Genomic DNA, 72,089 nt, shown 5'->3' on the forward strand with positions numbered 1-72,089 from the left:
CTGACAAGACAGAAGTACTGTTTTTGGAGGACAGGAGGCGGGCAGGTGTGGAGGATTCCCTGGTCCTGAATGGGGTAACTGTGCCCCTGAAGGACCAGGTGCGCAGCCTGGGAGTCATTTTGGACTCACAGCTGTCCATGGAGGCACAGGTCAAATCTGTGTCCAGGGCAGCTGTTTACCAGCTCCATCTGGTACGTAGGCTGAGACCCTATCTGCCTGCGGACTGTCTCGCCAGAGTGGTGCATGCTCTGGTTATCTCCCGCTTTGACTACTGCAATGCGCCCTACGTGGGGCTACCTTTGAAGGTGACTCGGAAACTACAACTAATCCAGAATGCGGCAGCTAGACTGGTGACTGGGGGCGGCCGCCGGGACCATATAACACCAGTCTTGAAAGACCTACATTGGCTCCCAGTACGTTTCCGAGCACAATTCAAAGTGTTGGTGCTGACCTTTAAAGCCCTAAATGGCCTCGGTCCAGTATACCTGAAGGAGCGTCTCCACCCCCATCATTCTGCCTGGACGCTGAGGTCCAGCGCCGAGGGCCTTCTGGCGGTTCCCTCATTGCGAGAAGCAAAGCTACAGGGAACCAGGCAGAGGGCCTTCTGGGTAGTGGCGCCCGCCCTGTGGAACGCCCTTCCAGCAGATGTCAAAGCGATAAACAACTACCTGACATTCAGAAGACATCTTAAGGCAGCCCTGTTCAGGGAAGTTTTTAACGTGTGATATTTTACTGTATTTTCGGTTTTTATGGAAGCCGCCCAGAGTGGCTGGGGAGGCCCAGCCAGATGGGCGGGGTATAAATAATAAATTATTATTATTATTATTATTATTTTGCCATCTCCATCAAAGCTTCCCAAATCAGTTCACCCATGGTGTCGTTTTTATCTTGGACCAGATCATAGGTCTCCCAAATCAATTCACACGAGGTGCCATTTTTTGTCTTGGGCTGCTCTTACTTCCCCTTGCAATTTCCTAGATACTCCCACACACATCCCATCCATCCCAGTGGCAGACCTTTCTGTCCGATTCAACATCAGGGAGTCACTCGGGAAGCACCTGTTAAATTGCAAGCGATACAACCAGTTTCAACAGATTATTGAACATTGCCGGTACCTCGGCTGCTGCTTCGTTTATTGAAGTATAATAGAGACAAATGAGCTCTGCGGCGCACCGAGTGCCTGGGATCCCTAATTGCATCGCAAACGACTCCTCATTATTTATTTATTTATTTTGCAGGAGCCGTGCTAATTCGATCAAATTTTTTTGTTTGTTTGCTCCATCTAATGCAGGTGCACAGCGTGACTGATGTCTAATTTCCACCAATCTTCATACACACGAACACCTCCTTTTCTTACACGCCATCTGGAGGGATCGCCAGTGGGGAACTTGAAATTCTGTAGCGATGAAGCAAATTAGGCCAAACCCAATCAGAGCTGGCTGCTACCCTTAAAAAGAAATAAGGAAGCGGCGTGAGGAGGAAAAAAAAAGAAATCGAGGAATTCCCTGGACGAAGCCATCTTGTTTCATCTGCTTCAACTCGAGTGTGGAGGCTGCCAAGTCAAAGTCATTAGTTGGGGGCAGGCCCCTAACCGGCCCGTATGAGCTGCCAGCTTGGCTCCCTGTGGCCGCCATTTTACGCACAGCGGGTCCCTCATGGAGGAGACGAGTGGGTGGCCAAACCTACCATTAGCAAAGTGCACTTGTTCAATTGCTCGTTTATTGCAGGTAATGGGAAACAGATGAGATCAGGCAGATCTTCACAGTTTAGTAAGTGGCAGGGGGCATGAGAGAGGTGTGGAGAAAGCAGACCCTCTAAGCGCCACTATTTTCCAGGGACTGTCCCGATTTTACAGAAGCTGTCTGGGTTTCTGATTTGATTCCGGAATGTCCAGCTTTTCTTAGGATGTCCCTATTTTCATTGGGGGAAATGTTGTAGAGTATATTTGTTGTTGTTGTTTAGTCGTTTAGTTGTGTCCGACTCTTCGTGACCCCATGGACCAGAGCACGCCAGGCACTCCTGTCTTCCACTGCCTCCCGCAGTTTGGTCAAACTCATGCTGGTAGCTTCGAGAACACTGTCCAACCATCTCGTCTTCTGTCGTCCTGTTTTCCTTGTGCTCTCCATCTTTCCCAACATCAGGGTCATTTCCAGGGAGACTTCTCTTCTCATGAGGTGGCCAAAGTATTGGAGCCTCAGCTTCAGGATCTGTCCTTCCAGTGAGCACTCAGGGCTGATTTCCTTAATAATGGAGAGGTTTGATCTTCTTGCAGTCCATGGGACTCTCAAGAGTCTCCTCCAGCACCATAATTCAAAAGCATCAATTCTTTGGCAATCAGCCTTCTTTACGGTCCAGCTCTCACTTCCATACATCACTATTGGGAAAACCATAGCTTTAACTATACGGACCTTTGTTGGCAAGGTGATGTCTCTGCTTTTTAAGATGCTGTCCCTATTTTTATCAGATAAATATTGGAGGGTATGGAGCTATCCAACCCCTGAGTGACCTGAAGGCAGCCCTCTATAGGGATTTTTTTTAAAAAAAGTTTAATGTTTTGTTATAGGAAAAGCGGTAGTAAGGGAACACCTAGCTACTTTAAATGAATTCAGATCTCCAAGGCCTGATGAGCTGCATCCAAGGGTACTAAAGGAGCTTGCAGATGTAATTTCAGAGCCCTCTTTGAGAATTCTTGGAGAACAGGTGAGGTCCCTACAGACTGGAGGCAGGCAAATGTTGCCCCCATCTTCAAAAAAGGGGGAAATTAAGACCCAGGTAACTACTGACCGGTGAGCTTGACATTGATATCAGGGAAGGAGCTAGAACAGATAATTCAACAGTCGGTCTGTGAGCATTTAGAAATGGATGTTATGATTACTAAGACCCAGCATGGGTTTCTCAAAAATAAGTCATGCCAGACCAATCTGATTTCTTTTTTTTAAATGGAATTACAAACTTTGTGGATCAGGCAAATGCTGTGGACATTTGGACCATATTTTTCAGTATGAACCAACCTGATCCACACTTCTTGTGGCTCAGTACATCGCTGTTCTTCAGTTTCCAGAGTTCTGAGAATTTTCTGATACAATTTTTTTGTGGTGATATCCGCATCCTACATGCAAAATGCATTTAAAGTCCACAGCTCTCCCCCACAACAATCTTGGGAACTGTAGTTCACCCCTCACAGAGCTACAATTCCCTTTGCAAAGTACAGTCCCCAATATTCTTTGGGGGAAACCATGTGAGTAAAATCATTTTAGGGTAAAATGCACAAAAATGCACATTATGTGTACAGTGGTATCTCAGTTTAAGATCAGTCCAGTTTATGAATGATTTGGTTTAAGAACTCCCCCAAACCGGAAATAGTGTCTTGGTTTGAAAACTTTACCTCAGTCTAAGAACGGAATCCGAACAGTGGAAGGGCACTGGTGGCAGGAGGCCTCATTAGGAAAAGTGCACCTCAGTTTAAGAACAATTTCGGTTCAAGAATGGACTTCCAGAATGGATTAAGTTCATAAACCGAGGTACCACTGTACAAGAATATTGTGAAATTCAGTGCAGGTTTCTTTTTTTCTTTTTAAAATGGCAGATCAGTCCTGAAACAGTACAGAACAAGCTTATGACTGACTTGTGGAACTGACACAGACAGCAGATAAACCGATTCATCCATCCCTATTCATAACGATGTATTGTTTCATTTTTGTCTTTATTTGCCTTCAGGGCTTTGATGAGATTGAGCTGGGTGGAATCAATGTCTTGAGAGAGATCTTGGTAGCTGTCCAATTAAGTGCTGAATGCTGTCAGGCGTTTACAAAGATCATTAGTCATGATGAAGTTTCCTGGAACAGCGGTCGCAACTACCCAATCATGGCTTTAATGGCTTTAACTTTATTTTATCCTGATGAGATGGGCAACAGGCACTTCTGGAGCATATGATGTACGAGGTCCTGCAGATTCGCTGATAACCATTCCCTAGGCAATCACCGCAGAGCTCAATGGAGGAAGGGGTCATGACCTTTTCGAAGCACATCCTTCAGTTTTGAAGCTTTGCCATTGCAGGGACTAGTAAAATACAGCTGCTGAAGGATTAGTGAGCCCTCTTATATAAGGCTAAATTGGGATTAGCTGCGGAGAATGCTTGCCTGTACTGATAAGAGTGAGCTGATCCCAGAAAGTCTTCTTTATTTGGTTGGAGGAATTCATTTCAAAGTAGTGTGATTCAGCTTTCTGTGCTTTGCACACTTCAGCCTAGAACTTGTCCTTTTGTGGAAAAAAATATCAATATTTAGCTGCTTCTAGAAGGAAGGAAGGAAGGAAGGAAGGAAGGAAGGAAGGAAGGAAGGAGGCATCAGCACAACCAGGTACCTTCACTTGCCCCACCTGCAACAAAACATGTCTCTCCTGTATAATTTTTTACAGCTGCCGCAGGCGCTGTAACTCTCCAATGGTTTGACTTCACCTCCCCCAAGGGCACACTCTTCCATTGTCTCTAGAGACAGAAGGATGCCAACCAACTCAGAGTAGACCCATTGAAATTAATGACAAACCAAGGTCCATTAATCGCAACCCTTGCAGTCAACAATTAATAAAAGTGATACCCTAAAAATGTACAAAGTTGGCTTGTTGGGTTGAAACAAAGGCCCATCTAAGCCCAGAACTTTGTCTCCACCAATTTTTGTTCTTGGCATCTGTCTGTCTTGGAATGAGAGTACCTTAAATAGTCTGACTTTACTCCCAAAGGCGCACTCTTCCATTGTCTCCTAGTATCACCAATAGGCAGCCATGAATTCCACAAGGAAGGCATGTTCTGTTGCATACCTATGAACATCGAAAATTCACTTTCGCATCGCTGCTTATATCAGGGGTGGGAAACCTCAGGCCTAGGAGACCAAATACAGCCTCCGGCCATTGTGACTCTCCCCAGGCCATCCTCCTTACTACCCTTGCTTCACACCCTCCTTAAGTGTCTTTACCTGGCTGGAAAATGCCCTTGAACGTGGAGAATTACTCCCGTTTGCCTGGATGGAGGACAGAAAAGTGTGGTTGTGTGTGTGTGTGGAAACTAGCCTATCTACCAAGGTCGAAATTTACTTTCATTTCTCTGCCCACTTCTTCCTCTGACCCTGCCCACCACTAATTTGCAGCCCCTGAAAGATAATCCACAGTGCTCAGTCTGGAAATGTTTTCTCACCCTTGGCTTATAGGCTTTGATAGTACTTAGCCTGTTTGATGTTTTCCCCTCTACTTTCTGTGTAACTGCAGTCTATCCAGGTTTAAACAAATGGATCTGTTGCTGTTGCACCTAACAGTTATTAAGTATAATTGGTTTAACGGACGCTGAAATGGGAACAACTATGTGTATTAATGAAAGATTTCACTTGGGGATTTTCCATGGGCTATACTGAAGCCAAGAATAAGACTCTGAGCTCTATCTGAGTTGATAATTAACTATTGTTGTTTTCTGCTAGCTAACATGTGAGTGTTTAACCTTAGATCACATGAGAGGTACTGAATTGCAAATCTGCCATCTTAGAAGGGTGGTGGCTGGAGTTCTGAGACTCTGTGAGAGTGAGAATATAAATGAAGCTCTCCAGATAAACAGCCTCAGGCAGGATGCAAGCTGAAATGCAGGCTGTGGGGAGAGACAGACGTCTGCTAAGTCTGCTGGAATTAGTTCATATTTTGCAAGATGCTGAACCTATGCCTTGGACTGGCATATGTCTTATGGAATTATTTGGATGTTTGATGTTTTTGTTATGTTTTGAAGAACGTCTGCAAGTAAAGTTGTAATTAAACTTATGGGCCTTGATAATATTTTACAGTCATACCTCGGGTTACAGACGCTTCAGGTTGTGTTTTTTTGGGTTATGGACCGCTGAAACCTGGAAGTACCAGAACGGGTTACTTCCGGGTTTCAGCAGTTGTGCATGTGCAGAAGCACTAAATTGCACTTTGCACATGCGCAGAAGCGCCGAATCACAACCCGCACATGCGCAGATGAGCAGTTGCAAATTGCGAACGCTGTGGGTTGTAAAGGTGCATCCCTCACAGATCACGTTCGCAACCCGAGCATCCACTGTATTTCCAAAAAGGAGTCAGTTTTTATGCATCCAGTCGCTTCAAACTACACAATATTAATGTCTGCAATAATGGTAGCACCACACACAGTGGATTTAGCCTCTGCTCTGACCTCCTGACCTTCTCCAAGAGAAGAATCAGTAGGTCACACATCATGGACACATGAGAAACTATTCCTTTTTCTCATCTGCGGGAGCTGACAGCTTGTTTTACTACACTGTCAAGTGCTTTGGGTCCCCAGCCTTCGCTAAAAAAACAGCAATGGAAAAACCCTGGCTAAGCTAATATTCTCTGTCACAGAGCTTGCCTGTAGGGGGATGGACCCCTGCATTGTGGGCTTAGAGATACGGTCTTTGCTTAAAGCTAATGCTGTTGGCATTTAGAATGAACTTTAATTCCTTTAATTGCCAAGCTTAGCTGCTGATATTCAGAAGAATTCTAACTGAAGTGTTTTGGGTTTGATTAAAACAAAAACAGGTGGAGGACAGGGATATATCAAAACACCAAGGAGAACTGAATAATGCTTAATAAGAGATGGAAATCAAAGGTATGGATCCTGAGAGGAGATTTAAGGCAGACTTGCCTTTTATTGTGCTGCTGTTTCCTCTTCCAGCCAGCCAGCCAGTTGTGCTGTCTTCCAATATACTCCATTACATTCTCCCAATGGTCAGTGGACACTCATTATGCTTTGCACGCAGGCTAAGACCCTATCTGCCCGCGGACTGTCTCGCCAGAGTGGTGCATGCTCTAGTTATCTCCCGCTTGGACTACTGCACTGCGCTCTACGTGGGGCTACCTTTGAAGGTGACCCGGAAACTGCAATTAATCCAGAATGCGGCAGCTAGACTGGTGACGGGGGGCGACCGCCGAGACCATATAACACTGGTCTTGAAAGACCTACATTGGCTCCCAGTACATTTCCAAGCACAATTCAAAGTGCTGGTGCTGACCTTTAAAGCCCTAAATGGCCTCGGCCCAGTATACCTGAAGGAGTGTCTCCACCCCCATTGTTCAGCCCAGACACTGAGATCCAGCACTGAGGGCCTTCTGGCGGTTCCCTCATTGTGAGAAGTGAGGTTACAGGGAACCAGGCAGAGGGCCTTCATGGTAGTAGCGCCCACCCTGTGGAACACCCTCCCTTCAGATGTGAAGGAAATAAGTAGCTATCCTGTCTTTAAAAGACACCTGAAGGCAGCTCTGTTCAGGGAAGTTTTTAATATTTAATGCTGTATTGTTTTTAACACTCGATTGGGAGCCGCCCAGAGAGGCTGGGGAAACTCAGCCAGATGGGCGGAGTATAAATAATAAATTATTATTATTATTATTATTATTATTATTATTATTATTATTATTAATGGGTACATGAGCAACAGTACTCATGCCCAAACACTGCAGATAAAGGGAATTATTTAATATTCTATTTTCAATATTTGCCCCAACTGTTTTACCATTTTTAATGCAATGCTGGCTGAATGAGGTGCTGGCTTACATACTTATAAAAGCATGCTCATTCTCCTTCACAGAGCTAATCTTGGTGCAGTCCTACAGTAGTACCTCGGGTTACATATGCTTCAGGTTATATACGCTTCAGGTTACAGACTTCCCTAACCCAGAAATAGTACCTTGGGTTAAGAACTTTGCTTCAGGATGAGAACAGAAATCGTGCTCTGGCGGCGGCACAGCGGCAGCGGGAGGCCCCATTGGCCAAAGTGGTACCTCAGGTTAAGAACAGTTTCAGATTAAGAAAGGACCTCCAGAACGAATCAAGTTCTTAACCCGAGGTACCACTGTGTTATTATTATTGCAAACATATAGATAATCATAACCATGATGTGGACCTCATGGGGCATAAGCCTGGGTAGTGTGTATGGAGGTTCTGGGCTGCCCAGACAACAAGATCCCCCTCATGGCCTGGCTGGTGTGGCCCAAAGGGAAGCAGAGCAATATGTATGGCACCAGCTTGGCTGCAGCAGTTGCCGGAAGGAGGCATACAAGTTGTCACCCTATCATCTTAGGGACTCCATGCCGGATTTGCATAGGGTTTACTCCTGAGCCTTTTCTTCCCCCCAAATATCCTGCAAGGCAGTCAAGGTTTAGGATCATAGATTTCTTTCTCCTAGAGAGGCTACCTTCCATGTTGACAAGCCCCACCTGCCCCTCACTTCCCTCTACAGTTCGTGCAGAAACCACATTGGCCATTGGACCAACTATTGGTCTCGTCCACTCAGTCTACTGGAGATTGTGGCGTTTGCCCTCCTAGGTGTGTGACATCATACTGGGTTCATAAGGAAAGGGTTAACTAATTGTAAAACGACTAACCAATGGGAACCCAAGGGGTGGAGTTAATTGTGTATAAGGTTTAAGCACAGAGGTTTTTTGGAGGAGTTAGGTTTAGGGTGGTTGAGAAGACAGTCTGGAGAAGATAAGTCTGAGGTTTGGGCTCGTCTGGTGTGAGAGAATTTGTTAAGAGGAGTTAGTCAAACAGTTGAGATAATCAGTCAGAAGGTATTAGGAAGGTATATGCTGGTAAATAAACTAAAGTTAAGATACTGACAGGCATATTGTCTGAGAAACCATAAACTTGTTAATGTTGTAAAATAAACTTGGTTTTTTTGGTTCACTTTTAACAACTGTCTGGACTCAGTGTTTTACCAGAGAGTAACGGGTTGGTGGCAGTGGGGAAGCGAGCACAGTGGTGGCACAGGGATCAATAGTCCAAGATTAAACGTCCAAGGATCCTGTGTGATCGCCGCACCTGTCTTCACATGCAGGGCAAGTCCCAAACTCACTAAGGGTTTGAAACCCATTGGATACCCTCACCTGGTTTAGCCAGCCAGTCAAAGCTATTTCCTGGGGTGTTGCTGCTGTCGCATGCTGACAGCTTCTAGGAGCCACAGGTGAGAGCTGAGTGCAGGCAGGGTGGGGACCAAAGGTGGACAAACTGCCCCAGAAAGAGCAGGATGTGTCCCCCACCAGAGGTACGACCCCTAACACCCCCCCCTCACAAAATGATATTTCGGAGAAATGATAAATTGTGAATGAATAAGCTCAATGCTGTTTTCCCCCTGCAACGTGATGAGTAACATTTCCTTCAATTTCCCTCCACCCACCCACAAAGGTCTGTAATGAAGAAGTGCAACTGAATGACAGCCAGCTATTTAAAACAAAATAGCAATAAAATGCTCAGATCAATTGAGATTGCATAAAGCGAAAGCGAAAGCACAGGCTTAATCTGCTTTATTAAAAAATATATATGGATCTAGCGTGGTTTGTATCTCTTGGCAATATTGCTTGATTGCTTTGACAAAATGAAGGCAGCGGTTGCGGCGGCGAAGTAACATAGGAGCAATGAAAGGTGGGGGAAGGGAACCCGGGGGGAGGGATGTTGAACATTCAAGGTTGGTTAATACACTGCTGCCCCCCCACTTCTACTGGCAAGTAGGTTCTACTTGCTTATCCCAGCTCAGCCAGGGCTCAGTTGGCTGAGTCAAATCTGGTGGCGCTGTGGGTTAAACTACAGAGCCTAGGACTTGCCGATCAGAAGGTCGGCGGTTCGAATCCCCGCGACGGGCTGAGCTCCCGTTACTCGGTCCCTGCTCCTGCCAACCTAGCAGTTCGAAAGCACATCAAAGTGCAAGTAGATAAATAGGTACCGCTCCGGCGGGAAGGTAAACGGTGTTTCCATGTGCTGCTCTGGTTCGCCAGAAGCGACTTAGTCATGCTGGCTACATGACCCAGAAGCTGTACGCCGGCTCCCTCGGCCAATAAAGCGAGATGAGCGCTGTAACCCCAGAGTTGGCCACGACTGGACCTAATGGTCAGGGAAGGATGCTTGATGACCCTGACAGGGTGCTAGAGTCCCTCTGCCTCCTTCCCAAAGCCTAGGTAGCACTTGCTCAACTTTGGGAAGGCAGCATGAGGGCATCAAATTCTGGTTCTCCCAGGGCCCCATATTAACAAGGTCCGCCTCTGACAGGAGCGGAGAAGAGCTCTTGTGCTCAAAACCTGCTTGCTGGTTTCCCACAGGCATCTGGTGGTCCACTGTAAGAACAGGATATGGGACTAGATGAGCCTGATCCAGCAAGATCTTCTTATGTACTTATGGCATAAGTAGGAATAAGTCCCCCCAAAGCTTAAACTTCAGGGACCCTAATCCTGGAGTGGCCCCAGAAGCAAATTTAGTTTGCATTGCTTAAAAAAAGTGGTCTGGTAGACCCAATTTGAGTCATACAACTCAAATTGATTTTTTGTTTTGTTTTCAACCATCCCAAAGTTGGAGATGCTGTAAAGGTTGTTGTAAACAACCCCACTGAAGAAGATAACAGTGGTTACCCAGACCTCGTTGCTGGTTGCGAAGTGACCCCCATAACAGTTCGAACTTCAGAGCCCCCAAAATGTAGGTCCACCACTGACTCAGAAGGCTTCCTTTCTGTAGACATATCCCCAATGCATGGACAGTGTGAGGATGGAGTTAGCATGGGATGCAATGAATGAGGGAGAGCCAGCAAGGGTTTCTCAACACAATTGCACGGACAGAAGAGCACTCAAAGTTGGCTTTAGCTAGGCTGCAGTCCTATACTCGCTTACCAGGAGTAAGCTGTACTGAACTTGGTGGGACTTACATCTGGGTAGATGTGTATAGGACTGCACAGTTGATTAAACGGTCACCGTAGTGATTTGTGTGGTGGTGAGGATCTTATCTGTTTGCTCCTAATCCAAAAGAGTGTGAGGACTTCAGGAATGGCGGAGTCTTTTTAAAAAAAAAAACACATTTAAATAAGTGTAAGCATATATACAAAGTTGTTGCAGGAGCCCAGGTTCAGCTTCAAAGGAGAAAAATGATGGGGTTTCTGATCTGACTTTCATGACAATGAACATTGATCCTGACTTGCTTGTGGGGTGTTTACACATCTTTCTGTTACTCATTCGTTCACCCCACACTTTTGAATGAAATTCCCCATCGTTTTCCAAACCACAAAATGTCCGCTTTTTTTTATATATATAAAAAAGCAGATTAGTTGCGCTAGGATGACAGAGTTCTTTAGTCCTCTTTAATTGTGCAAGCCTAAAGTTCTGGTGTGTGCTCGAATTGTTCCCTCAAATTAATGGCAGTCCGGAGGCAATAATCCCTAGAAATTGCACACTGCACTTTTTGGGTGATAGAAGACGGTGTTAAAGCATCATGGTAAGGTGATCTGTTAGAGCTCTGGGAACAAGACCATGTCAGGCAGGCAGGACATATTCTTCTCGCACTCTTAAAAATTATGCTTGTTTCTTGCTGTGTTAAGCTCCACAAGATGCAATTTGGTCATTTATAAACTATGTCCTGTAAGGCCTAAATTAAACCCCACGTTGAACAAATGGCTGCCATACTCTTATGTCGAAATCTGCCATGATTGTGAGGGGCTGAAAAATGCTCTTTTCATGGCACGGAGTACAAATATTCATCGATGATTATCCTTCTTTTGCAGTGAAAAGATGATTGCCTCCCTAATTTTTTTGTCATCAGATAACAATGCATTTATGTTGCGTATTTTCTGTCTCTAGGCTAATGCATCTCCTTTTGACGTCACTATCAATAACCCTGCATCCCTGAGTTCATCTTTCCTTTTTAAAAAGATAATGGAAAAAGGCACAAAGAAGAAGACTGACTGAAAATAATTCAGACGTTGCTGTTAAGATTGTGAGAAGAGCCCAATGGTCCATCTAGTCCAGAGTCCTGTTTCTTACTAGTTTGGATTTGTCAAGAGGGATGCCAGTTCAGGTGATGGAGAGAGAGTTTAAGAACATGCAGTCGCCCCTTCGAGCAGCTCAGTTCTCGAATGTTTTGGCTCCCAACGCCGCAAACTGTGACTGTTCCAGTTTGCGAACTATTTTTGGAAGCCGAATGTCCCCTGGCTTCCGGTTGGCTGCAGGAGCTTAATGTATCCAATCAGAAGCTGTGCTTTGGTTTCTGAACGTTTTGGAAGACGAATGGACTTTTGGAACGGATTCTGTTCGACTTGCAAGGTATGACTGTACAAAGGACATATAAATGAATCAGGCCAATGGCCCATCTAGTTCAAAATCCTTTTTTTACAACGGCCATCAAGATGTCCACTGGATGCCTGCAACAACATTCTCCTCTCTTACAACTAGAGCATTGCTGCCTCCATCTGTGGAGGGAGACTCTAGCCATTGTGCCTAGCGTTGTTGTTGTTGTTTAGTTGTTTAGTTGTGTCCAACTCTTTGTGACCCCCTGGACCAGAGCACGCCAGGCACTCCTGTCTTCCACTGCCTCCCGCAGTTTGGTCAAACTCATGCTGGTAGCTTTGAGAATACTGTCCAACCATCTCGTCCTCTGCCGTCCCCTTCTCCTTGTGCCCTCCATCCTTCCCAACATCAGGGTCTTTTCCAGGGAGTCTTCTCTTCTCATGAGGTGGCCAAAGTACTGGAGCCTCAGCTTCAGGATCTGTCCTTCCAGTGCTCACTCAGGGCTGATTTCCTTCAGCATGGATACGTTTGATCTTCTTGCAGTCCATGGGACTCTCAAGAGTCTCCTCCAGCACCACAATTCAAAAGCATCAAATAATTCAAAAGCATTGTGGCTAGTAGCCAGTGCTATTTTTCTTGAAAATGAGGTGCTGGAACTCACCATGAACACCTCCCTTCTAGTGGCAATGGTGCTCACCTGAGAGGTGCTGGAACTGAGTTCCGGAGAGTTCCAGGTATTGCACCCTGAAATCAGACTGCTGCATTTTGTATCAACTCAGTACATAACACCAGGTGAAGAAAAAGGCCTTATTCTCCATGAATTTGTCTAATCCTCTTTTAAAACCACCCAGTATTATACCACTTTAAACAGTCATGGCTTCCCCTAAAGCATAACAAAAAACTGTAGCTTTTTAAGGGTCCTGAGAGTGACTGAGAGAGCTACGATTCTCAGAGTGGTTTAGAAATGGAATCAATACTTCTCCCCAGAGAACTATTCACCACAATGTGAATGTTGGAACTCTGTGCTCAGAAGAGTGTGTCTATGAAAACCAGTAGCTGAGGAGCAAAAGAGGGAGACGGCTTCTGCCTTCAAGCCTTGACAATGGATTTCTCAGAGATGTGGAGTTGCCAGCTGTGTAGATTTTGGGCTAGATAGACATTTGGGCTAGATATACATCTTACCTTCCTTTCTTTCTGGATCTCTGGATTTCTGAGTTGCCCTTATATCCCTGAGCCCAATTCAAGGTATTTGTGTTGACAAAAAAAGACCTACATGATTGGTTTCCTTATACTTGACCCATTGCATGTCTGTCTGATCACAGAGGTCTTTGGGAGAATGACTGCTATAGGCCCCCCAAAGGCTTGGATTGGCACATTTTTTAACAGGCCTACAAATGACCATATTTCTGTGTATGGATCAAGTCAGATCAAAGGCATTGTGCACTGTCTGTCTGTCTATATCATCTATCTATATCTATCATCTATCTATCATCAATCTATCTATCTATCATCTATCTATCTATCATCTATCTATATCTATCATCTATCTATCATCTATCTATCATCTATCTATCATCTATCTATCACCTATCTATCTATCTATCTATCTATCTATCTATCTATCTATCCTGTATTGCCTTTATAAACTTCTCCCATGGGTAATACTTCTATTCATTCAGAATTTCCTTATAGGCCAATCAGATGGTTTCAAAATTAGATTGTTATTAGGCTGTGTGACAAAATAAGGTGGTGTTGTGTAGTGGTTAGGGTGTGAGACTAGGACTTTGGAGACCAGGGTGAATGAAGATGAGGAGAACCATCTTGAGCTCCCCAGAGAAAAGACAGGATATAAATGCAATAATAAATGACCATGTGGATATGGCACTTTTTGTAGTGGTCCGAAATAAAACATAATCAAACATAAGGAAGAAAGCATAGAATTTCTCTGAGAGAGTTTTTAATAATATTTACTCAGGAGAACAATGTCAAAGTTGAAGTGAATTTGTTTCTTTGCTCAAAGAGAATGAAGACCCCTTTGCCCCTCCTCCCCCAAGAGGAGGAAAAAACATAAATGGCAAACATTACAGAGGAAAGGTTAATAAATTGAACAAAACATTGAACATCCGTGACAAAAAAAGCAGCATGCCAATCAAGTTCTGGTTAAAAAACGAAACCCAAAGCAGAATAAAGGCTTACAAATTTAACAAACCGTCCAGTCCTTTGGAGAAATAGCAGAATATTTTTATTTGATTTAGTTTTCTGCACACAGTTGGCTATGAAGAAAAAGTTGCTTTACAAGTCTTGAGAAATTCTGGGAGGATGAAGGCATGAACAGATTGTGAGATTGCTCTGCCATAGTCCAACACAGAGTTATGGCACTTATGGAAGAATTGGTATGTCTGAGCCACACGCCCCGATCTATAGATCCATGGCTGCTCGTGTGCACCTGGATATCTTGTGAACATGCAACCTGGTGCGCATGCGCTGCGCATACCTCAGCTACATCGGGAATCATGTGCACAATTGGGCGCTGCATGCGGAAATTTCCATCCTGATCTAATAGCCGGGGCTGCACGGCCCACAGCTCTGTAAAATATGCTGCAAATGCAACAACCAAAGGTTCAAGGTCAGGAAGAGAATTGTGCATGGAGGAATTGGACTGAGATCATGTACCGTATTTTTCGCTCTATAAGACGCACCAGACCACAAGACGCACCTAGTTTTTGGAGGAGGAAAACAAGAAAAAAAATATTCTGAATCTCAGAAGCCAGAACAGTAAGAGGAATCGCTGCGCAGTGAAAGCAGCAATCCCTCTTGCTGTTCTGGCTTCTGGGATAGCTGCGCAGCCTGCATTCGCTGCATAAGACGCACACACATTTCCCCTTACTTTTTAGGAGGGAAAAAGTGAGTCTTATAGAGCAAAAAATATGGTATTTACTATTATAAAAATAAGTACCCCACTTTTTTCTCCAAAGAGACTCAAACAATAGTAAAACAATTTTGTGATTTTAGGTTGTAACTGCCCTGAGACCTGCGGGTTTAGGGTGGTGCACAAATTTACTTATTTATTTAACAAACAGAACAAAGCAAACATAATCCCTAAGCGACACGATAATTCACTCACATCCAAAAGTGAACAATATCTTTAACTAATCAATTTGTCTTTGATTGTCTATGCAGTAGAGGTGAGGATGTTGCCTTGTGTAAATTCCATCCTGGGGCGGATCTGCACCCATCGTTTATAACATTATACAAACGTGTTATTAAAATGTGACACCAGGGGGTGCTGCAGAGCAGCGAGCCACCGGCAATGGGAAACTGCACCAAACATTTTTAACGTTTTCAGATATAATGTTCTATGAGATCAATGGAGATCCGGCCACAGTCAGCACTGTTTACACTGACTGGCAGAAGCTCTCTGGGGTTGCAGACAAGAGACATTTCCCAGCCTTACCTGGAGACACCAGGGACTGTACCTGGGACCTTCAGCACTGAAGGCAAATGCTCTACTGCTGAGCTAGGGTTGAGCAAGGGACTCAGAAGAAGCAAGTAACTCTTTATTCCCTGACCTTGCAAGTTTGAATTTCCATTTCTTCTTTAACCAGGTTAACATTCCAGCTCTCCTTCCTCACCCAGCAGCAGACTGGCCCAGTTGCAGCTGATTTGACCGGCTTATACTACCACTAGCCCCAACCAATGATTAAGCCAATGCTCAAGGATTATGAGAAATATACTCATAACCACATCTAGAGGACAGAATGGTGGATACCCTGGTGGATACCCTACAGCCCCAGCCGCTTTGCACGCACTGTTGGATCTGGGCCCCTCTCTTCTCCATTCATTTCAAAGCAGTGGGGCCTTCTCGGTGGTTGCTCCCAGGCTTTGAAACTCCCTCCCCAGAGAAACTGGACTGGCTCCTTCCTTCCTGTCCTACTTCCATTGGCCGGGGGAGACTTTCCTGTTCCAACAGGCTTTGGGAATCAACTGCTTTTAATGAAAGGGCTGGTGCCATGATGTTTGTACTGGAATTATTTAAAACAGGTTTTATATATGTATATAGCTTTAATTCTGCCAGTGTTTAATTGTATTTTAATGATTGATTGTCATATTTTTTAGCGGTTCTTGTGTTTATCTGTAAGTTGCCTTAAGTCCCAGCAGGGAAAAAGGATGGGGTGAATATAATAATAATAATAATAATAATAATAATAATAATAATAATGCAGTTGTACCTCACAAGTCGAACAGAATCCGTTCTGGAAGTCCGTCCGACTTCTGAAACATTCGAAAACCAAGGCACGTCTTCTGATTGGCTGCAGGAAGCTCCTGCAGCCAATCAAAAGCCGCAGAAGCCCCGTTGGATGTTCAGCTTCCAAAAGAACGTTCGAAAACCGGAACAGTCTCTTTTGGTTTTTGATCGTTTGGGAGCCGAGACGTACAACTCCCAAGGCACTTGGGAGCCGATGTACGACACGTACTGTGCTTTTTATTTTTCGGGGGAAAGGTACCACTACTCACCATGCCACAATTTAAACATTTGGTCGGGAAAGGTGCTGGTATTGTGTACCCTTGAGTACCCCCAGAAAAAAGCACTAATCCTCCTCCTCATCTGTCCACAGAAAGGAATGGGCATGTCAACCAGGTCCCTCCATTTAAATGAAGAAGGAAGCCAGTCTTTCAGAGCCCCCTGTGTTCATCAGGACGTATGCGTGTTGCAGAATCAGGCATATATATCACACACACACACACCTTGGAATCGCTTACAAATGGTATTTACTAGTATAGAAGACATTGTGGTAGAAAGAAGGACAGAGTAGGCGCATTGCGTCGCAACGAGAGTGCCAGCTCTGTCGGTGTTATACAGCAGTGAGGGCTATTAGATGTGCCATCGGGGCACTTTCTGTTCAAAGGCTCGCTGCCTGGCAGCTGCCTCCAGCGGCACTGAACAATCCAGCTTTGAAGTGCTGGTAGCTGAACACGCACGCCTCTAGAGTTTATAGTTGCTAACTGTACAAAACATTCCCAAAGTGTGAAAAGTCCACTTACAGTCTGGCACTGCAGTTGACATTCCATGCTATCGGGAGCAGAGGGGTAGAGAGGGAGAGGGAGGGAACGGCAGATGACGGGGCGATTAACCCCATTTAAAATAGGTAAATGTCTCACGCTGGGCTTCTGTTCTCCACTTGCACACACTCCCCATTTAACTGCAGTTCCAAGGCAAGCAGAATGGCCCTTAATTTCAGATGGCACCTTAATTTCAGATGTGGTGCATGTAGCACTGAAATCTAGTTCTTACTACATCTGCACTAAACCTGCATCGAAGGCTGTGGTATAAACCACTGAGCCTCTTGGGCTTGCCAATCAGAAGGTTGGCGGTTCAAATCCCCATGACAGGGTGAGCTCCCGTTGCTCTGTCCCAGCTCCTGTCAACCTAGCAGTTTGAAATCACACCAGCGCAAGTAGATAAATAGGTGGCGGGAAGGTAAACGGCGTTTCCATGCACTCTGGCACTCGTCATGGTGTCCTGTTGTGCCAGAAGTGGTTAGTCATCCTGGGAAGCTGTCTGCAGACAAATGCCAGCTCCCTCGGCCTGAAAGCGAGATGAGTGCCGCAACCCCATAGTCACCTTTGACTGGACTTAACCATCCAGGGGTCCTTTACCTTTACCTAACAGCTCAGACTGCTGGTAAGGGGCTTGTATGATCCAATTCTCCTTCACCTAAAAAGAAATCTCAGCGCGTAGAAAACAGGGAGAAAGGTTCCTAAGCTACTCTTCTACCTGAAATATAGTTTCCTATGTCCAGGGATTTGTTTGTGTCCAGTGCTATGAGTCCCCACTAATGTTTAAAGTAGTACAACCCAGGTAGAGATTTAGCACTCCAGCAACAAGGAGGTCTGAATACCTGAGTGCATCAGGATGGTTAAGCATCAGAAAACTTATGTTTTTACCAAAGCAATATTTTGCAAAATTTTGTTCTGGGACACCCTTGGAATACCTTGCAAGGGGTTCCCCAATGAGAAGAAGAGAGACATACGAAAAGCAGCAATGGACAACCTTCAATGAACAACAGTTTGCTAACATTACTATCCATCTTCCACAAAATGTGCAGATTTGTGGACATTAGATATACATGGTAAGATTCATTTACAGCTCCTATGGGACGGCGGTGAGGCCTTGTTTGAACTACAGAATGTCCAAGTAAGAGAGAAGGAGGGAAATATTGTGGAGGGAACAGTTTTAATGCCTCCGTTAAATCAGTTGGTGAGTCTGGGACTAGGGTAGAGATGTAAAATTTCTGGAAATTTTGAAGCCATGAGGGAAAAAAACATTTCCCCCCTGTTTCCCCCCGGAGAAAATAGAAATTTGGGAAAAATTGAAAAAAGTTCAGTGTGGAGTAGTTTTACAAATTGCGTGAAATGCGGTGTGTATAAAAGTATTATGCTTGCAACAAAACAGGTAGCCACTCTGCTTTCCCTCAAAAACAACAAAAAAGCCCTAACAAAAATGTTTTGAGCAGTTGCCGGAAAGAGTACAGTGAAAGCACCTGCCAGGTGTCAGACGGCCGGGAGCTCCAAAGTGTGGGCTGGAAGGCCTGGAAAAAAATGGAAAAAGGGGGGGCGGACAGGTTCCCCCCTGTTTTCCCCCAAAGCTGTTTTTTTCAGGAAAAATGGGGGGGGGGGGAGTTTGTGGAATATTCAAACTATATCAAACTATTTTTTCCCTGTTTTTCCAGAAAAAACCAACTTTGGGGGAAAAACAGGGGGAAACCTGGTTTCTCCCCCCCCCCATTTTTTCCAGGTTTTTCCCAGGCCTACCCATCTCTAGACTAGGGTAGATGGCGGATGGAGCTATTGGGTTAGGAACAGGCCTGCCAGATGAGAACTCGTATTTTTTAAAGCTTCTTTGTAAAAAAACGTACCACGAGAAACACTGTACTCGGGTTACAGACACTTCAGGTTACATACGCTTCAGGTTACAGACTCCGCTAACTCAGAAATAGTACCTCGGGTTAAGAACTTTGCTTCAGGATGAGAACAGAAATCGTGCTCCGGCAGCAGCGGCAGCAGCAGCAGGCCCCATTAGCTAAAGTGGTGCTTCAGGTTAAGAACAGTTTCAGTTTAAGAACGGACCTCTGGAACGAATTAAGTTCTCAACACGAGGTACCACTGTATTCACCAACAAATTAGCTCAATGTTTGTTTCTTCTTCCATTCTCTCACCATGAAGAAAAGCTTTTACATGGCTAATTCTGGTCTGTTTCTGGCAGAAATCACATTTTAAAGGTTTGAATATCCATCTCAAAGCAGGGTGTTCATGCTGAGACCACAACATTTCCACAAAGTGATAGGACACCCTGAAGACGTCCTAAGATGATGTGGAACATGCTGGGGTTTCCCAACACAGACATGGACACAGAAAGATCTGGCAACCACTCCCCAAAAGTGGAACGTTAAGACTTATGGTGTACAGCAACATGGCGAATTCTCCTTCATATTATTGCATGATAATGTGGCAGAATAATATATATGGGGTTATCTAATGATGGTGTTTGCCCAGTCCAGCCTTCCCTACCCTGGTGTTCTTCAGATATGTTGGACCACAACTCCCACCTCCCATTACCATTCATCATGTTGGCTTGGACTGGTGGAGCTGTAGAAGTCCAAAACATCTAGAAAGCTCAGGTTGGTCCAAATCGTACAATTCAGCACATATGTATGCAAAAGTGAGGAGAGGTTGCTCATTGCTGAAGAAGGTTGTAGGGCAGGATAGCCAATACAATGCTGCCCTCCAGATGCTGTTGGACTTCAACTCTCATCAGCTCTAGCCAGCATGGCCAATGGTCAAGGATGACAGGAGTTGTAGTCCAGCAGCATTCAGGGGACGTCATGGTGGCTACCCCTAAGTAAAGGGGCCCCTCACCATTAGGTCCAGTTGTGGCCGACTCTGGGGTTGCAGCGCTCATCTCGCTTTATTGGCCGAGGGAGCCAGTGTACAGCTTCTGGGTCATGTGGCCAGCATGACAAAGCCACTTCTGGTGAACCAGAGCAGCGCACGGAAACGCTGTTTACCTTCCCACCGGAGTGGTACCTATTTATCTACTTGCACTTCAACGTGTTTTCGAACTGCTAGGTTGGCAGGAGCAGGGACTGAACAACGGGAGCTCACCCCGTCACGGGGATTCGAACTGCCGACCTTCTGATCGGCAAGTCCTAGGCTCTGTGGTTTAACCCACAGTGCCACCCGTGTCCCTTGGCTACCCCTAGTGTGGGACAAAGGGTACTCTTGCTTTTCTTCTTTTCCTTCCCCACTCTTCTTCTTCCTCCTTCTTGAAAAGCATGCTTTGACAACATATCAGATGGTGAACGACCCAACACCCACAATGGGTTAAATAAAATGCATTCTTTACAGAACGTGTTAATGCGTTCCGGAATAATTCTTGCTGCTGCTGGATCAGACTAAAGGCCCTACATAGTCCAGTATTTTGTTCTCATAGTGGGCTGCTAGAACATGATGCATAGAAAGAAGGTTAAGCTAGGGGTTAGAGAAAACAAATCTGTGATGTGGTCTGAGGGAATGTGATACGGCAACCTTGCTGAAGCTAAGCAGATCTGGGTCTGGTCTCTGCCTAGATAAGACTTTCTCAAATCCTTACGTATGCCACCTTGAGTTCCAAGCTTCAGCTACTCCACCACAATGAGAACACATGAAGGTGTTTTATACTGATTCAGACCATTGACCCTTCTAGCCCAGTGTTGTCTGACAGAAGTTCTCCAGAGTTTAAGGGAGGAGTGTTACTGATCGCCTGCCTGAAATGTGGAGGTCTACTGCCAGTCAGTGTAGACCAGTGTAGACCTTGCTGTAGACAATATGGAGCTGGATGGACCAATGGCATGATTCAATATTGGCAGCTTCCTGTCTTCCTAAAGTTCTTTCCTGTCACCTCCTTCCTGGTCCTTCTTTTAATGGAGGATGGCAAGAATCAAACCTAGGACCTTCTGAAACTTTCTGCAAAGTTTCCCAGCTCTGTTAGCTAAAACAATGTCTTTATTAGCCAGAACTTCCAGTGTACCTCTGTTTATCATGGAGTAATGTCTCTCCTTCAGTTTCTCAGCTACTTTCTTCCCCCATGAATGAAGGTTCTGTTTTTCCACCTCCTTTGCAGGAGAGTTCATAATTTCAGTGGGTATGGGGCTAAGTCAACCTTATCATAGCTGAGGGTAGTGTGGTCTGACTCAATAGAAGGTAGCATCCTATGACTTCTATAACAACACTGGACAGCTGTCAGGAGAGTGAAGACAGCTTCTCTGGCTTACCAGACTTCCAGACAAGCCCAGCTGAGGACATCACAAGGTTTATAGGAAGTGTAAATGCAGACTTCCATAAAGATGATTCATAAAATGAAAAGAACTGATACTCATTTTTTTTAAAAAAGCAACAAAAAACTGGCCATCTTGAAAGTAAGGTAAAGCGCAGTGAAAACCCTGCCCCCTACTCATGAGAATGTTCCCCAAATGTTCTCTCCTGTGGGATAATTTTTGAATGCAATTTCTTTTCTCGTGAATTGACAGCAAACGTTAGGGTGGGGGGGAGAACACAAATAAATATTTGGCACAGCACGAACATATCTACTATAATGATATCATTTAAAATGTTCTGTGCCCTGAAACGAACTCCTTGTGGAAGCATTCCAGGCATCAGTGAGATTTCAGTTACATCATCACAACTCAGTAAGTGCAAGAGCTTGGCAGATTCGTACTTGGAAGTGGTTTTGTACAACTGCTGAAACCTCATCGTAACTCCTGAAATTTGGGTCCAGGACTTTTGCTGGGTGAAGAAACTGCAGGATCTTTTTTTTTTTTTTTTTTTTGCCGGCGAGCACATAACGGAGACATAAATATTCCATGCCCTCGTCGTGTTTTACAAGCTCAGGTCAACTTGCTACTAAGCAAGAAGAAAACCGTTTCGCTCTTACATCATATTAGTGATTTCCTTTACAATGTAATTAAAAATAGCACTTGTGCTGGAGGTTAGATCAAGCCCATTGCAGTTACAAAATATTTACAATAAAATAGACTTCAGGTCATAATGCCAGGATTTATCCGCCCCCCGTCCTCCATTGCCCCAGATATAGCTAATAGCATAGCAAAGGAGCTGGGGAGAAAAAGTCAATGACACGTTATACAATTTGACATCAATTCCTCGCACGCTTGATAAACCTTGAGGCAACCTCTGTATTTAGTATGATAGCATTCACAGTACCAGCCAGTGAAAACAACAATTACCAACAGATTAGGAAACAGGATTTCCCCCCAGCTCCAAGAGAAAGTCCTGCAGGAAAAATGCAATATACAAGATTCACAACATATTTACAATATCTTTTATTTCTGCACAGAGAAAAGTCTCTTTAAAACTCTTCACCTCATGCACCAACTGAAAGTAAATAAATAGAAGCACACAGACAAAAGTTAACCCTGTTTGAATTTGGACATGTCCTCAACCAATGGGAGGGGAGAGAGGTAGCAAAGCCACATTCATAGAATCATAGAATTGTAGAGTTGGAAGGGGTCCTGAGGGTCATCTAGTCCAACCCCCTGAAATGCAGGAATCTGAACAAAAGCGTCCATGACATCTTGTCTGTTATGTTTGACTAGCAAACTAACTGTCATTATGACTGGTGTGGTGCGGATGACAGTAGGACAATCAAGTAGGTGGGGAGGAGGAGACTCAGTCACTGAGAATCAAGCCCTGCTCTTCATCTACATAGTGCCACTTTGGGTTCGGTCTCTTGGTCACACTAGACTGTGACACAACAGTTGGGATTTCAATATAGCTAGATCATCAAAGCCCATCAAAAGCTTCTCATTGAGCATGGACCGGATCAAAATTTACAGTGCGAAACCACAGTGTCAGGGACTGGACTGAAGAGGAGGCTTGGGAACCAGCCCCTTCTTCCCTTCTGCTTCCCTCAGAGGGGGGGGGGGGGACTGTCTCCCCTTTCCCCAGTAGTTTCCAGAGAAAAGGGAGAACAGTAATTATTATTATATTATTATTATTATTACCCACCCATCTGGGTGGTTCCCAACAGATCACCAATAAGAATAAAACGTCAAACAATAAAAACTTCCCTGCCTTCAGATGTCTTCTAAAAGTCAGATAGTTGTTTATTTCATTGACATCTGATGGAAGGGCGTTCCACATGGTGGGTGCCACTACCGAGAAGGCCCTCTGCCTGGTTCCCTGTAACCTCACTTCTCACAGTGAGGGAACCACCAGAAGGCCCTCCTCAGCGCTGGACCTCAACATGCAGGGTGAACAATGGGGGTGGTGACGTTCCTTCAGGATTGTATTACAACAAAACACAGAGCTGCCAAGTTATGAGATCTTGGGGGAAGGAGGGGGAGTTGGAAAACTGCCAGCAGAGACTTCCTTGGAGAGCACAGAAGCCCCACCCTCACCCCGTACTTGTCACTCACTCAGAATTCAACAGCAAAGGGCTCAATGACTTTTGACTCCTTAAGCCTCCCGTACAGCCATGGGCTGTAGCTGGGGAAGGAAGGGGCTCAGAGTGAGCAACGTCACCATGGCGTTAAGACTGGGCCACTTGACTTGCTCCACAATTGCTGAATAAAAACTACAAATATGAACTCTCTTGTTTCTTCTTTGATCCTCGGTGCTACCATGGGAGGAGAGAATGCTTCGAGCCTGACACAAACATTCCCTATGCCTCATATAGCATGAGGGGAGGTGCCCCACAGGAGTTCGACAGAATCTGCCCATCTCCAAGTTAGGGATGAGTGAAACTGCCAATTCCATCTTGTTTCATTCTCACTGGCACTCACCTAATAGCTCTGCCTTGTCCCATTTTGCGTGGAATTCTTTTTGTCAGAACGGACACGAAGTCCACATTTAGGCTGCCTGCATTTTGTACCCACATTTCACACAAAACATGCCACTTTTGATGAATTTATCCTTAAGATACAATGTGTGTTTTCATGCACACTTTCCCCAGACTGAAACTATATTTCAAAATCTGGAGATGTGCTTAATACGGCTGGCAGCAGCGTTCTGGTCTGCAAGCGAGCTCAGACTAGGTTGGTCCATGGCGAAAAGCAGCCCAAAATCAAATCCCTCCCCCATTCCTACTCCTGGCTGCTGGGCGGAATGCATTTGTCTGCCCATGGCACATGTCCTCCCATGCGCCTGTGTGGCTTCTGCGCCATGGGCAGAAACCATGCCATGTCTTTTGGGACTATAAGGACTTTCATAGCCTCTAGAGTTATTGCCAGTTGCACACGCTGAACAAAATGCACATCACATGTGTATCTTCTGTTGGCAATAAATACAATCCCTTCACAGAAACCCATTATTTAAGAGAGAATAAAATGCTTGAGAGAACACACCTCTCTGTTCTGAAAGCAGTAGATTTCTAAAGTGTCATCTGCTCCCCCCCTTTTTGCATTATGAACATTAAACTTCAGCTTTCTTTTCTTTCCCTGACATATATAAACATATATATATTCAAATGCTGGTATTAATTCTGTAAATCTTCGAAACGGAACTGATAATTTCTTAAATATGCAAGTATGCAGAGGTCTCCACACAGTTTCGGTATATCCTTCCTGAGTTTCAAAGTCACACTAAAAACATATAACCTCTGTCAAAATTTACTAAAATAGCTTTTTCTTCTTTGCCATATCAGAATTAATCGCCCCTTGCATTTACAGTGTCTTTACGATGGGAGGTTGCGAGAAGGAACTGAATCAATGTTAGGCAGTAAAGTGGCAGGAAAAAGGTAAAGAACATACAATTGAAAAACAAAGTATTGCTCATAAAAGAGAACATTCACCATGAACAAACAATGAGCGTGATTCAGTCCATGTCAAATACTTCTGAAGCCCAAAGAATTCTGGATACTGTAGTTTGTCACAAGTGCTGGGAATGCTAGCTCTGCGAGGGTTAAACTACAGCTCCCAGGATTCTTTGGGGGTTGAGGTGTGCCATAAACAAGTCTAAGGGGGCAATCCAAACCCCATCTGCAAATTGCGGAGGGCAGAATGGGGCACAGAGCAGCAGAGCCACCATTCCATTTACAGCCTTGTCCTGGTGGCAGGCGATGAAGATTGGGCAAGAGGATTGTTGTATCATCCTGCAGCTCATGCAGCCGTCATGCCCAAGTAGAACAAAATGCTATCTCATTACAGCAGTGGGACAAGCTCCAGCGATGCCAAAACTGGACGATTGTTCACCATGTGCATATAGGTCAGCCATGTCAGCTCAGAGTTGGAGCGGACAAATATGCAAGCGTCAGTTTCTCACCACCACCACCCCCATCCCAAATCTGCTTTGCCCCATTTCTGCATCACGCTGTGAACTGTATTATAAATCCACATGGAAAATTTGTACTCATTTAAGCGCCTGTTTTTGTACTAATGCACACATTTTTGCAATAATGTCCCCCTAATATTTTTGAACATTTTTTTTTTTTACTAATATGCATGTTCCTCTTATACATGCTTTTCTTTGTATGCGTATTCTGCTTGATAACAGCACCATTTGGAGAAGTGTCAATTCAAATGATAGCTGTAGTTTTGGTTTGCACATAGTTTCAGAAGGTCCAGATTTCATTGATCTGCATTAAAATGAATGGATTTATCTTTCTTTGTCTGTCCCCTAAAGCTTGGGGACAATATCTCTTCTGTATTATACGTAAGACAGGGCTGGCATTCAGCTGAAGATGCCGTCAGTAATTTTCTTTTCCCTAAGAGAAGGGGAAATTGTTAGAAGTCACCATCCACAACACATCCTGACAAGACAGTGCAAGCATTCTGCTTCCTGAGAACCATATTTTGTACAAACGTTGAAGGACCCTGGTAGACCTGCTGTTTCTACATCCAAGTCCACGGCTGGCTTCAGCCTGTTGCTTTGTTTACCTTCTTCTTCTGTATTCCAAAGCCATGTTCATATTGATACCTAGCTATCAAATATAGAAACATGTAAACAGAAGGTGCGTTGCCAAGAAGACAAGATTCCAGTCGCCACAGCACGCTCATTTGGTGGGGGAGAACACAGGACAAGGTAAGCAGGGACAAGATGTACAACTTTAAGAAAGCATTGTTGGAATTCACAAAATGGTGCCCTTTTGCATCCACTGTCCCCCTATCTACAAGGTCTCGGTTTTGAACTGGTCATTGTTATTTAAAGCCGGAGACGGCTTGCTCTTATGAACTTCGGTCCCTGCTTTAGATGTGTCCTGAAAAAGCAGCCTCGGCACCCACAAGGACGTTAAGATCCGTTTGTATTCCTTCCGGAAGTTTTGGTTCAGAAGTCCGTAGATTATTGCGTTAAGGCAACTGTTGAAGTAGGCCATGAAGTAACTCACCACAAACAACCACTCGGGGACCCTGGGAGCTATTTCGGAAGGGTTGATGGCCACAGCCAGCCCAATGAAGTTCAGTGGAGCCCAGCAAAAGGCAAAGATCACAAACACAACAAACATGGTGACAAAGTTCCTGAAGTCACTCGGCTTCAGCCTCAGCTTGACTTCTGACTTTACTCTCCTCCGCACTTGGATCACCAGGATCCAGATTCGAAGGTAGCAGAAGCACACGATGGCGATGGGCAAGATGAAGTGGATGACGACCACGGCAATGGTATAATAGGAGCTGGCCGTCTGGGTGAAGGTGCACGAATAGATGCGCGGGTCGTACTTGAGAGAGCCGACGAAAAAATTGGGCACTGTTGCAATAACCGTCAGCACCCAAATCAAGCAGACGTACATCATGGTGTTCCACCAACTGTACACTTTGTCGTACGCAAAACTGTGGCATATGTAGCAGTACCTGTTGATTGCGATGGCGGTGATGTTGAAGATGGAGCCAATGACGCTCAGTCCCATCACAAAGCCGCTTGCTTTACAGTGCATATCCCCCAAGGACCAGCCATTGTGGAAGATGGCCGAGAGCACTAAAGGGAAAGGGTACAAGGCCACCACTAAGTCTGCCAGGGCCAGGCTCACCACAAATGCATTACCTAGGAGAAGGAGAGAGAAAGAGAAAAAACACACACACATAATAATAATTAATTGGACATCCCAACTCACAGGAAACTAACAAACACCTTCAAGTGACAAGTAATAAGGAGCAACAGAATACCAGAAATGCATGCCTGTTAAGACTGAAAATCCAGTTCTAAAATATGGGCACTCCCCCAAAACTGAATATTGTGTTCTACCAACCCATGCCCACCTGAAGAGTCTGAGGGACAATCACCCAAACACAACACTATGTCTTCACATAGTGGTCTTCAGAGGGTGCAGTTGTGGGGTGGGGAGTTGGTGGCTGCCTCTCAGTAATAGTCAGGAAGATATCTGCCGTTGAGCTGCCAGTAAGTCTCCCTTGCGGCCCCTCATAATGGCTGAAGTCTCCTCACTTTTGCTCTCATGATTTGTGATTTAAACTCAGGAGGAGGACACCTGTTGGCCCATGATGTGTTAGAAGGCAAGGATTCCCAAAGTGATATCCAACTTCAGATGTTGTTGGATCCATCATCCATCACCGTTGGCTATGCTGGCTGATGAGAGTTGGGGAGGTCCAACATCGGCAGGGCACCATCTTGGCTACCCCTGGTATAAACTTCACAACAGTATGCCTGTCAGGTCATAATCTTCTTAGACTCTGCTAACTGATCAGGATGCTGGCAGATGGGATGACCATGCTCATTCATTTCTCAGAATTAAGCAAATAAAGCCCTCCATCCCACAATGGGGAAAATTTTTATTTATTTATTTATTTATACCCCACCCTCCCCAGCCAGGACTGGGCTCAGGGCGGCTAACACCAGGTATAAAAACAATTGATTATAATACAACTTAAAAACAAGATTAAAATACAACATTAAAATACAGCCTCATTTCAGTAGAAACTCAAATCAAAAACTTTTTTGGGGGATGAAAACGTCAAATCTTCACCAAGGCCAACTATCCAGACTGGTCCTACGTGGGCCAGAAAAAAGCCAGGGAAGTCTCCAAATAGGAGTTCCATCACAGAAAGAGAAAGAAAAAGGAAAGAGGTGGAGGGGATCAAGTTGATTCCAAGCCAAAGGCCAGGTGGAACAACTCTGCCTTACAGGCCCTGCAGAAAGAAATCAGATCCTGCAGGGCCCTGGTCTCATGAGGCAGAGCATTCCACCAGGCCGGAGCCAGAGTTGAAAAGGCCCTGGCTCTGGTTGAGGCTAATCTGACTTCCTTAGGGCCCGGGACCACTAGGGTGCTGCTATTTATGGACCTTGAGGCTCTCTGTGGGGCATACCGGGAGAGGTGGTCCCGTAGGTACGAGGGTCCTAGGCCGTGAAGGGCTTTAAAGGTCAAAACCAGCACCTTATATATGACCCTGTACTCCACCGGGAGCCAGTGCAGCTGGAAAAGCACTGGGTGAATATTCTCCCATGGCAGAGACCCCGTGAGGAGCCTCGCTGCAGCATTCTGCACCCACTGGAGTTTCTGGGACAGCTTCAAGGGCAGCCCCACGTAGAGCGAATTACAGTAGTCAAGCCTGTAATTGCTTCTGGGTTTCAGGAAACCTCAGGAAGGAGAAGTGCTCTTGTGCTCAAGTCCTGCTTCCAAACTTCTCACAGGCATGTGGTCAGCCACTGTGAGAACAGGGTGCTGGACTAGACAGGCCCCTGGCCTGATCCAATAGGCTGTTCTGGTGTTTTTATGTTCCTATGGCCTTAACCAAGCCATTTTGTCTCTTAAGTTTCCTGTCCCTAAATTGGTTGCAACACTGATCTCCTTTGCAGGTGAAAGCCATTTCCGCCTTGGAGGAGATGGGGTTGCGGGCCAGCTCCTCCCACACACGCGCGGGGGCTGGCCTTTGCCCCTGCGCGAGAGCAGGGAATCCCCGGGCGTGTCACTAAGCCGGCCAGCCAATCAGATGGCCGGGGAGGTGGGGCCTGGCCTATTTAAGGCCAGGCACGCCCGGGGACCGCCCTCTTCTCACCTGGGCAGCAGAGAGGTTTTCCCATCCCACCCACCCATAGGTTTAGCTAGTCATGGCCTTGCTATGGACTTCGGTTGGTCGCTGTAAGGGGCCTGGTAGGAATTTTTCCAAGTTGGTGCACTTCGTGCCTTTTGGTTTTTTCGCCTACCTCGTAGCAAACGTCACAACTTCCACGGTCTTGGCGGTTAGGCATTGGCAGGGGGGATTGTTATGCAAATGAGAGGGGGGAAGGAAGCGCCATCACCTTCCCCCAAATAAAGGGGTAGTCCGGTAGAGGACTCCAGGGGGTGTTGCCTTGTCCGAAACCTAGGGAGGTAAGGGCCTCCGGCACGCCCCTGAGCAGTGACACCCGTGGGATCTTAGTTGGCGTACTTCAACAGGACCCCCCCACGGTTTGTGGACAACCCTCCCGGTCACCATGCCGGGTAGTCGATAGGAGCCAATGCCTAAAGCCAATACCTTTCAATTCTGTAATCAATAAAGTTGTGGCCTTTTTATGCCCATTAACCTAAAATATTGTGTCCAGTGTCTTCATTTCACAATGGGGGGGGGGGAGAATTGCCACGCAAATATACTCAGAGTCAAGAGTGGATTTCATGCTCTTTATTCAGCTCATAGTGGTGAGGAGGGAGAAAGTCCCCTCAAAGTATCTGCTTTATATACATTATTTACATAGTGGGTTGCACGTGATTGGCTAATTCTGGAATTCTCCTGTAGGCCAATCAGGTTGTGGATTCACTTCTATCTGGAGCTGGATTGGGTGGCTCCTGCAGACCAATCATACTGCTGCATTGTTCTAGGACCAATCAGACTGCTGCATTCTGAATCCTATTGTTCTAGGACCAATCAGACTGCTGAGTTGATCCTATTCAACTCAGTACATAACAGCAGGGTTTGCCTATGAGGACAAAACTACTCTTGTTACTCCTTTTGCAAGCTAAAAAAAAAGGAATGATAGCCCCTGTTATGGACTGATGGTCCATGATGCAGTATGTTTACTGAAGCTAAGCAGGTCTGGATCTGGTCACTGCCTGGATGGGTAGACCACTGGCTTGAGTTCCATGGAGAAAAGAGAGACAGGATTTAAAGGTATCAAATAAAGATATTCTGGAGCAGTGACAATGAATCACTTGCCTCTTCTGATAAACGGCACAAATTGAAATGACCTGCAGGAATGTATTTTCCTTTGCGTGATGATGAGCTGCTTGCTTTCACCCACTGATGTTCTGCCACCAGAGCAATTTGGGAAGAAGGCACCTCCTCTATACCTTACCAAAATGCTGACAACAATGTAGAAAACTCAAAGCAATAAGAACCCAATGAAAAGAAACAAAAGCTTTCAAATGCTTAGAAGTCTCTGGGATCCTTTGCAGTGCATTCCTCCCCTCCTGGCAAAGCAACGGAAGCTCTTTGTCGATCTTTAAATGATGTTCCTTTCATCACTTTGCTCTCTCTATATAAAAAGCAATTCCTTTCTCCCCGCCTCCCAACAGCAGGATATTAAAATTGATATTTGGAAAAAAAGGAGCGCATTTCTCGCAACATTTGTGGGATGAAGGCCAAGTCAAATCTGCAGTGGTTTTCTAACTGTATTTGTAATAGGAAAGCTCTTAATAGTAGGTTTTTGATAACTGGGCAGTAATGGGTATGGAGAGCTTTAACTGGATCGCTGTTTGCTTGCCTGCTTTTATGAAAATAAAAGTAATATTCACCACTTTGCCCCATATATGCCCACTCAACCCCTTTGATCTGTGGACCTGGCATTATTAGAAGTGCCTCATAATACTCATCCTGCAATCGTATTGGAAATTGGTCATTTGGTGTGGTTGGCACATAAACTTTGGAACTCCCTGCCTATTGACACCAGGCAGATGCCCTTGTTACATACCGTATTTTTCGCTCCATAAGATGCGCCAGACCACAAGACGCACCTAGTTTTTGGAGGAGGAAAACAAGAAAAATATTCTGAATCTCAGAAGCCAGAACAGCAAGAGGGATCGCTGTGCAGTGAAAGCAGCAATCCCTCTTGCTGTTCTAGCTTCTGGGATAGCTGCACAGCCTGCATTCGCTCCATAAGACACACACACATTTCCCCTTACTTTTTAGAAGGGAAAAAGTAAGTCTTATTGAGCAAAAAATACGGTGCTCTTTAGAGTGCCTGCTTAAACATTTTTGTTTAGGCAAGTCTACCCAGATACACAGAAGTCAGGATGTTTTCATCCCTTTTACTATTAATTTTAATTAATGTTTTAAACTGTTTTAACTGTTGCTGTTTTTACTGATGATTTTAATATTTCTTGTACACCATTTGGAGATCTTACTATAGAACTGTTGTTCAGTAAATAAATAATAACTTGCTTTTAATTTTTTTAATGCACTTATCCATCCATCCATTTGAAATTTTTATAGAATTGGAGAACACCTCAGAGGTCATCTACTCCAACCCACTGCTAAACACAGAGTGCAATCACTGGTAGATAATCACACCATACTTCATAAACATATGTGGCGTTTGCCCTCCCAGGTGTGTGACATCATACTGGGTTCATAGGGAAAGGGTTAACTAATTGTAAAATGACTAACCAATGGGAACCCAGGGGGCAGAGTTAACTGTGTATATGGTTTAAGCACAGAGGTTTTTTGGAGGAGTTAGATTTAGGGTGGTTGAGAAGACAGTCTGGAGTTAGAAGAGACAGAGAAGAGAAGTCTGTGGGTTGGGCTAGGCTGGTGTGAGAGAGGGAGAGAATTTGTTAAGACGAGTCAGTCAAACAGTTGAGATAACCAGTCAGAAGGTATTAGGAAGTTATAGGCCGGTAAAGAAACTAAAGTTAAGATACTGACATGAATATTATCTGAGAAACCATGAACTTATTAATGTTTGTAAAATAAACTTTTTTTTGTTTTATTCACTTTTAACAACTGACTGGGCTCAGTGTTTTACCAGAGAGCAACTGGTTGGTGGCAGCGGGGAAGCGAGCACACTGGTGGCACAGGGATCAATAGACCGTTAAATGTCCGGGTACCCTGTGTGATCACCACAACATCCAAGGATGAAGACTGTACCTCTTACCATTACGAAGTTCCTCCTAATGTTTCTCCAAAATCTGCTGGTCCTAGTTCTTCCCTCTGGTACAACAGGAGACAAGGTTGCTTCCACATCTTTGTATTTAACACACTTTTATACCACTTTGCCAGCCATGTTTCACCGCAAAGAATCCTGGGAACTGTAGTTTGTTATGGGCACTGAGTGCAGTTAGAAGACACCCCCCACACACACACACATGCCGCCACCGAGTTACAATCCCTATAGTCAATTCCTTTTCCAAAGGACCTCTGGCAATGCAAGAGATATACACCAGCTCCCTCAGCCAGTAAAGCAAGATGAGTGCCGCAACCCCAGAGCCGTCTGCGACTGGACCTAACGGTCAGGGGTCTCTTTATCTTTACCTAACAACTCCCAGTACCTCTAAGAAGCTACAGTTTCCATATTCATTTGGGGGGAGCCATGGCTGTTGAAGTGATATGAGTGTTAGAATTCCTGCTCCATGATTGCAGTCATGGGATTTTTGTCTATCACATGACGGTGTATGTTTTGACTCCACAGAGTGGGAAGTGACGGAGACAGGGTGTTTGTGTTACTGTGTTCCTGAAGTGGGACTATTGTCCTTTGTTCTTTTTCTCTTTGCTGTCTGATGCTAGAGAGAGAGGGAGCCATGTTGCAGTACTCCGTGTGTGTTTATATGTAAATAAAGTACATTATCCAAAATGCTGAGTTGCTGAGGTCTGTCACATGAAATGCGCAAACTCTGCGGATCCCTAAGTGTGCCGGTGTCGGTTGGCATCGGTCGCTGTGATGTTTGGGCTGAAGAAAGCTTTTGAAGCTCCCAATTGACCAGGAGGGAGAGAACATGCCAGTCGGGCACGTGTCTCTACCAGGGTCCTACTCAAGTGTAGGCTGAACACCTGACAATGAGAATGCCATGGTGCAGGTGTGACCCAAGTCTGCTCCATCTACTGTGGGACAGCCCCTCAGATATTTGAAGGTAGTTAAAATGTCCCCCACAACCATTGCCTGAATTCTCTCCTCCAGCCTAAACACAGTCCAGAGTTTCAAATGCCTCGTCTTGCTTCCAAAACTGGAATGGTGCATTCAGAGCCTTCTGCTCATAGTTTAGGGTTGCCATATTTTGAAGAGCAAAAAAGAGGACGCTATGACGGCTCTTGTTTTAAGTACCCCTACTATATGTAGGCTATAGAAGCTGTGATATATTGCTGGGGGAGGGGGGCAGGAGAAGAGAAGAGGAAAGCAAGTCTTCAACCAGCAGTTATGTCTATGTCTCATCCAGAAAGTATAGCCAGACACATTTTGGCAAATTTTACCCCTGGCAAAGATGACATATCCTGGAAAAAGAAGACACGTGGCAACCATAGCTCACTGCACCTCTGATGGTGCCTGGTTTTGCTTCTAGCCCCCCCCCCCCCCCAGTATGTATGTGGCCCTTGGAAAGTTGACTAGAAGGAAATGTGGCCTCTGGAAAGGCTGAAAAAGGCCCCACACCTCTGTTTTATGCATCCTAACAAGAACAATTTACAGGTGTAAGGTGGAAGCCCCTGATTTTTAAACCAGAGGGATGGTGAAAATGCATACAATATTGGCTATGCTTTAAAAGTACAACATCCCCATGGTGGAAGATACTCAGTATTTCCATTATGGTGCCTCCTTGTACCTTTTCCTATGCAGGGTTATGCCCCAAATAAATGCAGCCTTAATTAAACTAGTTCCCCTTTCTTTGTAGTGAATCCATATGCAATTTCGTTTTGTTTTGAAAGATTAAAATATAGATTATGCAAAGCCAGTCCCAGTGGGGAGAAGAGACATCTTATTGCCAGCTGATGTGGAACAAAATATATGCAGAAGTAAGTTGCCATGAACAACAGCAACAATGGAAATCTGCCAGATACATTAATGGAGAACTACAACTACAGTTGTCAGCACACCAAAAAGCAGAGAGATGCTAATATCTAGAAGTGAAACTCTGCCCTTACCATTATATCCTTCTGAACGTGAACAAAACATAACCAAGTATAGGACCAAGATGAGGACTGCGGAGCAGAGAGCAAGTCCTGACATGATAAAGGCTCTGTGGTTGAGTGGCCCCCGAGTCCAGGAATTGTGTATGGCAGCCTGTTCTAGATGGGGTTGCACCCTCCCTTAAGAAACAGGTACACAGCCTGAGTTTACTCCACATCCAACACTGTTGACGGAGACCCAAGTAGCCTCCATTGTGAGAGCCACTTACAAGCTTCTGCTGGTTCATCACCTACGACCATTCTGGGATGAGAATAGGCTGGTCATGGTGGTAAACCCATAACTCCCAAGACAGATAACTACAATGGGCTCTACTGGTGGTTGCCACTGGGCATGGGTGGAGAACCTACACTCTTGTAGATAATGTTGGGATACAGCTCCTAATGGTTGGCACCCGTCCGTCTCAGGGGACAATGGTGTGCTCATCTGAGGATGAAGTCAAACCAATATGTTAGAGATGACCTTTCTGGGGCGCAAGGCTGGGCAGTGTGTATGGAGGTCCTGGGCTGCTCAGGTGACAAGACCCCGTTCTTGGCCTTGCTCACATCATCTAAAGGAAAGCAGAACAGTACGTTTGGCACTAACTTGGCTGCAGGAGCTGCTGGAAGGAGGCATACAAGGCACCACCCAACCATCTTAGGGACTCCACTCCAGATCTGTGTCGGGTTTACACCTTAGCCTTTTCTTCTCCCAAAGATGCCCTGCAAGGCAGTGGAGGTTCAGGATCAGAGTTCTCCTTCTGCTAGACAGGCCACCTTCCCAGCTGGATGAGCCCCATCTGCCCCTCACTTCTCTCTACAGCACATGCAGAAACTGCCTTCTTGACTATTGGACCCACAGTTGATCTCGTCCACCAGAGCCTGTCTTTGCATGCAGGCGAAGTCTCTAAGTCACTGAAGGTTTGAGACACCTGGTTTAGCTGGCCAGTGGAAGCCGTTCCTAGGGTGAGGCCGCTGTCTCATGCTGGCAGCTTCTAGGAGCCACAGGTAAGAGCTGAGTGCAAGGTGGGGGACCAAAGGTGGACGAACTACCCCAGAAGAAGCACGACCTGTCCCACACCAGAAGTACTACCTCTCCCCTAACACTCCATACATACCATACACAGTCATGTGATACACAACAATCTCAAGACCGCAAACACAGAGCAGGAATCCTAACAGGGAGTTGGAATCCTACAGCGTATGGAGGACACTGTGTGACACCGGAGAAATATGTTTTCAGAGCCCACCCTCTTTTTTGTGATTCTATATATATATATATTTTGGTAAGTTTTCAAACTATTTTTAATGTTGTATTTTAAATTGTTGCAATCTTAAATTGAAAGCAAGGGGCAGTAAAATATATAAATTCACCACCATCATCATGCTGACCTATTGTCTTGCTCCCACCTTCCTCTTGCAGTTTGATTGCTGCCAAATACACTAGATCTTTTCATATCCCAAATCTTGGAAGCATAATATAAACTACCCAAAGCCACAAATATGTGCTTGATATACAGCATCCAAGAATCGTAGAATTGTAGAGTTCGAAGGGACCATGAGTGTCATCTCGTCCAGCCCCCTGCAATGCAGGAACCCTTTGCCGAAGCCCGCACTTCTGAGATTAAGAGTCTCATCCTCTACCAACTGAGTCATCTCAGTTCTGTTCTGCTTCCTGATTAGCAAGCAACAGCATGCCCTCCAACATTTCTCTGGTGAAAATAGGGACGTACCATTCCATCATGATAATTTTGCTATTTATACCCCACACATCTTATTGGGTTGCCCCAGCCACTCTGGGCGGCTTCCAACATATATAGAAACATTGAACATTAATAAAACAATAAAACATTAAACATTAATTTAAAAAACCCTTCCCTATACAGGATTGCCTTCAGATGGCTCAGGGGTTGGATAACTCCATACCCTTCAACATTTCTCCAATAAAAATAAGTGCATCCTAATGAAAAGTGGGACCAAATCAGAAACTGGGATGGCTTCTCTAAATCTGGGTTGTCCCTGGAAAATAGGGACCCTTGGAGGGGTCTGCAACAGGTCCACAGTGCTGCAGGTGTTTTCTCTGTTAGCATACTCTCCTAACCTACCACAGGTGGCAAAATAAACAATCCTAGTCACTCCATTGTTAATAGATAAAGCCACTCATCTACTGCCTCCCAAGAAGATCTCATTCAGCATTAATAAAGGTGATTATAATGACTCTCTGTTGCCACCTTGTGTCTCAGGGTAATTCCATGAAAATGTCAACCTACAGACTCATTTTTCATTTATATACAGCAGGGATGGCAAACAGGTAGATCGCAATATACTGGTAGATCGTGGGGTGCCTGTGGTAGATTGCGGTAGATCGCAGGACCCCTTCCACCCCCCCAAAACAACTTTGAGCTCCCCAAAAAAGTTCAACAACTTTGACTTCTCCAAAAAAAAAAGCTCAAAAAAATTGACTGTCCCCCAAAAGCTCAGCAACTTTGATTTCGACTTTCTAAAAAAAGCCCAACAACTTTGGTCAACCCAGTGAGTAGATCACTGCCAGCTTTTTTATAGTGGGAGTAGATCACATTCTCTTGGAAATTGGACAAGCCTGATATACAGTATATAGCTAACATGTTCTATATCATTTTAAAGACAATTTCCCAAAGTTTCATTACCTGACAACAGTTTCTTTAAAATGATATTGTACTCATGAGTAAAACAAGAAGAGGCGTGACATGCAAAGTGATGAAAAATTTCCTACAGTCCAGTTAAAGTCATTCCTAAAACAATATAGAATCTGTTTTAAAATGGAAAATCAAATATTGAAAGATACCAGCACTTATTTCCTGCTCCCCGAAAGCTGAAAAGCTATTTCTTGACTGTGTTCATGTGAACATAAGCAAAATGTTACATATTGCTAAAGGTATTTCCCAGAAGAAATTTGCTTCTGTGCTGTACCCACATTTTGAGAGGAGTGTACATGACTGGTCCTCCTTCCATAACTGGTCTTCCCTTCCATAACTTTGGGAGAAGATAGACCCTGGTCTGTCCTCTAGGCAGTGGTCCTGGGTGTGACAGTAGCTCTTTCCCCCGTCTGTGAAACGTCATGTGGCATGCCACCAAATCTCACAGCAGCCACAAATTTAGCAGGCTGTTACCTGAATCAAATCACTCTTTTTGCAGCCTCTGCTTTCCCACCAGCCACCTACAATGTAAGCATAACATCAGCCCACCTTGCAAGGTCGTCGTAGTGCAAAAATGCCAATGAAGTGCTGTGACTACTCAGAAAGCGCTTCAGGGACTGGATGCATTCTTATTAGTATCAACTGATAAGCTGAGCTACGTATACATCCTTTTATAATGCCCACATCATAATGCTGTTATGCAAATCTATGGTGTGACCACATTTGGAATGCTGTGTGTGGTTCCTGTCACCTCAAAAGGGATATTGCAGAGCTGGGAAAGGTTAAGAAAAAGGCAACAAAAACGATCAAGGCGATGGAGCAACTCTCCTGTGGGGAAAAGGTGCAGTGTTCCTGTTATGTACTGAAATTCTCACCCTGGGCCAGCAGGGGGATACTGTAGATAGTTTTTACTCAGGTCCACATATGCAAATAAGGGATCAAAAGTGACGCTCAGTGATTGGATAGTTACAGAAAGTTGTTACAGTTACGTTGTACTGGAGCTCTAGATAAGCAGGCTGGCTGAACCCTTCAGTTCAGTTCTGTTCTGACCTGTGAATAAACAAGAGCTGTTTGGAGAATCGCTGTGTCGTCTGATATGTTCACCCACAACCTATGAGTTGCGGACTCTTTAATTTAGAGAAAAGGAGAGTCAGTGGTGACAGGATAGAAGTTTACAAAATTATGCATGGCATGGAAAAAGTGGATAGAGAAAAGGTCTTCTCCTTGTCTCATAACACTAGAATCCAGTGAGGCTGAATGTTGGAAGATGAAAGAAAGTGATGCAGCAGCAAAAAAAGGGGCTAATGCTATTCTAGGCTGCATCAACAGAAGTCTAGTGTCCACATCAAGGGAAGTCATAGTACCACACCATTCTGCCTTGATCAGACCACAGCTGGAGTACTGTGTCCAATTCTGGGCACCACAATTTAAGAAGGATGTTGACAAGCTGGAATGTGTTTAGAGGAGGGCAGCCAAGATGATCAAGGGTCTGGAAACCAAGCTTGATGAAGAACGGTCGAAGGAGTGGGGTATGTCTAGCCTAGAAAAGAGGAGATCTTCAAATATCTCAAGGGCTGCCCCATGGAAAATGGAGCAAGCTAGTTTTCTCCTGCTCTGTAGAGTAGAACTCCAACCAATGGCTTCTGACAGTAAGAGCTGTTTGGCAGTGGAATAGTCTCCCTCACTGGAAGTTTTTAAAGCAAAGGTTGGATGGTCATCTGTCATGGATGCTTGAGCTGACAATCCTGCATTGCAGGGGGTTGGACTAGATGACCCCTTTCAGCGCTACAATTCTGTGATTCTACTACTTCATGCTGTGCATAAAGTATGGAACTCATTATCACAGGAGGCACTGATGACCACCAATTTGGTTGGCTTTAAAAGAGGATTGGACAAAGCAGTGGAAGATAAGCATATCAATGGCTACCGACCCTGATGGCAATGTTCTGCCTCCACTGTCTCTGAATGCCAGTTGCTGTGAATTGTAAATGGAGACAGTGCTGTTGTGCTCGGATCCTGTTTGCAGGCTTCCTGCAGGCATCTGGTTGGAGAGCCAGTGTGGTGTAGTGGTTAAGAGCGGTAGTCACGTAATCTGGGAAACCGGGTTCGTGTCTCCGCTCCTCCACATGCAGCTGCTGGGTGACCTTGGGCCAGTCACACTTCGGTGAAGTCTCTCAGCCCCACTCACCTCACAGAGTGTTTATTGTGGGGGAGGAAGGGAAAGGAGAATGTTAGCCGCTTTGAGACTCCTGAAGGGGAGTGAAAGGCGGGATATCAAATCCAAACTCTTCTTCTTCTCTTCTTCAACGTGAGAAGACGACGCTGGACTAGATGGGCCATTGCCCTGATTGAGCAGACTCTTCTTATGCTATTATATGCTCAAACGAGTGCTGTCTTTTCCTGTGCAAAGGATCTTAGCAGAGGTCTAGGAGATAGTCACATGGTGTGTTACAGGAGTCATGCAACTGCAGTTCATTGGGAATTTTCCATGATTTGTAAGGACAGGTCAATACTGAATTACACTGCTATCCACAATGTAATCCAAGCCCCAGGCGGACACAGGGCATATGACACCAACACCCAGTAGAACGATTAATAACTGCCAGAATAGCAGCAATCCCAATCTGCCCTCTTAACGGGCACAGTCAAGTCCTGAAGATGAAGAATATCAACAGGCATGGCAAGTGATAACCCTGTTGGCATGCAACCAAGGAAATTGGCAGGCTCCCAGCTGGCTCCAGCCCACTGGCTGGTGTGCTGGACAAACTCCAGTCCCTTGGTACAGCATGAATCTGCGACCTGAGCTTCAGAAGCTAGGGCACACTACTCAGCAGAGTAAACGCTGCACAGCAGAAGTAGCAGGAGAGGCTGTGTGAGCATATTTACAAGCAGTTTATTCAGCATACATCAGGACAAAAGGAAACATGTCTGCTCTCCTTCGTGTCCAAAGCAAACAGCAAAAGCTATACACAAACGGCAGTTCCCAGCAAGCTGTGCTGGAGTGTAAACAGTCATGTGACACACAACAATCATGCCTGTTCCGTAAGATGGAACGGAATATTCCAACAAACCCTTGCCCTGAGGAAAAGTTGTAGCTCTGTAGCGGAGCAACTGGAATCCTGTCTATAGCTCTGGTGGCCTCACCTCACAAAGGGTATTGTAGGGTAGGGAAAAGGTTCACCGAAATAATCAAGGGGGTGGAGCGATTCCCCTATAGCAGTGGTTTTTGACCAGGGTGCCGTGGCACCCTGGGGTGCCTTGAATGATGGTGAGGAGGGGTTGCAGGCAACACCCCTCCTCTGATGCCCTCTTGAGTCTCTGCCTCCCGAAGGCTTGTACAGCTGTTTATTGCAGCAGCCCTGGCTGTAAGTTCTGCAGCCAAATGGTGCCTCTGGGAGGTATTTTTCTTTGGGGTGGGATGGGGGGCAGCTCAGAGACTAGAGATGGCAGCAGCTACTGCCCAGAGGACTCCCAAGGAGAAGGGAGAGGAGGAGGAGGAAGAAGAGGAGGAGGAGGAGTTTGGATTTGATATCCTGCTTTATCATTACCTGAAGGAGTCTCAAAGCGGCTAACATTCTCCTTTCCCTTCCTCCCCCACAACAAACACTCTGTGAGGTGAGTGAGGCTGAGAGACTTCAGAGAAGTGTGAGTAGCCCAAGGTCACCCAGCAGCTGCATGTGGAGGAGTGGGGAATCGAACCCGGTTCACCAGATTATGAGTCTATTGCTCTTAACCACTACACCACACTGGAGGCTGAGGGAACACTCCACAAGGGAGGGTGTTTGAAAAAGGGTGAGAGGCAGCCAGCTCTTGAGGCAAGGGGTGACATAACTGGGCTCCTGAGCCCCACAGGGGTGCCATAGAAAGAATGCAGTTGGTCTAGGGAGCCGTGGACTCAAAAAAGTTGAAAACCTCTGTAAAGGGTGCAGAGTTTTGGGGACTTTTTGGTTTAGCTAAAAGGAGAGTAAGAGGGGTCACGATGGAAGTTTATAACTTCCATAGGTGTGGAGAAAGTGGGCAGATAATTTTTTTCCTCCAGGGGTGGCACGCCCCAGGGGTCCCAACTTTCATAAAATATTGGGGGGGCCACATGCATTGAATGGCAATGCCCATCAATTTGGGGGAGCAGTCCCCTCAAATATTTTATGGGGGGTTGCTCTAGTTATCTCCCTCTTGGACTATTGCAATGCGCTCTATGTGGGGCTACCTTTGAAGGTGACTCAGAGACTGCAATTAATCCAGAATGTGGAAGCTAGACTGGTGACTGGGAGTGGCCACCAAGACCATATAACACCCGTCCTTAAAGATCTTCATTGGCTCCCAGTACATTTCCGAGCACAATTCAAAGTGCTGGTGCTGACCTTTAAAGCCCTAAGCAGCCTCGGCCCAGTATACATGAAGGAGTGTCTCCACCCCCATGTGTTCAGCCTGCACACTGAGATCCAGCGCTGAGGGCCTTCTGGCAGCTCCCTCACTGCGAGAAGTGAGGTTACAGGGAACCAGGCAGAGGGCCTTTTCGATGGTGGTGCCTGCCATGTGGAATGCCCTCCCAGCAGATGTCAAGGCAATAAACAACTATTTTACTTTTAAAAGACAACTGAAGGCAGCCCTGTTTAGGGAAGTTTTTAAAGTCTGACACTGTATTGTTTTTAATATTTGGTTGGAAGCCGCTCAGAGTGACTGGGGAAACCCAGCCAGATGGGCGGGGTATAAATAATAAATTATTATTATTATTATTATTATTATTATTATTATTATTATTATTAAGGGAACTTGACCCCAAGGAGTTGGCTCCTATGCTATTCCCCTGCGTTGGCTTCTGACTTGCCGGATGAGGCTATGACAACCAGCCTGCACTCAACAACAGCTCTTAGAAAATCGAGCCCTTTCTGTACCTAATAACTACAAAAAGCAGGCACATTACGCAGCATGTGCTTGAGGAGTCAAGTGCTGTTATGAGCCACTGCTAGTCTTAACCATCTGCTCCATTGGGGAAAAGGGCCTTAAAAGCCATCGTCTGTTGGTATGCCTCATCTTTATAACAATGCACTGCAGATTGGTAAGGTGAGTAAAAGTACGGGTGCAATGGAAAACTGATTCAAGCAAACTCTCTCCTAAAGCTTTGGCTGGAAAGTCTAGCAAATTCATGGAACAATAACCTCAAAGATCCCAGGCTCAAACTTGCTTGCAAAGAAAACCCTTGTCTGCCTCTCCACGAGAGTCAACATGATCCCAGGATTTGAACCAGACAAATACCTTTGCATTACGTCGCTCGTTATCTTCTCTGCCCAAGCAGAATGCAAGGGACAAAATATATGTGACTGAGCAGCAAAATAGTCTGGCCGTAATGATGAATGGGGCAGAGCACAGCTTAAGGAGGCAACACAGAGTGACATTGATTCCTTATTTATAAGATGTAATGGAGGTGCTGTTTGTAAGGCGGAAAAAGAGGCCAGCTGGAAGAACGGTTTAACGGCAAGTGAAGGATGTCAACTGGACTCTAAATAAGAAACGATGCGGCAATGTGAGGAAATGATGATGACCGTATGTACGGAACTGATTTTAAGAGACTGAGTTAAATCTCCATCGTTCTGCCCAGACACTGAGGTCCAGCGGCGAGGGCCTTCTGGTGGTTCCCTCGCTGCGAGAAGCCAAGTTACAGGGAACCAGGCAGAGGGCCTTCTCGGTAGTGGCACCCGCCCTGTGGAACGCCCTCCCACCAGATGTCAAAGAGAACAACAACTACCAGACTTTTAGAAGACATCTGAAGGCAGCCCTGTTTAGGGAAGCTTTTTAATGTTTACCAGATCACTGTATTTTAATACTTTGTTGGAAGCTGCCCAGAGTGGCTGGGGAAACCCAGCCAGATGGGCGGGGTATAAAAAAATTATTATTAATTATTAATTATTTATTATTATTATTATTATTATTATTATTATTATTATCATTCTGTACCAAGGGACTGGAGTTCGCTTTGCACACCGGCCGGTGGGCTAGAGCCAGCTGGGGGCTTGCCAATTGCCCCCTCTTGTGAACAGTCCTCAAACGGAGATTATTATTTTTTTTAAAAAAAGTCAGGGCAGCCACATTTTCCCATAAGAAATATCCCAAAATCTATACTGGCACAATACTAGTTTGGGGCAATGCTTTTATTAGGCCAACCAAAAATGTCATAAAATAATGTTCTTTAGAACTGTTCACCAGTCTAATCGGGGTCACCAATGAAAGCAGGACTTGAGAGCAATGGCATTCAGAAGGAAGGCAAGAAGGAAGCAAGAATTTCTAGCCTGCAAACTTTATAAGGTAAAGGGACCCTGACCATTAGGTCCAGTTATGACCGACTCTGGGGTTGCGGCACTCATCTCACTTTATTGGCCGAGGGAGCTTCCGGGTCATGTGGCCAGCATGACTAAGCCGCTTCTGGCGAACCAGAGCAGTGCACGGAAACGCCGTTTACCTTCCCGCTGGAGCGGTACCTATTTATCTACTTGCACTTTGTGCTTTCGAACCGCTAGGTTGGCAGGAGCTGGGACCGAGCAATGGGAGCTCACCCCGTCGCGGGGATTCGAACCACCGACCTTCTGATTGGCAAGTCCTAGGCTCTGTGGTTTAACACACAGCGCCACCCGCGTCCCTGCAAACTTTATAACTTAAGAATAAAAAAACATTTGCATACCAGGAACTTGTGGGGCCTCAGGAAGAAAGTCGTTTTAAATGGAAGCACCATATAACTTAAAAAGAGAGACACCCTCCCCCACAAAATAATATAGATCCTTGCAAGTACAGACAGTGCATGTGTCATTCATACTTGAACAGTACTCTCCATCCCAATGACCAACACTTTTCCTTTTACCCACCCACATATTAAGGGGGGGGAACCCTGATGATTGTCACTGATCTCTAGTGAATTGCGTCCAGCCGGCTCAACAGAAGTAGGATTGCAGCCAACACCTCTTTGTGTAGCAACCAAGGATAAAATATATTCTGGCAGCCGTCCAGAGAAAGTTGTGCACAGTTAAAGCTCACTGAAATGGATTCCAATAGGATGAAAGCACACCCTCTGGAAGGCAGCCAGGATGCGCGCAACCAAACTTCAATGCGTTATTCATACAGCTGCATTTCCATTGTATGTGGTGCTGAGACTCCCCGCTGCTAAATCTTGCTACAGCCCAACTGGGAAAAGGAAGAAGCAGATGAAAGAAGACTACATGGGCTTCAGTTGGCTTAATATTATTCTAGTGTGGCCACTTGCAGATCCCCAGAAAATAGGAAATGCATTGCTGAAAAACGAGGACACAGATTTGGGTAAAATTTGCCTGTGCTGATTTATATGGAGGGATGCAGAATGTTGACATCTCAGCCAGGAAACAGTTGGTGGTCCCCAGAAACAGGTATTATGAAGACATAGTCATCATAGCTAATAGCCAAGAGAATAGCTTCATCTTCCATGAAATATAACATCAAACGTAACAGGCCAGTCTAAGAATTCAGTCCACTGACAGCCAAAGGAATGAATTGCTCACTCGCAGCATCATCGTTGCAGAAGTTTTGGGAGCAATTTTTATCATCAGTTCCACACTCCCATCTCCAAAAAGAGATAAAGATTGGACAATCTGTGCTTGTTCCTTTGAGTGAAGTTTTAATTCAGCTCTATCTTGGGCAAAATTATTTCTCCTTCAGAATTAGACACAATGAAAGCGCCAATTTCTCCCCGAGCCCCACTATTTCAAAAGATCAGATATTACTCCACGTCTTACAAAAGAGGTTAGATACATTTATGTAACCGGCAAAGTGCTGCTGATTCATACCAATTATTGTATGCAATGGCAAGAAAAGCTTTCAGATGTTTAAATACAACCCTCTTTGTAAACGCTTTCCTTCCTTCAACGCTACTCCATAGGCAGATTTGCAACTATAGCACCAGTTAAACAAACAAACAAAGAACATATGAAGAGCTCTGCTGGATTGGACTCAAATAAGCAAGCCAAAAAGATAGATGAGTTACAGGCGGTCTATGTTCCTCTGGTGACAGTTAAAATAAATAAATAAATAAATAAATAAATAAATAAATAAATAAATAAATAAACTAATCAACATAGAAAGTATCCTTATTTCGTTTTGTTTCTCCGTGCCTCATACTATAGTGTTGTGTTTCAGTCAATGCCAAGTTGTTGTTTAGTCATTTAGTTGTGTCCGACTCTTCATGACCCCATGGACCAGAGCACGCCAGGCACTCCTGTCTTCCACTGCCTCCCGCAGTTTGGTCAAACTCATGCTGGTAGCTTCGAGAACATAGTCCAACCATCTCGTCCTCTGTTGTCCCCTTCTCCTTGTGCCCTCAATCTTTCCCAACATCGGAGTCTTCTCTTCTCATGAAGTGGCCAAAGTATTGGAGCCTCAGCTTCAGGATCTGTCCTTCCAGTGAGCACTCAGGGCTGATTTCCTTCAGAATGGATAGGTTTGATCTTCTTGCAGTCCATGGGACTCTCAATAGTCTCCTCCAGCACCATAATTCAAAAGCATCAATTCTTCGGCGATCAGCCTTCTTTATGGTCCAGCTCTCACTTCCATACATCACTACTGGGAAAACCATGGCTTTAACTATACGGACCTTTGACAAAGGCAATGCCAAGTACCATACCCTATACCCTATCAAACCATTTGCAGGCATGTGCATCTTTCCAATGCAACCCCAGTTCCACACACACTGTCATAATGAGGTGATTTATCAGATTCTTACAAGGGAGAAAAGGAGGAGAACAGAGCTAAGCTTGGTTATAATAATAATAATAACAGCAACATTTTTATTATTCATACACTTTGCCCCAGCGCTCCCAACAGAATATTAAAAGCACAATAAAACATCAAACATTAAAAACGTCCCTATAGAGGGCTGCCTTCAGATGTCTACTAAAAGATAGCTCTTTATTTGCTTGACATCTGATGGGACAGTGATCTACAGGGCGAGCGCCACTACCGAGAAGGCCCTCTGCCTGGTTCCCTGTAACTTCCCTTCATATTGCATTTCAATATCTCTGTGGAGGAGATCTTTAAGGATCACAAAAGATTCCTGCCAAAATTTCTGTGCTTGTGGTCATTCCCACTGCTTTTAATATTGGATTTATGAATTGTTGTAAGCCACCCTGGGACCTCATAATGATTGATGATTGCTGTTTCCCTCACCCCTATGTTTTTAGTTGTTTCTAAGCGATGACAAACCTAGACAGCATCTTAAAAAGCAGAGACATCACCTTGCTGACAAAGATTTGTATAGTTAAAACTATGGTTTTCCCAGTAGTGATGTATGGATGTGAGAGCTGGACCACAAAGAAGGCTGATCGCCGAAGAATTGATGCTTTTGAATTATGGTGCTGGAGGAGACATGACTAAACGACTAAACAACAACAATTTTAGCTGTAAGCTGCTTGGAGGAAAAATGAATGAATGAATGAATGAATGCGTTCGAAATCTAAATATCAACAAAAAATAGATGAAATACAGCACAAGATCAATACCAAATAAAAGCCATCTCTGGGCAAATGAAAAGGTATTCTGTTGGCACCACGAAGACCTAAAGTTCAAAGCCAGGTCAGTCTCTCTGGGGAAGTCATTGCACAAAGGCGGGGCCATACAACCCTCATCCATCTCCAGACACATGGAGCAAATAAAATAATGAGTAAAGACTTGTGTGTTTATAGGGATAACTGCCAAACATTTTTACTCTGGCTGCATTAGATGGCAGATGGTGGAATCACTAGTCATCAGAACACATTATTTTGTCCCAACAGCATGACTACACTAGTCCATTGTTGTGCAGGGCAAGAGACAGAGAATCTAGTAAAACTCCCAAACAGTGTGTCACAAGAGAACTGTTAGCAAGTGAAGAGAACACATTTAGCAGTGATTTCCATAAACCAGAGTGTCCACTGCCCAAGGAGGTTCCTTGCTGCCTCTCTCAATGATCCGCAGTGCTCTTAGAATCATAGAACTGTAGAGTTGGGTGGGACCTCAAGGGTCACCAGCCAAACCTGGAGCAGTCATCTGAAGGGATCCTTTGTGCCGACATCATTATGTATTTAGGGAAGTTTTATACAGCCACGAGATACCTAGCCATCAGGGATTGGGGATGCACAGCACCCTCAAGACCAACTGGTGAATCTCCGTGACCTCCTCTTACATGCTTTCCATGTATGAATGGTTAGGGTCATTGGAGCCCTGTTCACACTGCGAAACTGAACCACCTGCACCAGACAGGAATCACTGCTCCTCTGTCCAATCTGGAGGCATGCTCCATGACTGGGCCACGGCGAGGAAGTGCTTCACTGAGCGCAGGTAGTTTTGCACACCCTGAAATATTTGTGTGCCTTTTACTAGGGAGGCATGGAGGGTGGCAACACGAGAACGGGCCTCTTCAGTGGTGGCTCCCCATTTGTGTAATGCTCTTCCCAAGGTAAGGTAAAAAGATAAAGGACCCCTGGATGGTTGAGTACAGTCAACGGCGACTATGGGGTGCGCCACTCATCTCGCTTTTCAGGCCGAGGGAGACGGCCCCGTGGAGGACCTTAAGATCCACAAATGACAACACCTTGGAGGTCCCAAGTTGCAAGGTGGTTAGATTGGTCTCAACGAGGGCCAGGGCCTTTTCAGTGTGGTGTAGTGGTTAAGAGTGGTAGTCTTGTAATCTGGGGAACTGGGTTCGTGTCTCCGCTCCTCCACATGCATCTGCTGGGTGACCTTGGGCCTTTTCAGTACTGGCCCCGACTTGGTGGAACGCTCTGTCACAAGAGACTAGGGCCCTGCGGGACTTGACATCTTTCCGCAGGGCCTGCAAGACAGAGCTTTTCAGCCTGGCCTTTGGTTTGGACTCAGTCTGACCCTTATGTTTCCCTCCCCTTATTGTTTTGATCTATGGGCTACTATATTTTAACCTGTATTTTAACCGCCGACCTTCTGATCAGCAAGTCCTAGGCTCTGTGGTTTAACCCACAGCGCCACCTGCGTCCCATCACGACCCTAAGGAGTCTCAAAGCAGCTAACAATCTCCTTTCTCTCCCCCCCCCCCAACAAACACTCTGTGAGGTGAGTGAGGCTAAGAGACTTCAGAGAAATGTGACTAGCCCAAGGTCACCCAGCAGCTGCATGTGGAGGAGCAGGGAATCAAACCCGGTTCACCAGATTATGAGTCCACCGCTCTTAACCACAACACCACACTGGCTCTGTGTGGCAGGCACACTGGAAATCAAATAAACACAATCCAGAATCTGGACTCCTGCCAAAAGCCAATGCCTTTCTTTCCTGCCAGAGCCTGATGCCGTTTCCAGGCAGGTTTTGTTGAGAAGTTACTCAGCTTCTGAAATTATCTCGAGTTGGATGCCTTTGCATGCTCTCTCTCTCTATTCTAAATTGCTCTTTCAACTCCAATGAAATCTACTTCTCTTTTACCTTCCAGCAACACTTATCCCTCCCTGCGCATCCTCTCCAACTTTCTTTGCTGTTTTCGAAACTGTCATTCTCTGACTCATTTCTTCCACAATACAAATAGGCTCTAATTTTGCTCTTCAGAAATAATTTTAAAATGCCTTTCTTTGAGAACCACCTGCATTTTTTCCTCTGCACCTCCTTCTCTGCTTCCATTTCCAAAATGGATGAACTCCCTCTGCACGCAATCTGGAGGAATTCTAAGTGCATAGCTGAGCTATTAATTCTTAGGCTGATTCATGGGAGCGCTTGATGATTCACCGCCTGATGACTGGCAGCTGAGGCTAAGATCTACATACGCAGCAGAAAGAGTGTGTTTTATTGTATGTAGAATGAGTTGACAGGCTGGATTGTACCACTTCAGGGCACCCGAAAATAGAAAACCAGCAAATTGGAGAGAAAGAGAAATAAAACAAGGATTGCAATCCCTGATGAGCTAGCTTTCTTCTTGCAGGGATCAGTTTTTGCTTTGGTATGTAAGAGTATTAGAAAGGAAATGCATACATGCATTTATTTGTGTTGTTTTTTTAAATAAAATATTTATTAAGGGTTTTAAACAATATAACACCAAGCACATAAAACCCCATCACCAAAATAAAAAAATACACACAGAACAAGAAAAATACAACATAGTTAAATTTCAAAAACCAAGTTTCCATAACCTTCTTTTCAGACTCCCTCACATCTCCCTTTCCTGCGTTCCCGTTTACAAAGTCATATTCAGCAATACTTCACCTTCTCTCAAATCTTGTTTTAATTTGTGCCTTTCAAATATTGTCTCCAATTTTACCCTTTGTTATCAAATATTTAAATATTTAAGCTTGACATAATATTAATCAAATTTCATCTTTGTTCTCATAGTTCAGTTATTTTCATACTTCTTTCCGCTAAGTTACTAATGCCAAGTTATCTTTATATCCTGCATCATTCTAGCATTCATACAATTTACAGTACTTTCAGCTGGAAGATGCAGGGAGTGGGGGAGGGGAGTGTGTGTGCAAACTAGCCTACTGACTGCACAGGTGTGGAATTTCCATAAATTGCCCCACCCACTTTTGCCCTTGGCCCCACCCACCCCTGGCATGTGGTCCTCAGAAGGTCACCCAGAATGGGATGGAAGGCTCATCCTTGCTATATATACACTTTGAAGTCTGGTAAAGGGAATTACGTGAAAAAGGCAAAAAGAAAACCATCGTTATTTTATATGTGCACAGGGCATACGGCATGGGGAAATAGCTCGCAAGCTACTCAAGTTCTGTTTCATGGCTTCCTCATCACCATCTCCTCCTGCTTCAAACACCCCTATGTTACTAGACAATTGATGACTAAACAGTCACACGGTTGTTTCCAGACACAAAATTGCTTTGAGATTAAAGCAGTTTGTAACACTGGCACTTTCTCCACTCAGCTTGTATGGCATACGCTTTCCCTGCCCTCTTAACTGTCTCCAGTCCAGCATTTTCCAAATGCCAGCAGAGGACAGGATCAAGCTGCAAACTTCCATTAGGAAACATTGTACCACAGAGAGGGGAATCCTGTGTAAAGGTAGGTAAAGAAAAGTAAAGGACCCCTGGATGGTTAAGGCGTCTATGGGGTTGCAGCTATCATCTCGCTTTCAGGCCGAGGGAGCTGGTGCTTGCCCACAGACAGCTTTCCGGGTCATGTGGCCAGCAGGACTAAACCGCTTCTGGTGTAACGGAACACTGTGACGTAAACAGGAGCACAAGGAAACACCGTTTACCTTCCTGCCACAGCAGTACCTATTTATCTACTTCCTCTGGTGTGCTTTCGAACTGCTAGCTTGGCAGGAACTGGGACAGAACAGTGGGAGCTCACTCCATCGCCAGGATTCGAACTGCTGACCTTCCGATCGGCAAGCCCAAGAGGCTCAGTGGTTTAGACCACAGCACCACCCGCGTCCCTATCTGTATTTGCTGTACATATAATAAGGTAAAGGAACCCCTGACCATTAGGTCCAGTCGTGGCCGACTCTGGGGTTGCGGCGCTCATCCTGCTTTACTGGCCTAGGGAACCAGTGTACAGCTTCCGGGTCATGTGGCCAGCATGACTAAGCCACTTCTGGCGAACCAGAACAGCGCACGGAAATGCTGTTAACTTTCCGCCAGAGCAGTACCTATTTATCTACTTTCACTTTGACGTGCTTTCGAACTGCTAGGTTGGCAGGAGCAGGGACCAAGCAACAGGAGCTCACTCCGTCTCGGGGATTCAAACTGCCGACCTTCTGATTGGCAAGTCCTAGGCTCTGTGGTTTAATCCACAGCACCACCCGCGTCCCGACAGCACCACCCGCATCCCACACCAAAGAGCATAGAGTTTTCCCAAGATCCTCTGACGTAGTTGAAATGTTTATATTATGCTACAATTTTATTTGAAATGTGCATTGATCATTTTTATGAATCGCTGCTCTTGCTTGCTTACTGCTGCCTGTATACAGTTTATTTTTGTGGGAAGATGGCAAACAAAGCCTAACCTCATTTAAAATGTTTAGTAATTCATCAGCACGAATTCTATCACATGAAGGATGTGGTTTGTTTCCCCAGTGATCCAAATGTTATCCAGTTTTGAACAAAACGGTTTCATGCTTGCCTCCTCTCCTGCACATAAATATAATTGAATGCATTGTGGACTGGCTGCAGCTTAGTGGCAGAACATGTGCTCTGCATTCAGAAGGTCCCATATTTAATCCTGGAATTTCCAGGGAGGACCAGGAGAGAATTCTGTATGAAACTCTGCACCTACAGTCCGTGTAGCTGATATTGAGCAAGTTGGCTACTGGCCTAACCTTTGCTGTGGTAAAAGGCAGGTTCTTGTGCTGTTTGTGTGAATCCAATCTCTTAATTACAGCCAATGACCTGTATTATATGTAGTTCCTGCAATTCGTTGGTTCTGATATTAGTGCATACACACACACACACAGTGGTACCTCGGGTTAAGTACTTAATTCGTTCCGGACGTCCATTCTTAACCTGAAACTGTTCTTAACCTGAGGTACCTGTTTAGCTAATGGGGCCTCCTGCTGCTGCCGCGCTGCCGGAGCACAATTTCTGTTCTCATCCTGAAGCAAAGTTCTTAACCTGAAGCACTATTTCTGGGTTAGCAGAGTCTGTAGCCTGAAGCGTATGTAACCTGAATTGTATGTAACCCGAGGTACCACTGTGTATACACACACACACACACACACACACACACACACACACACACACAGAGTGATGCAGTGTGTGTGTGTGTGTGTGTGTGTATGCAGCTTACTTTCTCATTTAGAGAGCTCTTGCAGTGTTGGCAGTTTCCAATACCAGTATCTGTGCTGCAGCTAACGGGAACAAGCTGCTACTTGTTTCAAAGTGTGGCTGATAGACAGATCTGTCTGTGTGATGTGGTGAAAGGGTGGTGATAGGCAGTCTACTTTGTGCTAAACGGGCATTTGGTATATACCCCGTTATGCCAGGAAGCATATTACCTGGCACACTACTAAAATGAGGCTGCATTTTAAGGTGCATCTTAAGCCGTATTTTAATTACCGTATTTTTCGCTCTATAAGACGCACCGGACCACAAGACGCACCTAGTTTTTGGAGGAGGAAAACAAGAAAAAAAAATTCTGAATCTCAGAAGCCAGAACAGCAAGAGGGATTGCTGCGCAGTGAAAGCAGCAATCCCTCTTGCTGTTCTGGCTTCTGGGATAGCTGCGCAGCCTGCATTCGCTCCATAAGACGCACACACATTTCCCCCTTACTTTTTAGGAGGGAAAAAGTGAGTCTTATAGAGCAAAAAATACGGTAACTGTTTTTTCTATTTTTCTATTACATTTTATTGCAATTTATATTCGGTGTTAGCTGCCCTGAGCCCAGCCCTGGTCGGGGAGGGGGGGTATTATTTATTTATTTATTTATTTATTCATTCATTCATTCATTCATTCATTCATTCATTCCCCGCCCATCTGGCTACGGATAGCTACTAGCCAACACTCTTCTTTGCCTCCATGGTCAGAGGCAGTCATGCATCTGAACAGTACTTGTTGGAAACTACAGGAAGGGAGAGAGCTCTTCTGTCTGCATTGTGGGTTTCCCACAGGCATCTGGGTGGCCACCGTGAGAACAGGATGCTGTACTCAATGAGCCATTGGCCTGATTCAGAAGGCTCTTCTTATGTTCTCACTATCTACTATTAGCATCCAACTGAGCTTTATTCAAGGGACGCGGGTGGCGCTGTGGGTTAAACCACAGAGCCTAGGACTTGCCGATCAGAAGGTTGGCGGTTCGAATCCCTGAGACGGGGTGAGCTCCCGTTGCTCAGTCCCTGCTCCTGCCAACCTAGCAGTTCGAAAGCACCTCAAAGTTCAAGTAGATAAATAGGTACCCCTCTGGTGGGAAGGTAAACGGCGTTTCCGTGCACTGCTCTGGTTCGCCAGAGGCGGCTTAGTCATGTTGGCCACAAGACCCTGAAGCTGTCTGTGGACAAACGCTGGCCTATAGAGCGAGATGAGTGTGCAACCCCAGAGTCGTCTGCGACTGGACCTAACGGTCTGGGGTACCTTTACCTTTTTACACCAATCCTGGTCTGATGGCACTGGCTACCAACTAGCTTCCGGGCCCAATTCAAAGTGCTGGTTTTGACCTATAAAGCCTTAAATCGCTCAGGACCGCAATACCTCAAGGACCGCCTCTTTTCAGGTGAACCTACCTGGACCCTGAGATCATCTTTTGAGGTCCTTCTTCATTTGCCCCCTCCTTGAGAGGTCCAGAGGGTGAACGGCCCTTCTCTGCATTGGTTCCCTGTCTGTAGAATGCTCTTCCCAGGGAAGTATCCCTGGTGCCCTCATTATACACCTTTAGGTGCCAGGCAAAAATGTTCCTTTTTAAACAGGCCTTTGGTTGATCTGTTTGACATCATATACCCTTTTAAAATGTGGCTCTTTTCGGGGGGGGTGTTATTTGGTTATTGTTTTTATTTTGATTATATATTTTGTAGTTTTATATTTTGATTTAGTTCAGTGAACCGCCCTGAGACCTCTGGGTATAGGGTGGTATATAAATTCAATATATAAAATAATAATAATAATAATAATAATAATAACCCCCTGCAATGCATTCTGGACAATCCATTCCAAAGCCTACCCTCCACAGCTTCCTGTTCTCCTCCGCCATCCATATTAATTAGCATTCTATGCCCACTGAGCATGCTCAGTTCCCATTGGATGATTTCAGGTGTTTTGTGCGGGGAAGGGGGCGCAAGTGGTGCTCAGTCATAGAATCATAGAATTGTAGAGTTGGAAGAGACCCTAAAGGTCATCCAGTCCAACCCCTTCAATTCAGGAGTCTTGCCCACAGCCATCCCTTGGTGGGCTCAAACCACCAACCTTCTGGTTAGCAGCCAGATTCACTGACCCACTGTGTTACCTTTAGGAACAGCAAGCTACATTAAAACCTTTGATTTCACCATTGATTTCTGCAGAGAACTCTCACCTCTATCCTTGGGATGTTTAAAAATAGCTTCTCGAGGGTGGACCAGAAAATGACCTCTCCAAGATAAGGAGATGATTGTCTCATAACTTTTTTTTTTTAAACAGCAATGTGCCTCTCCTTCCACTCATCCTCCAGTCACACCATTCAATTTCCTCTCCTACCCAGGGCTCAGATTTTCTTCCTTGCAACAGTCAGTCAGTGTTCCAGGGGGGCTCAGCAGCTTCATCAGTCCCCACTGTGTTGTTTTATGGGGTCTCCATGGAAAAATGTATCTCAATGGTAAAGGACCCCTGGATGGTTAAGTCCAGTCAAAGGTCACTAGGCAGTTGCAGCGCTCATCTCGCTTTCAGGCCAAGGGAGCCAGTGTTTGTCCACAGATAGCATTCCAGGTCCTGTGGCCAGCATGACTAAACCGCTTCTGGTGCAATGGAACACCGTGACGGAAACCAGAGTGCACAGAAATGCCGTTTACCTTCCCGCCGCAGCGATACCTATTTATCTACTTGCACTGGTGTGCTTTCAAACTGCTAGGTTGGCAGGAGCTGGGACTGAGCAACGGGAGCTCACCCCGTCGCAGGGATTCGAACCGCCGACCTTCTGATTGGCAAGCCCAAGAGGCTCAGTGGTTTAGACCACAGTGCCACCCGCGTCCCACTAGCTCAATGGTAGTAATCTGCTTCATAAGAAGAAGGTCCCAGGTACATCCCTAGTCAGTTCCAGGTACATCTGGGAGAAATTCCTGTCTGAAACCTCACCGAGCTACTCCAAGTCATTGTAGACAATGGGCTTATCCAAACACCCTCTTGTTCTTATACTGCCTTCACCTTGAGGAACACTGCTCTTCAGAGCTCAGCTGGAGCAAATGGCAGTCGGGTTTCCTGTGGATCACTGTCTTTATTATTTAATTAATTTATTAAATTTGTATACCACCCTTTGTCAGCTTCTCAGCATAAAAACACAAAATAAAAACACAAAGTACAGTGGTACCTCTGGATGCGAATGGGATCCGTTCTGGAGCCCCGTTCACATCCTGAGCAGAACGCAACCTGCATCTGCGTGTGCGTGGGTCGCGGTTCGCTGCTTCTGCGCATGCGTGTGATGACATTTTGAGCGTCTGCGCATGTGTGAGTGGCGAAACCTGGAAGTAACCCGTTCCGTTACTTCCGGGTCGCCATGGAACGCAACCTGAAAACGCTCAACCTGAAGCTACTGTACCTTAACCCGAGGTATGACTGTACTGAATAAAAACAAGAACAAGAACTAATTGACTAATCCCCTCTCCCACAAATGCAGCGCCCACTGGCAATACCACATACGAGGCTTTAAGGGATGGGGTCACAGCAGGCCATGACAGCCACCAAGTAAGTTTCGTGATGTGCTACTGCTGCACAACCTCTCAAAATGTTTTGGAAAACGTGCCAGTCCAGTCCAAATTATTAAAGATGCCCCCCCATTTTTTGCCCCCAGCAGGGTGATGAATTGGTGGGGGATATTGTCAGTTCATTGATAGTAACTTCAGCATGGCTGTCTCTTTACAGAAAACAACAGAAGTAGTTTTCTGCCTGCAAATAGCTTACAAGCTAAAATTCTACGTGGGAAAAAACAGAGGAAGATGGATTCAAGGTAAATTGGAGAAGAATATGTGTTTATTTCAATGATGGAGGAAACTGGTTGTCTGGGTATTCAAATATATATGTTGTCTCAATCCTCTGGAAGGCAAGGATGGGACTGTGGTCAGTCCTGATCTGTTGCTGGACTTGACTCCCATCAGCCCCAATCCGTAGACCAGATGGTCAGAGATGATCTATTGTTAAGCAACATGTAGATGGACAAAGGTTACTCTCATTTTGGCTGCAAGATAAGCCAGTTCTGTTAGGGACCAAGTTACAGACTTCACATTACATTTTAGTTCAATGGTTCCAATGACAAGATCCTGTGCCCATGTTCTTTACGTACACTCTCTTCATGGGAAATATTTTGCACAAGAAGTGGATGGATGCCCCCACCCACTGCCTCCCTTTGCCATCCCCTAATACCACCCAAGATCCTTCATTTTAAAACAAACCTTACAGGCACCTAGTTTAGTTCAAGCTAGCAACATTTGCTGAACTGAAGGGTCCACACCACTTCAAAGAGAGTGACTTCTCCCCAAGACTTCATTATTCACTTGGCAGTGTTTAAGATACGGCACACTATTTCTAGAGAAAGAGACTCTGATCTCCCTCAAAATGCCATCCTCTTAAGACTTCAGTTCTAGTCCCTGATACATGGAAGCACATTATACAGTTATTCACCACTGGGTGAGCAACAGGCACTCAGCAGATGCTCTCATCTATTCTACATCTATATAGCTATAAAAAAAATAAGCAAAGGCTCACTGGAAGGACAGATCCTGAAGCTGAGGCTCCAATACTTTGGCCACCTCATGAGAAGAGAAGACTCCCTGGAAAAGACCCTGATGCTGGGAAAGATGGAGGGCACAAGGAGAAGGGGACGACAGAGGATGAGATGGTTGGACAGTGTTCTCGAAGCTACCAGCATGAGTTTGACCAAACTGTGGGAGGCAGTGGAAGACAGGAGTGCCTGGCGTGCTCTGGTCCATGGGGTCACGAAGAGTTGGACACGACTAAACAACAACAAAAACTTGTCCCTGGTCCTGGCATCTTCTTCCAATGTCCAGAAGCAACCCCATAATATATTATGAAAGAGAAGATGAGAGTGTCCCAGAGCATATGCTGAGTGCCTGTTGCCCACCCAATGTTTTTATCCCATCCTTCTTCCAATGAGTTCAGAAAGTGCACACCATCTGCTTGCTCCCCTCATTTTTGTGACACTTTGAGGGAGGTTTGGCTGAGGATGTGCTCTGACCCACTGTTACTTAAGAGAATGTAGATTTGAACCCAGATCCACCCAGACTAAGTCCAACACTCCACCCACTACACCACACTGCTATCAGCTCTCTCTTACTACCCATCAACAGAGCAAGCATCCCCCTGACCCCGCAGACAAGAGAGAGTCTTTGGACCCCTTACAGCCTAGCAGATACATTGCGGCAAGAGGAATGCCCCAACAATATGTTAAATCTCTAGGTCATGTGGCATTCCAGATATTCCTTCTGTGTTTGCTGTAATAGACTAAGCACAGAAGCTTAGGATCGTGGAGCTGGAAGAGACCATAGAGGCCATTTAGGCGAACCCCTTGTTCAATGCAGAATCTGCAATGGAGGATCCAGAGACATCACTGACAGATGGCTGGCCAGCCTCTGCTTAAATAACTCCAGAAAAAGAGAGCTTACCACCTCCCGAGGAAGACTGTTCCATAGCCAAATGGCTCTTATCATTAGGAAGCTTCTCCTAATGTTTAATTCAAATCTGCTTCCTTACATCGTTTCTAGTCCAGCCGGAGCAACGAAAGAACAATCCAGCTCCATCTTCTTCCGAGTGACAGCTCTGTGAATATTTGAAGAGAGCTCCTCTCTGGGATTTATTGACACCAACAGAGTAAAAGTGAAGCCATTTCGTCTCCTTTAAGGATGAAATGGAGACTCCCACCACCTATCTAACCCACTTTTACAAAGCTCTCCTAAAATGGGGGGGGGTATCCCCATCTTCAGCTCGTTCACGCTCCCCATTCAATATGGGTGAGGTCACAAGTGCTGGAGCTGTCCAGTCCGTCTGCCAAAGCGTGCTGAAAAGCTCACAGATTCCCATTCATTCCGACAGCCTGCAGTTAAGAAGAACTCCCCACAGGGGGAGAGTTTTGCAAACACTGCAGGAAATGAATTGCTGTCAGTTTCCCACGGGATCTAAGCGCTAAACTACGGAGAGCTCCCCTGCTTTAATCCCACCATTCATAAAATGGCCAAGGCTATTGAAAAATGCAAGGCAAAATTGGCAACCACTGGGCACAATCCGTCCCAGCCTAAGCATGTTTAAGATCCACTGCGTTTAATGGGAGAGTTCAACCGTGTTTAACTCTATCCTCCTGAAGCCAACAGGATTTCAAAGCAGCTTAACTCTGTTTGCTGTTGCAGATGGTAAGTGAGCACGGTGTGAACTTGACAACCAGATATATAAGCTTGGCTGCTATGTGCCATTGAGAGCAATGGGGCTTACTTCCTGGTAAACAGTTTTAGGGTTACTTCAGGAGACTGCAACAAGGATGGAATGATAACTCACACGAAAGGAAATAAAACTGTCTATAGCCAGTAGAACTTATTTCTAAGTAGATCTGGTAAGAATTGTGTGATAGCAACCCACTCCTCCGGTCTCTTTCGCCCCCACCCCCCTCGGTGTGTGAACTCGATAAGATTTGTATCTAGAGCATGTATTGATCTTCAGGCAGGTATATTGGAAGGGACTGCAACTGTCTCTTTATACACAAGGCTGAATATGTCCAACACAGCTTGACTATGTGCTAACTGGGACCAGGGTAGAGAGAAGACGGTCGGTCCCTCAGTTCAATGCGTTGCGTAGGTATAAAGATCAACAGAAAGTCTCGAGTAGTGTTGAGGTTAGTATCATAGCAATGCTAGACACAGCATAGCATGCAGTTGTGGCACAATAGTTCAGTCAAGTTCATTGCAAAGTTGTAGAATCACACTGTGCGCCCTGTAGCTTTTAGGGCTGACAAAGTACAACACGGAACGAAGCTGGACTGTTTGCAAGTTATACTCGAATGACAGAGGATGGATCTATCAATAGTTATTCGCTATGCTACTTAAATGGAGACTCTGTGTTCAAGGAGAGTATACCAGACATTGCCAGGGAGCAAGAACGGGGGGGGGGGGGTCTACAGCCTTTAAGCTTTGCTAGTGAGTTTCCTATAGGCATCTAGTTGGCCACTCTTGGAAAAATGATTCTGGACTAACTAGACCTTTCGGTCTGATCCAGCCGGGCTTATCTTATGAACCAGATAGAGGCTTGTGTGACTTGGAGGGAGGTTTGAATCTTGGGACTTCAGAAAGTGAAAACGGGGAGCACGGTGGAATCTGGTATTCCTTTAGAAGTATGGGACGGTCTTAGGATGAGATCCGAGGTGGAGATTCAGGTTCTATTTGGGAGGTTAGCAGTGTGCAGTGTATCTTAAATAATCAAGCGAGCAAACTTTTGGCAGGCTCCGGTGGTTCTGCATACTTTCTCCCTCTGTGTTCCAGAAGAGATGTAAGAAGGGATCGATCCCTGGAGGCAAATCGCCACCCGCACAACTGCTCTCTCAGCCTGTCAAAAGCAGCCAGAACCTCGCACCCCCAAAATAAGGCTGCACAACGCCATGCGCAATCCCTCTCCCCGTCCCATCGCTGCTGGGACGCGCGCAAAGGGCTCAAGCCCTGCCCCGCACGCGCGCACTTTACGCACCCGCGCGCGTCCTCCTGTTACCTGAATTCCTGAGCTTGCGGTTCTTGAACACCGAGATAATGACCAGCAGGCTGCCCGCGATATCCACCACGGTGGTGAAGATCAGCACGCTGGACAGCGCCGCGACTACCCAGCCCGGCCGGGGGTCTGCTGCCCCAGCCGCCGCCCCCGCGGCTGCTGCTTCTCCTCCGGCCGCCTCCGCTTCTGCATCGGCCGCCGCCTCGGCCTCCCCTCGCTGGGAGAAGCCGAAGCCCCCTCGGCCGCCCAGCCCGCAGCAGTTCCTTAAGGAGCCATTCTCCAGCATCGCGGACCCCTGCGCCCCCAGCCCGGCCCTCGCTGCGCTCCCTCTGCTCGCATCGGAAAGAGGCGCCTCCGGGACTTCCCCTCCTCGCCTTGCCCCGTCCCAGGTGCGCTGCCTCCGGTGACTGCCCGGCTCCCGCCAGCGCCAAGGGTTTTAATAGACGGCTTCCCACTCGCCATGCTCCGCCCCTCGCACTTGGTTCTTTTGTTTAAAAAAAGGAAAGGAGGCGGGGCTCCAGCCCAATCCCCGCCCCCTCTCGTTCGACTCCTGTAAGGGAAAAGGGGACCGAGGGGAGTGGGAGGAGGGGTCAAGGCGCCAGGCCCCGCCCACTGGCTTCCTGGGTCCGCCCCCCGTAGGCGGGGCCTGCCAGGCTGCGAGGAAACTTTTTCTTCGCTGCCTTTCAGTTCGCCGGCAGCTTCTGAAGAGGTAAGGCGCGCGGGTGGGAAGGTGTCCCTTACTCTTTGCACGCCGACACGGAGTGACACACGCCGATTACTCACCGGATTAGCTGTGTGGAAACGCGGACGGAGGAGGAGGAGGAGGAGAACAGCACGCGTTTTGGTGCGCGGAAGGGAAGATGTGTCCAGGAGGACTGGGAGGGGAGCAACGGCGGGACTGAAAATCGTAATTGTTCTCATTGTTGGCAGATGCGCGCTATTTAGGAAAACGCTGCAAAGAAATAGGTGACGGCTGCACGTGTTTCAAGCGCACGCCGCTCCCCAAGAATCCCGGCAGCTGCATTTTATCCCTTACAGAGCTATGGTTCCCAGCACCCTTAGCAAACTATAGTTCCCAGGATTCTTGGGGCGTGTGGGTGCTTCAAATGCATGCTGTGTATGCAGCCACAGGCGCAGGTTAGAAACAGATCGTTTGCAAAGTTTGAATAATCACATTTTAACAAAAGTTAAACAAGCAGAGGGGGTTCCAAAGTGTGTGTTTGTGATGTACATTGGATGGATCAATAAAAGAATCTTCTGTGACTCGTATTACAATATTCCCAAACATAGTTGCATAAGATGAGCCCAGATGGATCAGGTGAAAGTTCCACGTTGTGTAGCATCCTGTTCTCTTGCAGTGCCCGGTCAGATGCTTCTGCGAGGTCCACAACGCAGGCATTAACGCAACACACACATGTTCCCTGTATCTCCCTCACATTTGGAATTCAAAAAGTCCTGCCTCAAAACTACTGGAGAACAGCTGTCGGCAGACATGCCATGGATGCTCAAGTTGAGATTCCTGCATTGCAGGGAGTTAAACTAGATGACCCTTGATGTCCCTTCCAACACTTCCAGTTCTGTGATTCTCTGTTTCCTTTGTCAAACAACTCCTTCAGAAATTTCATAGTCCCCTCTGAACTGGCGGCTGTTACTCGGAGTGAGAGCCTTTGCATTGCACACCAACATACTTGAGCTTTCTAAGGCTCTAATCTTATGCACACTTACCTTGGGGAAAGGTTCCACCGAATGCCGTGGGATTTGCTCCTGAATGGGCAGGTATGGGATTGTGCTGTAAAGCTGAAATCTCAAACATGCTTACTAGGGCAGCTGTGGAGAACCTGTATGCGCCTCCAGATATCGCTGCTCACCAACTCCCATCAGCCAGAGCCAGCACAGCCAATAGCCATTAACGGACTGGTGTTGTAGCCCCCAAAAGTATCTGGAGGAGACCAGATTGGTGAAGCTTGGCATACACCTATGACAGGGTGGACAATCCATGACCTCCAAAAGTGGCTGGGCTCCAACTCCCGTAAGCCCCCACCAGCCTGGTCAATGGTCAGGGATGGTGGAACTGGGCACCCAGTTTTTCTGTGGCAATCACACAGGGTCCCCAGAGGTTTCACCGTCAGGGTTAAATCAGAACACAAACTTCTGTTTATTTATTTCAGTTTAACAAGTCATAGAATCATAGAGTTGGGAGAGACCACAAGGGCCATCGAGTCCAACCCCCTGCCAAGCAGGAAACACCATCAGAGCACTCCTGACATATGGTTGTCAAGCCTCTGCTTAAAGACCTCCAAAGAAGGAGACTCCACCACACTCCTTGGCAGCAAATTCCACTGTCGAACAGCTCTAAGTGTGTGGTTTCATAAACAGTATCGGTCAATTACGATCATGGGGTGCCTATCCAGACCTATAACTTCCGCTACCTGCTCTCACTCACTAAACCATCTCTCAGATATTTACTTGTCTTCCTAGCTCCTAACTGTTCCTGACTCAGCTTATTCCGCTACATTAACTCCACCTACCCACAGACACTATCCCCATTCACTCCCACTCCAAGCAACCACCTAACTCCCAACAAACTCCTCCCTTCGCCCCTCCCAGAGCTGGTTTTATAGTCCCTCTGACTCCACCCCCGGGTTCTGATTGGGTAACCCGTTTAACTATTTCACCTCCAGCACTCTCATATGTTAACGTCACACCTTGTACTAAGGAATACACACCACTGGGTATTCTACAAGTGAGTGTGCCCTATTGAGCACAGCAATAGTTATTCCAAAGCACATGGGCTCAATTTCACGGCAGCTCTATATTTCCTATGTCTTGCCTGATCGTAAACACATTTACTTGGAGGCAGGCCCTTTCTTCGTTCAGCTGGGATTGCATCCTTCTAAAAGCTTCAGCCTTTCGTGGAGATAAAGAACTGCACTTTCCCCATTTAGCTTAGTGCATGCCTTTGTCCAACCAAGTACCATGTGGAATCCTGGTTTCTCTGGCCCTGGGTCTTTGACTTTAACAACATGGTAACGCCAAGGTTGCACGTTCAGTCCCCATAAGGGACAGCTGCATATTCCTGTATTGCCGAGCGTTGGACCAGATGATCCTCAGGGTTCTTCCAACTCTGTGATTCTTCCTCTATCGCAACATCCTGATGTCTAGAACTGCAGCCAGCGATGTTCTTGTTCACACAAATATTAAGTCGCATAAGTCAGAGCTCCTGTTCCCTCCACTTTGTCAGCACTCCCAACCATGGTAAATGTGTATATTACTCAAAACTGCAAACAAAAATGTTCGTTAGAAGAAAGTGGCCCTAAAATGCTGGTGGATTTTCATGAGAAATTTGCAGAACGCTGCAGAAATGCAGAGAATTGGATTTAAGATTGGAGAAACGAGAGAATTTAAATTGTCGGATTTCCCTTATTCTGAAACCATGCTTGTGAGTGCTACTCCTTCTCCCCTGCCTTCCAACAACCACATGTTTAATTAGGGGTTTAAATCCCAATTAAAACTGTGTCCAGTCTAGATCCTGTTTGGGTCAACCATTGGATCCTTCCAGGTCAGGCTATTCCTTTTATCAGATGGGAGCTGCTCCAAAGCATCACATTAGGACCCAAATCAAATTGGGGTGTGTGTGCGTGTGTGTGTGTGTGTATGCACATTCCAAAGCTAAAATCCAACTCTTTCATCACCCGTTGTTTCTCATCCACAACAGACGCCCCAGGGAGGATGCCAAATTATTAAAGCTATTTTTGGAATACACATTCAATTTCTTATGGCAATACGCCCTAGTATATTTGGCAACAGCTAAGATGATCTAAAGCTGCTTCTCATGATACAGCTCCTGGCGGGCGGGGCGGGGGTGGGGGTTGTTGCTAGAAATCGTTTCTGTGTGGAGGTTGATCCCTCCAACAGGATATTTTATTTGTATTTCCTATCTTAGTATGCTGTCTTAAATATATGTGGCATAGATGCAAATTGGTGAGGTGCAGAAAAAGGGCAGCCAAAATGATCAAGGGGCTAGAGCAGGCATAGGCAAACTCGGCCCTCCAGCTGTTTGGGGACTACAGTTCCCATCGTCCCTGACCGCTGCTCCTGTTAGCTAGGGCTGATGGGAGTTGCAGTCCCAAAACGTTTGGAAGGCCGAGTTTGCCTATGCCTGGGCTAGAGGAACTCCCTAAGACAGTGGTTCTCAACCTGTGGGTCGCCAGATGTTGTTGGACTACAACTCCCATCATCCCTGAGCTCTGGCCTTGCTAGCTAGGGATGATGGGAGTTGTAGTTCAACAACATCTGGCGACCCACAAGTTGAGAAAGGCTGCCCTAAGAAGAAAGGTTACAGCTCTGGGGATTTTTTTAGTTCAGCAAAAAGGAATGAGTAAAGCAGGACATGATAGAGGTATAAAGGTTGGACAACCATCTGTCATGGATGCTTTAGCTGAGATTCCTGCATTGCAGGGGGTTGGACTAGATGACCCTCAGGATCCCTTCCAACTCTACAATTCTATGATTCTATGATTATGCAGGTAAAAAGGTAAAGGACCCCTGGACGGTTAAGTCCAGTCAAAGGTGACTAGTCGAACCGCCAACCTTCTGATCAGCAAGCTCAAGAAGCTCAGTGGTTTAGACCACAGCGCCACCCGCGTCCCTATCAGTGTCTATCAGTGTAGCTACTACTGATGGTGAGAGGCCGTAGAGCCCTGAAAGCTATCCTGCTCACATCCTCCATGTGGGATTCCCATGGGCATCTGATTGGCCACCAAAGAACAGTATGTCATTTTATTTTATTTGTTCAAAATCATTGATATGCGGCCTTTCATGAAACAGCAATGGTTTCCAATAAGTAGTAAAAAAATGCAATAAATATATGCTCATCGGGGTTTGTTAAAGCTGGAAACAAAGGCCAAGGAATGCCTGGGCAAGTTGTGGGAGCAACCCTATAGCAAGATGCTCCAGAGTGGGTGGGTTAGGATCCACTGGATTCCTGGCTGAGCTGGGAGGTTCCTTGAGCTGGGAGGATCCCTGGCTGAGCTGTGCAGTTGAACCGCCTGCACCACTCTAAATCCAGGACCACACACACACACACACACACACACACACACACATACCTACCTTTCATCTGCAGTGCTACTATCATGCAGAAGAATAACCAGCACTGAGTGCCCTCTGCTTGAAAATAAGAAGTGTAGGAATAACGGAGACACCAGGAGGTTGGATGCAGGTGAGCTGTGTAGCAGCATGCCGGCAAGCATGCTCCAAGCAAGCTGCCGGCTAGCTCTGCCGAGGCTCCTTTTATTAGCAGAAGTCAACAATTGGAAACAGTAGTGAAGCCACCCTGAACTTAACGTATTTCCATGTAAGCACATTTCCAGTGTTATCAAATACAGTGGTACCTCAGGTTACATACGTTGCAGGGTACATACGCTTCAGGTTACAGACTCCGCTAACCCAGAAATAGTACCTCAGGTTAAGAACTTTACTTCAGGATGAGAACAGAAATTGTGTGGTGGTGGCAGTGGCAGCAGCGGGAGGCCCCATTAGCTAAAGTGGTGCTTCAGGTTAAGAACAGTTTCAGGTTAAGAACAGACCTCTGGAATGAATTAAGTACTTAACCCGAGGTACCGCTGTACACGTGTCAGCAGGTGTTTCCCTCAAAGTTTTCCCCGATACTTGATTACGTCTGCGTCCCTGGTCATGCGCCAGCCAAGTGATATGTCTAACAAATTGTGAGAGGACAAAAGGTCAGGGGGAAAACCTGGTGAACCAGGTGAAAGGTCAGGGAAAGCAGGCTCAACGCTCCTTGATATACTGTTGCACGTCTGGTGCGAGGTGTGCCTTTGCAAAGCAGAGCGTTACCTCCACAAAGAAGTCCAAACTGTGCACTGAGATGAACTTGATCCTGTGGGCTCTATAAACGATGCATATTAAGCAAGCGAGCCTAATATCTAGTCTTTTATATATATATAAATCTGATTCAATTTCTGCTAATCTGACTGAAAAGCTAAGAGCTGTATATGGCACGGAATCGCTGTCTCTGATGACTGGAAACCATTCTTAGCAGCTGCTTTGGTTTCTTGAGAGTCCATGGGGAAATAGCCAGTAACTAGATCTTGGTAACCATGGGGGGAAGCAGTGCTGTTGAACAAGGATTCTGCTCTGGTCAGACCTCACCTGGAGTACTGTGTCCAGTTCTGGGCACCACAGTTCAAGAAGGACACTGACAAACTGGAACGTGTCCAGAGGAGGGCAACCAAAATGGTCAAAGGCCTGGAAACGATGCCTTATGAGGAACGGCTAAGGGAGCTGGGCATGTTTAGCCTGGAGAAGAGGAGGTTAAGGGGTGATATGATAGCCATGTTCAAATATATAAAAGGATGTCATGTGGAGGAGGGAGAAAGGTTGTTTTCTGTTGCTCCAGAGAAGCGGACACGGAGCAATGGATCCAAACTACAAGAAAGAAGATTCCACCTAAACATTAGGAAGAACTTCCTGACAGTAAGAGCTGTTCGACAGTGGAATTTGCTGCCAAGGAGTGTGGTGGAGTCTCCTACTTTGGAGGTCTTTAAGCAGAGGCTTGACAACCATATGTCAGGAGTGCTCTGATGGTGTTTCCTGCTTGGCAGGGGGTTGGACTCGATGGCCCTTGTGGTCTATTCCAACTCTATGATTCTATGATTCTATGAAGGAGGACACCAGGAACTTGACATTCTACGGAAATTGAATTCTAGGCTTAGTGTCACGTTTTGTAGGGGGGAGTTGCAACGTATCATTGTGAGTTGAGGGTTGAGGGTTGAGGTTAGGCTGCATGCCTGTGCCCCTTCCAGTTCTTGGATCCAGCAAATATTCCATTGCTAGAATAGCCACTCGAGCTTCTTGTTGAGGTAATGGCTCCCTAAGGATGGGTTGTTAAGGGAACAAAGGAAGTGTTGGGATGCTGCCGGGGAGACGGGGGCATTTGCCAGGCCCCCAGCTGGCTCCAGCCACCGGCTGGCAGCCGGGTGAACACCGGTTCCTGGTACAGCATCAATCAGCGACATGAGCCTCCGAAACCTTCAGAGGACTGTGCACGCTCTTATCAGCAGAGTGAATAACTTCTCACAACGGAAGTGGAGGACAGAGACGTGTGTAAGCATTATTAATAGGCGTTTATTCAGCATTGTTCAGGAACAAAGGAAAAACATGTCTGCCTCCCTTCTGTGTCCAACAAACAGCAACATAGCAAAGGCAATATACAAACGGATGTTCCCAGCAGACTGCTGGAATGTAAACAGGCATGTGACACACAACAGCCATGCCTGTTCCCTTTTAAGGTGGAATGGAACTATATCCTAACAGGAAGTAGCTCCGCACCAGAGGGCAAGTGCGTAGATCTACCCCCCTCTCCCTTAACTGGCTGGTAGCCAGGAGGAAGAAAGGAGAGTTGTGTGAAAGAGAGCTGGAAGCAGGCTGCAGGCAGAAGCATGTGAGGGAGAGACATGCTTGATCTTCTGGAACCAAGGCTGTGGCTGTGGGGAAAGCAAGCCCTTTTGGGGGGTGTTGAGCCCCTCCATCATAGGCCCAGGTTGTACAAATGTGTAAATAAACCATATATCCTAAAGACACCACCATCTCTGCTGACCCTCTTTCCAATAAATAATAATAAATAAATAAAGATTTATTTATATCACGCCCTCCCCAGCTGAAGCTGGGCTCAGAGCGGCTAACAACAATAAAAGTAACACAGCATTCTAAAATCAATTCATTTTAAAATCAATTCAAAATCAAATTAATGGCAACCATTGGGCTAGAGTTCTGTGAGGATTACCAAAGGAGGCGGGTCAGACTGTGTCTTGGCCAAAGACCTGGTGGAACAGCTCTGTCTTGCAGGCCCTGCAGAAAGATGTCAAGTCCCGCAGGGCCCTGATCTCCTGCGGTAGGGCGTTCCACCAGATCGGGGCCACAGCCGAAAAAGCCCCGGCTCTGGTTGAGGCCAGCCTAACCTCCCTGTGGTCCAAGGAAACTAAACTCTGAGTAAGTGCTGAGTAAGTCTCTAGAATCTCACATCGCTTGGAGATTGGGGTGGTGTGCAACCATATATTCGGCCCTGACTGCAACTCCTCTTACTCATTTTGCTGGGAGTTTATATGGTCCGGGGTGATGGGAGTTGTAGTCCAGCAACATAGGGAGGGCACCAAGCTGGACACAAGTGCTCTCCCCACAACACAATGGCAGTGCTATTCTACCATCAATGGCTGTCAAGAAGTGTCTGCATCTCCCAATGTCTGTCTTTGTGCCGATTCACACAGTCACCAATTGACCTTTTATCACATGAGGGTTTGAAGTTGAGCATGAGAGTGGCCTTGACATAGGAGTAGGTTTTGGGATTTTTTGAGACTCATGAAAGCTCAGTGTGCAGTCTGTAATGCTGCCTCCAGACATTCGGACCATCCCTTGATTTTGGAGCCATTCACACATGCGTGAATGCCGTTTCATCAAGAAGCAGGAGAAGATGGCGCATTGGAATGAGGTACACGATGCTGAGATATCGTGGTTGGCTCAAGAACACACAGCGAGCTTCATGGATGAGCAGAGATTCAAGAACCCAGATATCTCACTCCGTTCAATGCTCAAAACATATGAGGTGAATAGAGCACTGCGGGATCACAGCAGGCCTATCTAGGTCATCATCTTCTTCTCACGGTGGTCAACTGAAGCAGAGCATGAGCACAGTATTGTGCTATCCCGCAAATAGCATTCAGAGGCAAGCTGCCATTGATATTGGTGGTAATATATAGCCATCATCACCAATGGCCGTTGATAGCCACATCCCACCATGAGTTTGCCCAATTGCCTTCTCAAGTTCTCCAAGCTTGTGGTCATCGCTACGTCCTGTGGGTAGCATATTCCACAGATTAAATATGCACCTCGTGAAGAGTGTTGTAGTTAAACAGTCCTGATTCTCTCACTTGGCAGCTTCTTTAGATGGCTCTGGATTCTACTATTTTGAGAGAAGGAGAGAGACTTCTGCTGATTCCCTTTCTCCACACTAAACCACTGAGCCTCTTGGGCTTGCCGATCAGAAGGTGGGCGGTTTGAATCCCCATGATGGAGTGAGCTCCCATTGCTCTGTCCCAGCTCCTGCCAACCTAGCAGTTCGAAAGCACACCAATGCAAGTAGACAATTAGATACTGCTGCGGCAGGATGGTAAACGGCGTTTCCGTGCCCTCTGGCTTCCGTCACAGTGTTCATTGCGCCGGAAGCTGTTTAGTCATGCTGGCCACATGACCCGGAAAGTTGTCTGTGGACAAACGCTAGCTCCCTCGGCCTGAAAGTGAGATGAGCACCGCACCCCATAGTTGCCTTTGACTGGACTTAATTGTCCAGGGGTCCTTTACCTTTACTTTTAGTGTTATCCTTCTTAGGTGAAAGGGCATCCACACTGATCCGCTGAAAATTCTCTTGTGTTCAGTCTGGCTTGGAACTTTCTCATAGGTGATGTTCGACCAGATGGACTTTTGACCTGAACTTTTTAGGTCCTTTAGAGGTCCTAAGGCTGCTCCAGCAGACGTTGGTAGAGGGGACCTTCTGTCATTCATTAATTCCTTGTACGGCCTGAAAATCCAAGATAAGGTAATCAAGCACTGGAAACATCTGCGTAATCCTCCTTTATCTCCTTCACTGAACAGGGTAGAGAGCATTGGGTTTTTAGTTCATGCCTTAATTAAGGAGTCCATGTAATCTGCCTCTTATCTTAACTGTCTCTCCACAGCCTTGGGAGTTTCAGAATCTGGTGAGGATAGGTTGCTTTTAACTAGGTACTCTTAGGCAGCCTTTGGGAAGAGCCCAAGATGGACCTGGAATCCAGAGGTACACATTAGGAAGAAGGAAAATTCCTCTTACCCACCTGGCAAGAGAATGTGTGTGTTGTTCAGACTCCCTTAGTGGGGAAATGTTTTGTGAAAAAATCAGATAAGCAACCATCAGCTGAGAAATCCTTTGGTCAGCTAGCACTCTTACTTTGGCTTTAATTGCTGTGAGGGTTTTGCTTTGTTTTGTTTCCTTTTTCCTGGTATGTTATTCTTCTGCAGTTCATTGATTCCAAGCATTTCTTGTTGCAGTAATTCATCAATAGCAATAAATATATTCATTCACTCCCATGTCACATAATAAAGCTGTCTTCCGTGCACAGCTAACTACTCAGCCCCCCTGCCCCCCCGCCCGTTCAGAAGTCAATTTATGGAGTTTCTTTTCTCCTGCCTAGAGCTGCTTAATTGATTGACTCACTGCAGTTCATTTTCATGCTACCTAACTGATTTCCCACTCTCCATACCTGAAATAAAGGGAGTATTTTTTTGTGCTATGATCCTTTACTTCTCTCTCGCTGGAGAAGGGTTGCGTGAAGCACACACACACACACACACACACACACACTGCTTTCCACTACAGTGGTACCTCGCGTTAAGTACTTAATTCGTTCCGGAGGTCTGTTCTTAACCTGAAACTGTTCTTAACCTGAAGCACCACTTTAGCTAATGGGGCCTCCTGCTGCCGCTGCACCACCGCTGCACAATTTCTGTTCTCATCCTGAAGCAAAGTTCTTAACCTGAAGCACTATTGTAGCACCCTGCTTGTGGTTAACGCTTAGCTGGAATGAAATATTCAACGCAGCAATAGAGAATTTAAAATAATTATTTATTTGTCAGACAAATAAATGAGAGGCACAGTGGTATATGGTTACCAAGCTCTGGCCTGGCCTCCTGCCATTATGGCCAGCACTTATATTCCCTTAATCCAGCCCCCTTTGCTCCTCCTTGGGCTGCCTCTGTCCAATCAGCCTGGTTGGATTTCCTATTGGCTGATTGCTATAACCAATCACAAAAAGATACACCCATATCCTTCTGTCCTTATAAGGAACACAAACAGCTATATATTGTTACATCTATAAATGACAAATAAGTAGTAATATATCTTACATGTGTCTCAACAAGGAATCTTAATTACCAGCTCACCTCTTGCCCTCCCTGCCCTATTGCCTTCTAAAACAAATGGTTAATCTTAAATTTTTATCTTAAACATATGTCAAGGATCTTGAGTTTCACATCAACATTGAAAGATATCCTTCATTTGAAGGTTTCTAAACAAATGTCTGGCAGCTAATATATCAGGACAGCATTTGATGGCGTCTTCTTGTCTGGCAAGAGGCTGGACTGGTGGCTGACTTAATTTCAAGATAAATACAACTCTTCTAGCATTTGTTAAATCCTTTGCATAATTACATTTAAGCCAACATATTTAATACACAACACAGATAGCCTCTTAAAAGGAATAAGGCCTTTTTAAAGTAGAGAGAGAAAGAAAGAAAAGGACTCAGTTTAAAACAGTTTCAAAAGAAGGCTCTTCAGTTCACATCCCCCCCCTTTAGCAAGCTGCTTTTCCCATTATCTGTTTAAGGAAGAAACAGCTTTAAAAAGACTTCCCAGCTAGATGCTTTAAAAAGACTTCCCAGCTAGATGTTTTTTCTCCCATTTACCTCTGGCCTTAGAAAATACAGCTCAAGGTTTTAAGAGAGGCCCATGGTATCATTTTACTATTTGCCCATTCCTAATTATATTTATCTCTGCCTTTGTTATCTTCTGTAACATGTAGGGTCAATGTCCTGCTTTTAGTCTGTAATTTCAGCTTTTATGACTTTGAGAATTGTTTTCTGCTATCAATCAAAAAGGGGGCCCCTTGTCTTAGGAGAATGGCCAAGGTTTTCTCTGCCTGGCATTGAAACATTTGAAAATCTTTTAGGCTCTCTCTAATATACAAGTCCTGATCAAACATTAATAAAATGCAGGCTTATGCCTGATGCCTCATTCCCCCCTTTCAAGCTCAAGGACCTTCGTCCCAAGTGTCCTTGATAGCTTGACCTTCATCATATTCCTGAGGTAAAGCTCTGTATAGGGCCATGATATGAGGTAGAGTTTCATTTGAAACCATCTTGCTAATTGTACTTCTAAAACATGAAATGATACATGGCATCATACATAAAACCATTACCACTACTGTCAAGAAAAACAAGCAAGACAATAGTATCCCTTTGAGTCCTGTGACATTAGGTAACCAATTGGTGAGCCATCCCATATCCCATCCTTCCCATGTTTGTACTGGGACATGTGCTATATTCTCCATTTTTGTGGCCAACACACGGATTGCCTCACCATTATCTGAAATGTTAAAGCAACAGGCATTCCCTGTCAAGTTCAAGACTCCACATAGGCCTCCCTGCTTGGCAAGTACATAATCCATTCCCATTTTCAGCTGCAAAATGGCGGCTCTACTTTCATCCAATTGTTGTGCAATAAGTCTCAAACTCCGGGCCGTTGCATTGGTTACAAGTTCCACTACTGCTTGCAATCGAATTATTCTGTTTAGATTATAAATAGGATCCCGTGCCCCTTGTATGAGCTCACCAGGATTCCAGGAGGCAGGATCATAATAGGCTATAATGCGCTCTGGTGGCCAATCATCAGTACCGCTCCAACTTTGGGTACTTCCTCCTGCTATATGAGAAATATCAGCGTTTCTTCGTGTACGCTTGGGCAAATTAGTAGGCATAATCCACATTGGTGGTAATACCCATCCCAGGAAACAAGTCCCACTCCATTTGGAGGGGAGTTTCTTGTATGCCCATTCTCCACATATCCACCACAACCATCGTGTCTGAGGTCTTTGGTACGTGGAGTACAGAAGGCGAAATAGCAAAAGAGGTAGAGAGTTCACAGTGCAGTATGTTAGATTGCCTTTTTCTGTCACAGTTATGTTCCATACCACTTTCCATGCATGAATAAAAGGAGGTGCACAGGGCAAGGCATCCCGAGTTCGATAGGTAGTATCGTGTGCCCAGGTATTCTTAATATTATCCCAAGTATAGTGACAATGAGAAGAGCCTATCATGGTAGAATCAGCTGCATCTGATGATTTATGTACACAGAATTCCCCTTGTAC

At 45.7% G+C, this 72,089-nt stretch overlaps 1 protein-coding gene across 1 annotated transcript; it reads right to left on the reverse strand.

Annotated features, from left to right (window-relative positions):
* Nucleotides 1-22,259: 22,259 nt before the first annotated feature.
* Nucleotides 22,260-59,661, reverse strand: MTNR1B (melatonin receptor 1B). The gene is made up of 2 exons (XM_083499833.1): nucleotides 59,123-59,661; nucleotides 22,260-27,075 (listed from the first exon to the last, which is right to left on the reverse strand). Exons 1-2 carry the CDS (start codon nucleotides 59,403-59,405, stop codon nucleotides 26,207-26,209), a joined length of 1,152 nt encoding a protein of 383 aa, XP_083355959.1. The 5' UTR covers nucleotides 59,406-59,661; the 3' UTR covers nucleotides 22,260-26,206.
* Nucleotides 59,662-72,089: the final 12,428 nt, after the last annotated feature.

Source organism: Podarcis liolepis (genome assembly GCF_965112155.1).
Source record: "Podarcis liolepis genome assembly, chromosome: 4".
Classification (NCBI taxonomy): Eukaryota; Metazoa; Chordata; class Lepidosauria; order Squamata; family Lacertidae; genus Podarcis; species Podarcis liolepis.

What these genes read in the sequence shown, in the direction of transcription:
- MTNR1B (XM_083499833.1), bottom strand. Translation starts at nt 59,405, where the DNA reads ATGCTGGAGAATGGCTCCTTAAGGAACTGCTGCGGGCTGGGCGGCCGA. An exon ending in CCGCAAGCTCAGGAATTCAG is followed by an intron (nt 27,076 to 59,122) that starts GTAACAGGAGGA and finishes TCCTTCTCCTAG; the next exon opens with GTAATGCATTTGTGGTGAGC.